The following is a 72,089-nucleotide window of genomic DNA, read 5'->3' as shown; positions in this document are numbered from 1 at the left end:
TTGGTGACTGTCAGGATAAAGTGCAAACGAGACTCCAAGAAGGATTAAGTACAAAATGCCAAAATGGGAAGCATAAAGCATTGAATTAGCTGAAGCGTGTAGTGGTCAGCAAAAAGTAGGCTTCCCACATCACCCACCCTCTCACTAACTCTCTCCTAGCAAGTGAACAGTATATGTATATTATATTGTATATATTTTTTTTTTAATAGGAACATTTCTATGACCCTTTGTCACATACGGGATTCATAGAAATGAGGCTACGAAATATCAGACGAAGCCTAGAAGAGGGTTGTAATGCTGCGTTGGCTCAACCATCTATAGTGCAACCATCTACAGTGCAGCCATTAGATGATAAAGAAATTAGTGAATGGTTGTCAATCATCAAAAGGATGAAACCATCACCAGAGAACATGAGACCAATAAAGACTGCAATGGAAAAAACTTTCAGCCATCGCCGAAATTGGATCAGCACCCAGTCTCCGACTGTTGCAGACATTGTCCAACAGTATCCTCGGTTTATAGACGTCCCGAGTCTGGTGAGTCTTTTCTTTATTGATATGTATTTGTTCTTTGCTTTTCTTGTAAAGCAAGCTTGATTGGGGTAAACTTTCTTCTTGTGTGTAAACAACATCTATGTCTTTAGTTTTAGGTGAGGTGTCCTGTTCTGTTTCCCACTCTGAGGTTTCCTGTGTTTTCCCGTTAATGGTTTTCTTAGCATGTTTTCCTCAGTCAATATGAGGGCGTAAGGACAGGGGATGTGATGATACTGTGTGAAGACCTCTGAGGAAAATCTAGGGCTACACAATTAAACTTCCCGTATCAGCTGGATGCAGAGTTTGTGAAAATGTTCGAGGGGAAGGCAGAGCTGCTCATTAGGAGGTGGGAGTCATCATTCATCCCCAAATTGAGGAAGATTGCTGCTCTAGAGAAGGGAGTCGTGTCCTCCTTACTTGATCAGGCTGGAGACCAGAATGATGGTAAACAATTTTCATTTTTTGAATGCTTTGCCTCTGCTTTTTGTGTAAACATATTTGACATATTTAACTTTTTGCTTATGTCCTTCAAATAGATGAGGTATGCTACAGTACATTACAGATTCTGACTCACCTACTTCCACCAACTGCGTCAGGAAGGGGATCAGCCTCAACCCGATGCAGTGTGAAGTCGGCCATTTCTTTCCTTATCAACTTTGTGCCGGTATGTAGTGTACATGCACCATGAAGGAACATAATGAATAGGCTCCAGGTCAGAATGATGTGTATAATAAATGTGTACACTTTATTTCAGCATGGGACGAGCATCTCCTCCCTATCCACTTATGATGAGGGGTCTTAAAGGACGCAGCCAGAGCTTGTCTGCATCGGCCATCTGACGAGCCCAGCACGACAGTTCGTCATTGTTTCCAGAAATGACAGAGTCACAATTCCACTGCATGATGGCAGCTTAACTTGTGCTTTGGACAAGCTCTTCAAGTTCTACTGGGTATGCAACGTTGCTTATCCTGCTTTATTTATGACTTGCCATTGACAAAGACTGTTAGACGACCCAAAGTTTTGGAACTCCTTGGAAAAGTCCAGGCTTTGGCTTAAAGAATGTCAGTATGTATATTTGCCCTGTGTGCAAACAGCCAGTTCCTGGTGAGACCAGGAAACTTCACTGGCATCTCTGCATTGTACATTGTTTATCTGATAGTCAGAACTATACTCTTATCTGCAGTCAAAATGGCTGCCAGCGTACCTATCATAATCTTAATTCATTGTCAAAACATCTTTCAAGAGAGCATTCATCTGATAATGCAAGCAGTTTGTCTGACCACACTTCAGATCACATAACAACAAATAACTTCACAGAAGCAGGTCATATATCAGACACTGCAGTATCTGATGATGCAGATGATGCAGTATCTGATGCCACAAATACAGACGCATACAGGGGTCCTTCACTGACTAGTTATGCAGCTACTTTTGTTGCTCAGATGTACTCTGCCTCAAATACAACTTTAAGTGATGTACAAAGGAGTGTAACTTGCACTAAAGAACTGTTGGACAGAACAACATATAGCCTTCAACAATCTACTATGTCATTGCTGAGAACTTTGTCAATATCAGAGGACAATGAGGGTGTTGTGTCACTGATGAAGGAATTTGAAATGTTTTTGATGATTTGAATAACCCATACAAAATGACTAAATATTTTGAGAGTGAATACTCACTTGTTAAGCCAACAGAGGTCTTCCTAGGCCATAGAGCTGACACCATTAGAAGAGGTGGGTTAGTCAAACAATCACTAACAGCTAATACCTTTCAGTATATTTCCATTCTTGAGACTTTGAAATTCATTTTCTGTAATGAGCGAATGCAGTCCTTATATTTGGACTCTCATAAGAGTACTCACGGAAAGATACGTGACTACTGCGATGGCGCTCACTTTGCCAGACATGTCTTATACAACAAGGATCCAAATGCCCTTCAGATACAGTTATATTTTGATGATCTGGAGACGACTAACCCTCTGGGCTCAAAAACCAAAATCCATAAAATGGGTGCTGTTTATTCATCTTAGGGGTCTTGCGCTCAGCAAAGTAATTTACTACGCTGCTCAGGTCCAAAGTCCTCGCTCTGCTGTTCTCAATAGAGAGTATACCATTGTTGCCATGGTGATTAACGTTACTGTTCGTTATATTGTTTCCAGACCACATACACACCCTGCTACAGATGTTGTATGTTAGATTATGCAAAAGAAAAATACCTTTCAAGCAGAAACTCCCTTTTTAGCTCTGGATGAAGCTTCATCAGACTCAATGTTGATTCTTGTTTTAGCTCTTGTTGCATCAAGCTCTTTCTTTGTGGTGGCTTTTTTTAATATACTTTCGTTTTTCCCCGTGGGAGCGGCTGGAGGTGGAAGCCGTGTCCCGCTTTTGTCTGTCATTGTCAGTTGTTACTGTCCGTTTACAGCTATCTCCGTGTATCATGGACGTATTATAATGCCGTGGACCCACAACAGACTCTTCCAGGTTTCCAAGTTTTCACTGAATATTATGAGAATGGAATAATGTTTTGTTTCTGTGCCTGGTGGATCTCTCCAACATTTTAGAGTGCCATTACCTTATTAATAGCATTTTAACCTAAACAGAAAAAAGTGTAAAAATGTAACAAAGGTAAGGGTAGCTCTAATATGAATTATGGAACATCTGTTGTCTCCTGACTGTTAATTTACTTTTAAATTATTACCTGTGTGTCATCTAGGCAGTGACCACTAGGTGATGCTAGACGTCAACCATCTCTCCAACTCTATGCAGCAGCCTGTGTGTGTGTGTGTGTGTGTGTGTGTGTGTGTGTGTGTGTGTGTGTGTGTGTGTGTGTGTGTGTGTTGGGGGGTCATTCACAGGTGAAAAAAATATAAAAGCCAGAAGAAGTAATTCATTGAGAGCCCGCTCTTCTTGCTAAACTGAGCCAAATGATCTGGCTCACTCAAAGAACCAGAACTCACACTGCTCTTTTTATGGTGGGAGGAGGGTGTGACTTCATTTGTCAAACTCACTGAGAAAGAAAGACCTGGGTTAATTCCTGATAATCCCTTAACATGATTCATGGCTACTTTTTTGAATGAACTACAAATAATAACTAGAAACTAAACAAATTACAATAATGTTATGTGTATGGAATTCAAAAACATAATGAAACAGGATATATGAATAATAATATATATAAAATATGTTTCATAATGTTTAGATTTTAATATTAGTCAAACCTTGTGCTGAATATGATTTATTCTCAACATGGACACTTTTCATATAATATACTGGTTTTTATCCCTAATCTGGCTTCATGTTTACGATTTCACTGAATTAGAAATAAAAAAGTGCCAGATTTCATTTGCTGTGACAGTATCTTTTTTGGCATTATTATATACAATGGGGGAAGCATCACTCATAGTGAATAACACATAATTAGTGTCAACAGAGCCTTTTAGCTAGTTTTGCCCCTTGTTTTGGTTTTAGATATTTGTATGGTTTGTTGTCACTACTCAAAAGACTCTGATAAACCCACAGTACACAAGACAGGAGCACACTGATTGATATGCAGCCTTTAATAATGCAAGCAGATTAGTGTTTCAACATTACTGACAGAATCAAAGAAGGACAAAGGCATAAGGCATACACACATATGTAGTCAACGTATGATAGGTGTACATTTGTTATCGGGTTGAAGGTTGAACATGAATTCAAACAAATTGAATAATAGATGAAAAGGTGGTAATTGCCAGAGCCAATGTCCAGGTGCCAAACCCAGAGATTAAAAACAGAAAAACTAGAATTATGTGAAATCAAGAACAAAAGATACGTTTTGTAGACGACATTACATCATGTATGGGAGGAAGTATGACAAATTCAGCTCTTCATCCAGCATCTAGTAGCTGTAGAACAAATATTTTCACAGGAGTCATGAACTGTAGAGCTAAAAGTAGATTGAATAATGGATTCACATCCATCCTGCAAGCAGATACATGACTCCAAATGAATGCTAATGTTTTTGTTGACAGGATGTGTGAATGGGCAACTGTTTGCTAACATATTAGCCATAACAATTTTATTGGACTAGATTATGATGTTGGGGTTGTGTTTGTCAGCATGTTTTGGAATTATTCTGCCCCCTAGTGATCAAACATTTATTAATGCAGCTTTACTGTCATCTAACTATAATATATTGTCAATGTCATAAGTGAAACTTAAGATATGAGATCTAGATCATCTAGATCATCAGATCTAGTCCAATACAGAGCCATACACCTCCACCTCACAGAGGGTCAGATACTCATTTCTTCCAGGAATGAGTATGTTAACATAGCGACCGTCCATCCTGTTACACTGGAACGTTTGGGTAAAACCCGCAGGGATGTGTGTGATCACAGCACACCTAGGAGAAAAATAAAGAGACTAACTTATTAACTTATTTAATGATCGGTTCAATACATGGATACTATTTTTTGTTTTCAAAAGTTAAAATGAATATAATTCACTGCTAACAAACGTAATAATAAATATCTTTTAATGACAAACTCTTAGTCATAGTATTATTTTAATGAATGGACTGTAAACTACCGGGGATTGTTGTTTCCATTGTTTGCAAGAGAATCTCCAATGCGGATCTCAGCTCCATTGAGTCGTTCTGGGACAACATCTCTGTTGGTTATCTTAACAGAAAACACTTTGGCACGATTCCCATCTATAGCATATGCATTGCCCAGAAATGAATACAATGATGATTGTGTGGCTTTTCCTTGGAGTGCCAGGTTCTCTCCTGTGTAAAAGGACACATTTGCAAACATCAGCACTGATACCTAGTTTTCCTTTCTATATGCAGAACAAAATGGCTCAAGTTCATGGATGTAAGTAGTGAGAAACAGCAGTGAAATATGGAGAGTTTATATATAATCGTGCAGGTGCATGTTGCAAAACTTTTAAGACGCACCAGCAGTTGACAGAACAAAATGTGCCCGATTTTAATTTGTGTATCACAACCAAATCTGTTTATTTTTTAGCAACAATCCAGAATCCCAGGAACTTTTGAGAAGTTGTTTCTTCATATAATTTGTAAATTCTCATCTCATATGAATATTTTACTGCTGAGTCTATGTTCCAATATACACCCAGTATTAACACGTGTTTTGAGTCTGGTTGTATTATCTGAACAATGACATTCAATTCATGGCTTTTTGCATTTACAACTGGTATTAAAATGTGTTACGGTTTTCTCACTTGTGCCGCATTATGATTACATTTTAATTTGCAAATTAGCTAAGCATATCTGTCAGACTTGTGCCTGGATGAGAGCTGATCACAAGATGAGCCAAAAGCCTCTAAATGTTAAATTACTGATCCGATCACATTCTAATCACAGTGTGTGTTCATTTATACACTGATTTAACATCCTTTTCCCGATACACCTAGCATTTTTAAAGGTCACTTAGCTCTTCTTGCCAGTGAAAGCAAGATCTGTAAAGGCTTTCTGCCAGCTCCACTGAGAAAATTAAGAGCTGATCTCTAGACAGGAACAGCTGATAAAACAAGAAGACATTTTAACAACAGGTGTACAATACAAAGAACTGATTGGATGTCATTATCCAGATAATGTATCTAGATCCTGAACACATTTTAATACCAGGTGTAAATGGAGTCTCAGTTCAAATAGATACTAGACTGCTAAGCATAGATGTATTTGCAGCCTGTGACTCATGTAGACTGCAAACAGCTGGATAAGCATGAGACAGGTGGGTGTGGGAATGAGGTGACTGTGAAAGGTGTGAACGGAGAGTTTCATGAAAATTCAGAGGCCTGGAGAGTGTGTGAGAGTGGCTGAAGGCAGGGACAGAGGCAGGATGGGAAAAAGGTACTGAGGCAGCTGTTGTGACATCAGCAGTCTATGGAGAGGTTTCCTTCCCCTAATTAGATATTTGGGTCCAATTAAGAGGATTAGATCACCTTTTGCTCTATGCCGACTGTAATATTTAATCATCAATGAAGAAAAATTGTGTCTAGCTGGTGAACAAGTTCAATTATTTAAATCAATTACAGTATTCCAGTTTATAAAAGCTGAAATTTCCCGAGCACGAGCAGAAAGAGGCACCTGCCAATAACCTTTCAAAAGGTCGAATTTACTCACAAATTTAGCTGCACCGACCTGGTCAATGCTGCAGTCCTCCATTCGAGGTAACGGATAGCAATCTGGTTTCGTGGCTTTATTTACTTTCCAATAGTCTGCACAAAATCTGGGCGATTTATCAGATTTGTCAACCAACAAAGAAGGTGATGGGACTGCAATATTGTTATCTAACATATATTGTACCTCTGACTCCATTACTCGGCGTTTGTGTGTTTGTTGAGTTTCTTAGCCTACCACAAACCACTGGTGCTCTGACTTCTACCTCCCCGTCCAGCCCCAAGGCAGTAGACGCCAAACCTGGAGACAAAGAATCAACAGTGAGTGCAGGGCTAACATTTGAACAGTGAGAGTTGGAAACTGTTACAGCACGAGAATAGTAGGGCTTCAATAAATTCACATGACAGAGACGGGATTTTTTCCTCTTCTTCGGAGTGGCAATTAAGTAATTTAACTCTGAAACTTGCCGCTCCACAGTATACGGGCCTGTGAATTTTTCCTGAAAGGGAGAATTCAGAACTGGAGTCAGGACCAAAACCTGATCCCCTGGACTGAACTGACGTCTCTCTGCCCGACGATCATAATGAGTTTTCATTTTAGACTGAGCTACATCCAAATTCTTGCGTGCCCGCTCAATAGCTGTAAACAAGCGATGACGAAATCCATTTACATAGTCATATTTCGAGGAGGATCAACCTCAGCCAAATCATCTCGAAGGACTGCAAGCGGACCCCGCACCGTATGACCAAAAACAAGGTTGTTTGGACTGAATCCAGGGCTCTCCTGTACGACCTCCCGGGCTGACAGCATCAGCCACGGCAGGCCCTCTTCCCAATCCCCCCCAAGCTCAACACAATAAGAACGCAGCAGAGATTTTAAGGTTTGGAGAAAGCGCTCCAACGCCCCCTGGCTCTGCGCATGGTACGCCGACGCACGGTTATGCTTCACCTTAAGCTGCTTGAGGACCTGTGAGAAGAGATGAGATGTAAAATTAGAACCTTGGTCGCTCTGAATCACCCTGGGAATACCAAAAATAGAAATAAACTGTGACAAAGCCTTCACAATTGACCTGGCGGTAACAGAGCGCAGTGGATGTAGAGAAAGGGCTAGTGCATTTTGCGGCAGCGGCAGGTAGTCTCGGCACTTCCGGTGGCAACTGCCGGATGACCTGCCGAGGCAGCTGCCGCAGAACTGGCAGCTGCCAGGGCAACTGACGGTATTTCGGCAGCAGTCAGTTAGCTGCCAGGGAAACTGACGGTATTTCGGCAGCTGCCAGACAGATGCCAGGGAAACTGACGGTATTTCGGCAGCAGTCAGTCAGCTGTCAGGGAAACTGACGGTATTTCGGCAGATGCCAGGGCAATTTACGGTATTTTGGCAGCAGCCAGTCAGCTGCCAGGGAAACTGATGGTATTTCGGCAGCAGTCAGTCAGCCGCCAGGGAAACTTACGGTATTTCGGCAGTTGCCAGACAGATGCCAGGGTAACTGACAGTATTTCGGCAGCTGCCAGACAGATGCCAGGGAAACTGACGGTATTTTGGATGAGCTGCCAGGGAAACTGACGGTATTTCGGCAGCAGCCAGTCAGTTGCCAGGGCAACTTACGGTATTTCGGCAGTTGCCAGACAGATGCCAGGGAAACTGGCATCTGTCTGGGTATTTCCAATCAAGGTATTGTACCACATACCTTGATTGGAAACAATCAAGGTATGTGGTACAAATGAACAATAAAGGTGTAGGATTTTTTCAAACTTTGACTTTTTTTGTATGTTTTGTTGTTTTTTGACCATTTTCTTTTTTCAGATAAATTTGTGGTGGCCTGCTTCTGCAAGGAGAAAATACAAACATCCAGAAGCCACTACCATTGTCCATTTTGTAATTTTAAGACTCTTTCACGGCCATGCAACTTCATTAAACATTTAAAAGTCATACATGGTAGGTGTTCTGCTGCAGCATCTACACACATTTTAATCTCAATGTCAATCAACATAACAAAGCAGTAAGCCCATCAAAATAAAAATAATTTATTAGTTAGCTGATATGTGTGTAAACATCACAGACTGAAAATCTGAAATTTTCTGTCCCCATAATAATCTGTTTGCCTCACTGTGTGGAAGAGGCAGGAATCATTATATTATTTGAAAGATATAATCTGGCTTGACTTTAACATTGCTTAAAATAGTTAAAAGTATTAAAATAGTTGTTATATAGATTTGTTTAATTTTGGGGTGTTTATTTATTTATTTATTTTTTTAAGTCCACTTTGATGTTATGAACTACACAATTACATGATCGTAATGGTAATCAAATTTTCTTTCCATTATTTTCCTGCAGGTATTGCATCAAGCCAAAGACGAGGTTGTGACACAAGGAGACAAAGCTGGACCAGCACACAGACTTAAGGCTCAAAAAAATGTGGGTTTATTGAGACAGGTGGGAGGGTAGCAGGGCTGCAGGCAGAGGGTGGCTGTAGCTGGGAGACACAGGAGGCCAGGTAAAGGCAGACAGGTGATGAGGTGGAGCGGGTCCAGGATAGGAAACGTACAGGGCAGGAGGTCATGGGGATAACGGCAAAGATCTGGAGATGAGCCTCAGGTGTGTGCCCTGCAGCAGCTGCCCATGATTGGGACCCACCCCTAGGGAGGAGAAACACAGGGAGGGGAGAGGAAAGCAGGCACCGAAAGGAATGTAACAGAGGTAATACATGACATTAAATATTTGTCATTATTCTTCATTAAATTAGCTTTTCATAAAATGCATCATTGTTTTGTTTGATGCAGGTAATGATAATAATACAGCATAGCATGTAAAAGATTTTATGTGTGTCCAGACAGTAACTTATTTTTGTGTATTGGAAGACTTAAATTACTTTAATTTCTAACAAGGTAAATGTATTACTTTAATATCAGATGAACTGTCTTGGAATAACATTGCACAGAGTCCCTCATTCAGCCCCCAGGAGGATGACTGTGTTCCTTCTTTCTTCTTAAGATGTTGTGTAATATATTAAAAGTGCCCATTAAACATAAGTCTGTCATAATATTTATTTTGAAAATATTTATCTCACTGTAATAGCTTTTCTTCATACAAGTCGTATTGCTATGCAGACATCAACCAAGCAATACATATGAATGCACTGTAGGCTGTATAACTTAACAGGCAGCACAAATTGACTGACAGCAGTCTTAACAGCATGCCCTTGCTTGATATTCAATTTCTTCTTTTACCTTTATACATGCAGAAATCATCTCTATTGCTCCACTTTTGAAAAATGAGCATGAAATTTATTGTAAAATAAATTATTATGTTAGGGAAAATATCAAATTTTATCACTTAAAATTTTTGTTTCATAATTTCACAATTGTTTAGTCTGATGGTCATGAGAGGTGTGTCTTCCTCAGCAATGTCCTAGATTGTAGCTCCCTGATATAAAATCTAGAGTTTGTCTCTGGGCAGAAAGACAGTAGCTTTAGTATTGTGGTTTAAACATCTTTTATCCATACTTTAATGTTTTACACTTACAACCGTGTCTTTGTTTTTCTTTTTGCAGATAAGACAAAGACTTCAAAACGAAAAGCCGACAATGTAACAGAAGACCCCACAGACAGCTTGGACTGTAAAACAAAAAAGGTGTCATGTCCCCACTGTACAGCTGAGCTAAGTTCTTCCAAAAATCTCAAAAGGCATATCAGAGATGTACACTGCCTGGACAGTACCCCCATGATCTGCATTGACATAAGAAATGGGATTTATGTCACACCTAAGTATGATCATAGCCCTGTTTTCCCAATTCATGTTATCAAGTCCACAATCATACCAAAAATTGACAGCGAGGTCCCAAACTGTAGGAAATTCATGCAAATTGCATGGTCCTCAGGCAATCCTGGGAAGGAATGCAAACACTTAGAGAGAACAAGCAATGCCAAGTCATATGCCAAGCCAGTAGTCCTCACATCTGCCTCCCTCAAAGACATGTTGAGTAAAGGAATTATGTCCTCTGAGTGGGGTGTCAGATGTGAAAACATCAATCAGGCTGCTAACAATCTTGGATTGGACAGTGTTTTTCCGGTTGTTTTTGAAGATTGTGGATACTCCAAACGGTGGGTATTTTTCTCTGTCTTCACATCTCTGACTGACAACTGGTGTCAATTTGGATGAACTATAGTCACTTTTGATACAGTTGGAGGAAAGTGGAACTGTCAGTATCGGGGGACTGGGAGTTCACACCGGTGTATCCACCGCAAGATGGCCATGTGGTGGATTTTCTAGGAGTCTCCTGGTACTTTAATGGAAACACTGGACATTCAAACTGAAGATATCGATGACCTGGAAAGTCACATAGTTGAAAATAGCATCAGCTGTGATCAACAACATATGAACACTAAGGAAATCTGCAGTATGACGGACTATCTAATCACACAGAAGCGCATCCCATCCCTCAAGGATTTGCCTGTGGAGCTGAGGACAAAGGAGCAGCAACCACCACCGTGTTTTGTCCCTACAGAAAACACTTGCCCCTACTGTCCTGGTCCCACCCATCCAGCTTTGAATCCCTACAAAACAATAACCACTCAAGCTGTGGTGTGTGGGATCAATTATGTCCAAAAAGGTTAGTCTATAACAACTGTAAATCTATGCTTTTGCAAGAATGTATCCATCATGACATCACATTCATATTTATATTAAATGACAGCTGTTATGGCAAATGATGTACAGTGCTATATATATGTAATTAAATGTTGTCCTTTTTTTATTAAGATTTTTGAAATACTTTTCTTTCAATTAACAGGTATCTCTGTTGCTGTCAAAGAGTGCCCAGCATGCAGCAACATTGTGAGATTCCAAGAATATACCTCTGGATTTCGCAACTTTAACAACCGCGTCCTCCTGACATTGCCATTGTGTGCACTATTGCTGTCTGGTTTAGCGGTAAGGAAATCATAAAAACATTTAGGCCATAAAATTTCAGCAAGCATTCATGTCAGTGAGTAATTGATAACAGATATCATATTTGTATGTTGATTCATTACAGAACAAGACGACCAGTGGACGTATGCTGGACACTATTTCATTCTTACACGACAATAGATACCACCACCAAATTGTGAGGAAGGCTTTTCATCACTTCCTGTCACTCACTGATTTCAATTTTGAGTTTTCCTGCTACCAGTGTGGGCACCATCCAGCTGTGGTGGTAGCTGATGCCAATTGGAAACTGGCCTTTGATATCCCACGTAAGAATATTTTTTCATTATGTTCTCATACATAGTAACATTACATTAATGATGTAGATTCTCACAACAGACTTACAGATACAAATGTGTGGCTGTGTCAAGTCTGTTAGGTGGACAGTGATTTAAATCATTTATATGTTCTTTACGAATGTTGCTATGGAAAATGTGGTCTAATTTTTGGAATTACATATTAGAAGTTATTAGTGACTCTATGTTTCTATATGAATGTTTCTGTGGTTGCTGTGCTTTTGTAATTGTGTGAAAAACTTAATTTGCAGTTGGGACATTCAAAAGGCCAGATCCAGAGAGTATTTCAGAGAAAGACCTTGAGGTTGACATAGTCAAGGCATGGTCGGACTTGGACAAGTCACTGGTAGCCGAAGGACTCATATCAGGTATGGACCAATTATGGACAGTGCTATACAATCATAAATATAGAAAACTGAACATTTCAACCACAATAGTATCAACCTTACACTTTTACACTTTTTGCACTAACAAATCATTTAACTAATGTATACTATGACAAAAACTGTATTTTTTATTAATAGGAACATCTGTGGCAAACCCAAATTGTAACTCTGTTGGACACTCTACTTTGGCACCATGGATGGGAGAGCACACAAGAGTAGGGAAAATTCTCCCCAAGACTGAGTTCAAAAAGGCACTGAAAAAACACCCCGATAACATCAAGCATCCTCCCAAAAATATAAATGATTATATATAATCTGTATTCCTAATATTGTGGTTTTTTGGTTTGTTACTCGTTTTGCTACAATATGTTATATGACATAATGTGTGTTTGTAATGGGTCTCTTTTTTTGTCTTTTCAACTTATAGCCTCAAAAAAAAGAACTTCAGGATCCTTGGGTGTGTCTGCTGATGGCTCCATCTAGGCCTGCAACGGATCATCATTGGTCCGTGATCCGTTCGGACCATCTATTTCGGTTCGGCACACGCATGATACGCGGATTGATTTATGAAAAAAAAAAAAAAAATGTGCGCATGTTCAGTCCACACACAGCTGTAACCATTCCTGCTAGTTCCAGGGACAGAGCTACTTAACACGCTCTGGGTAAAAGTCTGCAACAGTTCCCTTTTCAATAAGCAAACTATGGCTCGTTGTGATTTATTGTCCTCAGTGTACAACATGTAGAACAGTGGGCATGGAAAATAAAAGTAGGCTAGACTTCGGTGACTACTGTAACGATAACTGCTGCCTCTAGTGCTACGTCTGTTTCCTTATACTCGCGCTGCCACACAAACCAGTCGCCTAGGTTAGCCTACCACACAGACGTAACACGTAGCTGACATAACGATTGCTAACATAAAGAAAAACCTGCAACACAGCGTGGTCATGGCGAGCGGAGGAACAGAAGAACTTGAATGCCCCACATTTAAATCCCCTGTTTGGGAGCATTTTGGCTTCCCGGTCAAATTGAATGCAGAAGGAAAGAGGTTGGTGGATAAAACCGTGACGGTGTGTAGGCACTGTGGCACAAGAAAGCCATACAACAGTGGAAACACATCGAGCATGGCCACGCATTTACAGCGACATCACCCCGGTGTTTCACTGACAGGAGTGAAACCAAAAGCGGCTCAACAACCGCTCATCACCGCGGCATTTAAGCAGCCCCTTCCTCCACAATCAGACCGGGCTAAAGCCATCACAAACGCTATCGGTCTGTTTATAGGTGCTGACATGAGGCCATATTCCGTTGTGCAAAACAAGGGATTCAAACACATGCTGAACGTGCTCGAGCCACGTTACGAGATCCCGTCGCGCACCCACTTCAGCGACAATATTGTGCCAGGTCTGTATGAGCAGGAAAAGAAAAAGGTGGTGGATGAGCTAGCTGTAGCACCCTCTGTTGCACTCACAACAGACGGGTGGACGTCGAGGGCAACGGTGAGCTATGTGACGATAACCGCTCACTACATCACAGCAGACTGGGAGATGAGAAGTCCGGTGCTGCAGACACGCCGCCTCTACGAAAGTCACACAGGCAGTCACCTTGCGGAGGTACTGACACAAGCAGTGGAGGAATGGAAGATAAAGAGGCCCACTACTAATATCCCAGTCACAACTGATAATGCCAAAAATCAAATAAATGCAGTGAATGAGGCAGGACTGGGCCCACAGATAGGGTGCTTTGCACATGTAGTAAATTTGGCATCACAGAAGGGAATCTCAGTCAATAGGATGGACCGCCTCCTTGGGAGGATCAGGAAGGTGGTTTCCTACTTCCACAGAAGCACAACAGCTGCTCATGTGCTTAAGACAAGGCAAGAAATGCTAAAGCTGCCTACTCATAAGCTCATACATGATGTCCCAACAAGGTGGAACTCCACTTATGATATGTTAGAGCGTTATCTGGAGCAGCAGGCAGCTATATACTCTGCATTGACCGACAAGACCCTAAAGAAAAATGTCAAAGACATCATAACCCTCTCTGATGATGATGTGAGAGTGGCAGAGGAGGTCCTCCAGGTGCTTAAACCCCTTAAAACTGTTACATCTCTGCTGAGCACTGAAACGTCACCATCTGTGTCAATGATCCTTCCGCTGAAAACAAGGATTCTACAATCCATGGCTCCAAGTGTGGAAGACAGCACCATCACTCAAGATGTCAAGACTGCCATTAGAGAGGACCTGAAGCCCAGATACACTTCACCCCCTACTCTACAGGACTACCTCCACAGATCTACTGCCCTGGATCCGAGGTTTAAGTCCCTGTCTCACATAGACCCTGACCTACGCCAGAGGACATACAGTGACCTCACCACTGAGATTGTGAGCAGTCTGGCCACTGAAGACTGTGATGAGGTAAAGGAAAAAAACATTATTTTAAAATGATCAATTTAAATCTTCATACATTTTTTATTTTCAGTAATAATGGCATTCATTTAATGTTATTGCCGCATTTTTCATGTTTATGAAACATGAAAATAAATAATAGGTTTAATTAATGACCTATTCTTTTCTGCAGGGTCAAGCTGCAGAGCCAACAGGAGCAAACTTGGACACATCTCCTCCACAAAAGAAGTCGGCGTTGGCAGAGCTTTTTGGAGAGACCTTTGCCAGCAAAGACAATGACAGCAAGACTCCTGCTGACATCATCAAAGAGGAGGTGGCATTCTACCAGGCAGCAAGCGGCATTGCAATGGATGGTGATCCACTGACATGGTGGAAAAGCAATGAGTGTAAATACCCTCATATTGCTAAGATGGCAAGATGCTATCTCGCTGTGCCAGGCTCTTCAGTTCCTTCCGAGAGAGTGTTCTCAACAGCAGGGGACATAGTGACTGCAAAGAGGTCCACACTCTCCCCAGACAATGTAGACACCCTTGTCTTTTTGAAAAAGAATTTAAAATTATAAGCTGATGTATGCTTTGTTTTCTTTCTTTAATTCTTCTTTGATGATAATGCTCTTGTTTCAAGGAAGATGATGTGCCTTCTTATGTTGCACTTTAATTTGTTTTTATTGATGGTCATTGGTCCATGTTTAAAGGAAGATGATGTGCCTTCTTATGTTGCACTTTAATTTGTTTTTATTGATGGTCATTGGTCCATGTTTAAAGGAAGATGATGTGCCTTCTTATGTTCCACTTTAATTTGTTTTTTATTAATGGTCATTGGTCCATGTTTAAAGGAAGGAGATATGCCTTTTTATGTTGCACTTTAAGTTGTTTTTCATTGATTATGTTGAAAAGAAGATGTTAATTGTACACTTTAAGTTGATTTTATATATTTCAATTGAATAATTTAAAAGTGTTAATAAACAAAAAGACAAAACATGTTTATTTGTCTTGTCTATTTTTTTTTTGGCTGATCCGAAAAATGATCCGATCCGTGACTCTGATCCGAGGAACGATCCGAACCGTGAGTTTTTTGATTCGTTGCACCCCTAGCTCCATCACAGATCTAATTATAAGGCTTCAAGAACTTCTGAACTTCAGAGACATATACCCCAAGTTGTTTTTGAAGTTACAGAAAGCTGGTGGTGAGAAATATTTTGTTAAATTATTTGTATATTTATATATTTTGTCTATCTGAAAAACAAGATAATGTTATACAATCGTTTATATTCTTTAGGTGGTGTCCTTCATTTTTCATGTATACATGGGGTGGTATACTACCTCAATTTCCTATTCTGGACAGAGTCAGCCAGGGACCATACAGATGGGCTGCTGAGTTTTAAACAGTTCCCCACTTGTTACATATCTGATGTGGCTGGACAAGTCGCCCGTCATACAAACAACAGGACAAAACAACAGTATTTCAAACCACACGATGGTAGGCTGTGTGCTCCAAACAATGAAAATATTAAACTGGCCAGCCAATAAAGAGTTGAACGTACACATGAAGTGGGTGAAGAACCTGAGGTCCCCACTCCCTATACAGGCGAGGCTTGATGTCGACAGAATGGGAGCTACACATCCTGTCACAGGCACAGGAGAAAGGTACTCCCTCTATGACAGATTTCACCAAAAAAACCAGAGACGTCCTGAGGAGAAACTCAGAAGTCTAAATATCTGCCCAAGTCTGCGCAGAAGTAGTATTCTTCGGTCGCAGAGCAGTTCAATCGAGAACTTGCATCGGTACGATATTCATTGTGCCAAATGAAAGAGGCACACTTCAAACAAACATTGAGGGTGCTGATAGATCTGCACAATGAAAAAATAAATAAAACATTCAAGGCAGAAATGGAGTCCTTGTGCAATACCCAGTTGTCTATAGGCCTTCATGGAATGCTGGGTTTGCAGTCTGCTGGTAAGCTTGTTCACTATATCTTATAACATAATAATAAAGGATTAAAAAGTTGTGTAATTGAAAACAAAAACAATAAGTGCCATAACATAGGTATTCATTTAATCCTCTTGTTGTAGCCCAAGTTGTTAAAAACTGTTCCAAAATAAACTTGTTTTCCAAATAAGTCATGATGTTTTTATCTTTTGTATTTTTTAGAAGGGAAGGAAGATCATAAGCCCATGTTTGCTGACAATGTCAACATCCTACCAGACGGCATTGTGAATTCTGCATTTGATGCACATTTACAGTCAGGTCCATAAATATTTGGACATTGACACAATTTTCAGTATTTCAGCTCCGTACCACACCACAATGAATTTGAAATGAAACAATCAAGTTGTACTTTAAGTGCAGACTTTGAGCTTTAATTTGAGGTTATTTACATCCAAATCAGGTGAACGGTGTAGGAATTACAGCACATTTTATATGTGCCTTCCACCTTTTGAGGGACCAAAAGTAATTGGACAATTGGCTACTCAGCTGTTCCATGGCCAGGTGTGTGTGATCCCCTCGTTATTTCATTTACAAGGAGCAGATAAAAGGCCTAGAGTTCATTTCAAGTGTGGTATATACATTTGGAATCTGCGGAGGTCATCTCTCAATATGAAGTCCAAAGAGCTGTCACTATCAGTGAAGCGAGCCATCATTAGGCTGAAAAATCAAAACAAACCTATCAGAGAGATAGCAAAAACATTAGGTGTGGCTAAATCAACTGTTTGGTACATAATTAAGAAGAGAGAACGCACTGGTGAGCTCAGCAACACCAAAAGACCTGGAAGACCACGGAAAACAAGTGTGGTGGATGACAGACGAATCCTTTCCCTGGTCAAGAAAGATCCCTTCATAACAGTTGGCCAGTTCAAGGAAACTCTCCAGGAGGTAGGTGTGTCGGTGTCCAAGTCAACAATTAAGAGAAGGCTTCACCAGAAGAAATACAGAGGTTTCATCACAAGGTGTAAACCACTAGTGAGCCTCAAAAACAGGAAGGCCAGATTAGAGTTTGCCAAGAAACATCTAAAAGAGCCTGTGCAGTTCTGGAACAAGATCTTATGGACAGACGAGACAAAGATCAACTTGTACCAGAGTGATGGAAAGAGAAGAGTATGGAGAAGGGAAGGAACTGCTCAAGATCCAAAGCATACCACCTCATCAATGAAGCATGGTGGTGGTAGTGTGATGGCGTGGGCATGCATGGCTGCTAATGGAACTGGATCTCTTATATTTATCGATGATGTGACAGCTGACAAAAGCAGCAAGATGAATTCTGAAGTGTTTCGGGCAATATTATCTGCTCATATTCAGCCAAATGCTTCAAAACTCATTGGACGGCGCTTCACAGTGCAGATGGACAATGACCCGAAGCATACTGCGAAAGCAACCAAAGAGATTTTAAAGGCAAAGAAGTGGAATGTTCTGCAATGGCCAAGTCAATCACCTGACCTGAATCCAATTGAGCATGCATTTCACTTGCTGAAGACAAAACTGAAGGGAAAATGCCCAAAGAACAAGCAAGAACTGAAGACCACTGTAGCAGAGGCCTGGCAGAGCATCACCAGGGATGAAACCCAGCGTCTGGTGATGTCAATGGGTTCCAGACTTCAGGCTGTCATTGACTGCAAAGGATTTTCAACAAAGTATTGAAAAGTGGGCAATTTGATTTATGATTATGTTAGTTTGTCCAATTACTTTTGGTCCCTTAAAAAGTGGAAGGCACATATAAAATGTACTGTAATTCCTACACCGTTCACCTGATTTGGATGTAAATAGCCTCAAATTAAAGCTCAAAGTCTGCACTTAAAGTACAACTTGATTGTTTCATTTCAAATTCATTGTGGTGTGGTACAGAGCTGAAATACTGAAAATTGTGTCAATGTCCAAATATTTATGGACCTGACTGTATATGCTGTTGATGATAATGACAAGGTAATTATACAACATCTTGGCTTTTTTCATTAGCTCTTAAATATTATTAAGAATTATAATTAACATTTTTGTCATCCTGTTTGTATTAAGGAAAAACTCAGGGAGTTGTTAACTGGATCCCGTAATGAAGATCAGGCCTTAAATCAAGTGTCAAGGCGCTTTCCAGTATCAATCAAGGACATTCGAAGTGTTTGCCCACTGGAGTTATTGGCACAATCTTCATGGTCATGCCATGGTTGACAGATGACGTAAGTGTAGAAAAACAGTCTTGTCTATGAAGTTAATTTGTAAATTAACTGAACTGTAATTACAGTTACTGCAGTGTTTCTAAATTATAAATGTGTACCTTATACTTATCAAATATTGAGTTACTGTAACAAGTGCACTGAATTGCAGGCAGTTAAAGCAGATCCACTTTATTGTGTGCCGTACAGAGATTTTGACAGTAAGAAGAGTCTTCAGGTTAAGAAACAATCCAAAAATATTTACAAATACAAAGTTCCTGTTCCAATCCTTATGTGCAACTCACAGAAGTGAATTCATTTATTTGCATTACATATTTGAATTGGCTTCAAGAGAAGTCTCAAGGTTATAATATAATGCAGAAATAATTACAAATATTCACAAAGTAAAGTCCAAGAAATGTCCTTGTAAACTTAAATACAGATGAGCTTTGCCTACTTCTGGATGATTGGGTCACTTGAACCAGAATCAGAGTTCACACAGAAGACAGTGGATGCTACAGCCATCAGAGTTATTTCTATGTAGGACGGTAATGCCGACGTGAAAACTAGCGGTGCTAATTAAACAGTGGCGATCCGCAGTTTAATACATAAATGAGAAACCCTGTAAAGGTTCAATGAGTCAGGTAGAGCATACTCAATAAGCATCCCTGCTCTGCCCTGACAGAGAGGGGATGGCAGGTTAACAAAGGGGATGCATTTTGGTCATTTGGCTAACAAGGGGGACACCATCCCCCCTCATCCCCCCTCATATCGCATCCTGGCTACCGTGAATAACTGTTGATGTCAACTGCAGTTTCAAACATTACGTACGGCTACCCAGAAGCACTTTCAAACTTTTTAAAAGTCTTAACTTAAGTTGTTTCTTCTTTCATTTTCTTGCCATTGTTTGATAATATATTTTCATGCATTCTAATATGTTTGATAGTATTTCATGTTTTAAATTTATTTTATTTATTTCAGTGATTCTTTGGCGTACCACTAGAGGGAGCTCCGCGTACAACTATTTTTACATTATTGTTTGGGTGACAAAGCATACTGAACCAAGGAGTCACATACTGAACCCAACATCCTGTACTTAATGGTTTGAGTCTAACACAAACACCCCTATTTTTATTTGAATTTGACAATGTTTAGGTAAATCTATACATTTACAATGACACGGTTTGTGTAAAACTGCAGCTAGCCTTTTGTCATGTTTGCTTTCTACTGTTTGAATTCATTGGGTTTGAATGATTCAAGGCAGAACCATTATAGGAACAATATGTTGTAAATGTGGTAATTTTTGATTATTTTATACTGTTATATTGCATAGCCACTACTCAAAATACTACAATTGGTTCTGGAATAAAGGTTCAGTGAATACAGATTTAGGTTTTATTTAGATATTATACATTTTTATATATATGTATATATATATATATATACATACTGTATATATATATGTTGCCATGGCAACGCCACTCGACTGCAGTTGCAACAACAACGGACATTTAATTAGTTATGATCAACTTAGACAGAACAGTTTATTATATATTATTTTATTTATTTATATATATATACATATATATTTATTTATATAGTTTTATATTATAAAAATATTATTCTTATTACATCCATAATACATCCTGTTATCTATCCTGCTGCGTGGTGACACCAGCTTGTCTTCATCAAAGTGGGGTCACAGTATTCCCATGGAAGTATGTTGTCATGTGTTCCCTCATCCTGGAGAAGAAGCGGCCAACTCTCCCGAAAAATGTCTTCCCGCATTTAACTTCAACCAGGTCTGAACTATCTTCTTTACTTGTAGCTCGTGGTAAATTGCGTTTAACAGATGAAGGTGATGCTGCTTTATTTACATGAGGTGGTCTGTTGTTGGCAGCTGGTCTGTTGTTGGCTGCTGGTCTGCGAACTGCGGTTTTGGGTCTATTAGTTGGGTGAGCCCAGGTTTCATCTAGACTATCCATGGATTCATCAAGTGAGGATGTGTCATCTGACCATGGTATGGACACAAACTTCAAACTCATAGATTCACTGGGTGTGATGAATGGCATATATTCATCTGATGACATCTCCAGTGAGCATTTTATTGTCCCATGTGCTGTCGTCACATAAGCGCTATTCATATCACCTTTAAAGTGTCTCAGGGTGATGAAGCGATGTCCGAGTGCTTCATTGGGGGTGATCCGTTTTTTATAATCCGCATCTAGCATCCGTTTGATAATGCTTACAAACGCTGCTTTGTCCTCAAACTCAGCATGATCCCTCATCCCGCTGCAGAACCTTGTCATGCCATCAAGACTGAAAAGCATGTAACGTCTCAATCCAACTACATTAAAAGGTATTGTACAGGTTCCTGTTGTGGTCTCATACTCTGCTTTTGTCTTCAACCTCCATGAAGGGGGGTTATTTTGGATCTTTTTGAAAAAGAGTGGCGTATACATCCCAGAAGTCAGTATGCGATCCTCTGGTTGACCCTGCACCTGTACAATGGCTCTTAGTACTTCATACTCACACTGTGTTGAATACACATGAGTTCCTAGATACAAAAAGGCCAAAACACAGCCAACACCCCACATATCTATGGCTTCTCTTAATGGCAGTCCCAAGATGACTTCAGGGGCTCTGTAACCTAGAGCCTGCATGACACTGCCACGTCTCAACATGGAAACATTCTTTGCCAAACCAAAATCAATCAGTTTAAGTTTTAACGCCTGTGATTCATGATTCACTAGCATCACATTATCCATCTTGATGTCTCCGTGTACCAAACCTATTCTCTTCAGGGCTTCTAGAGCCACCAGCAGCTGTTGTGCGATAACGCGAATTTCAGATAAACTCATAGGCTTGAAGGACCTCTCTTTCATTAAGTCCCACAGGCTTATGTCAAGCATCTCGAATGCCAGACAAATGTGTCCTTTGTACCTAAAATGTTCAATAAATTTGACCAAGTTGTGCTTGTTGAGGTCAAGGCCGATGAGGTGTCTAAGCATGTGGACCTCTTTTTTACCATTACGGGTATATTTCTTGCGAACAATTTTGATTGCGACCTTTTCTTTGGAGCCTAATTTTAAGCACTGTGCCACTTTACCATACCTGCCCTGTCCCAGGAACTTCTCTATTTCATATTTACCAGAAAAGCTGGTAAGAATATCATGCACCTCTATCTTGAAATCATTTTTCTTCCTTTTAGGAGGTGTTCCTTTGTCAGAAGACATTTTTAGTTCAAAAGTGAAAAATGTGTCTTGTGAAATTTTTTCTTGTTAAACTATATATATGTGCATATATATATTTACATATATAGCAATAAGGATTCCTGATTATCTCTGTGTCCTATATGGAACTGACAGAATCCCAAACATTAAGAACCTTAATATAATGGCTTTGATCTGTGTCATTGTGGCATCACAAATGTGATGACATCATATGTGACAAATTTGTGTGATGACATCACAGTTGTGTGGAATGCTCTTGACTAGGGTTGGCATGGAATTTGCAACACTATAAAAAAAAACAACTTGGATCAAAATAACATATACACAATAATGTGTATAATTTTCATAATGCTTTGTTGAACACATCACCACCTGTAGTGGAGCCTAACTTATTATTTTCACCCTATGAATCACAGAATCAGAATATATATATATATATATATATATATATATATATGCATTTTCTCTATAATCCCATTTAAAATAAATAAACTCATACACTCAATACAAGAATATCAAATAAGCTTATATAATCAAATAGGAGAAATTATCATTTTAGTTGGACTAGTTCCTGTACTGGCAGAGAGGGGTTAGAGATAGTTGGGGTCAAGTTTTCATGGGGGCAGAGTGCATATATAATAATAATAATCATCATCAATATCATCATCATAGAGCAAATGCTCAATATAGCCTCTAATACAAGATTGTTTATGTTTATTACTTGGGGTATTTCTCTCTGTGCTGCTTTCTTTTGGTTATCAGGGAGCCCACAACTTTTTTTTTGTTTTTTTGTTTTGTTTTAGTATTATTCCTTTTAATTTACCTAATGGGTTCATTTGGAATTCATTTCTATGCAGGCAATGATTATATTCCAAGATGTACTGCTCCAACATGACCAGGATAAGTGTTTGTTTTTAGTTTAGTTCAGTGTATGCAGTTATTGGTGGATGTAATGTACGGCTTCTACCACCAGGTTGTGCCTTTGAGTTTTAAAGCAGTAGTGGTAGTAGTAGAAGAAGAAAAACTTCCTCCTCTATCCAGTCTGATATAAAGTTTATTTGTCGATTTATTTAATACAATACTTTAGCCATAGTAGACAGTTATTTGTGTCTTTAAATGGATATATGATGTATGTAGTCGACTTAAAGCAAGGATCAAGCAACAGGCGACTCAAATCCAGTTGAAGAAAAATGAATGAACCAAATGAATGAAGCAGATGCGCACAGCTGGGACTGTTTACAAACAAACGGGACCTTCCTCAAATTAAATTCTCAAGAGAAAACTGTTATCCTACCTCTGACATACGACTACGGATCAATCAGCTGTGAAATTACTTCTCTGCCTCTTCCAAACTTGGTGCCAGCTGTTGCAGCAGTTCTTAAAAAAAAGAACCATCCTGAAATACGTCATGAGGAAGCTGTGAACAATAATTGGTCAATATTGGATATACCCAGGTATTTCATCTTTTTTTCTTTTTATTAGGCTACTTAGAATGGATAGAACAGATACTTTATTGTACAATACAGCAAAATATAGTTCAGCAGCATTTCATATAGAAACTATCTTGAAATAGTATGCATTTTGAAATGTCCAGAAATAAATAATTGCCTTAAAATAATCATAATAAATAATCATTGTCATATAAAATGGTCAGTGTTTCAAAAATTCAGTCATAGAAAAATAGAGAATAATGCACTGGTTTGAATTCTGCATATTTTATTTCCTAAGGGCTTCCATCTTTCTTTTCCTGAGGCACATTTTTTAAAAATCCTTATAATTTATTCTCTAAATCGCATCATGCTTAATGTGAATAGTCAGGTGCATCAAAATTCACCTCAGAAGTAGGTATTCGCAATTTCGTGCTGTTTAACTATCCCACTTTGCTCATCACCCCACTTTACCCATATTCATGTCAGATGCAAAATCACAATGCTTCTTCTTATTATTAGTATTATGATTATTATTAATATTATTTTCTTTGTTTGTTGTTCTGCATCTGCTGTCTTGTGATTCATTCTCAAGGCGTAAACCCATGAAGTTGCTGTCTTCAGAGAAACCTGTACTTTAAACCTGCAATCATTGATTATTTAGCAACATGGAGTCAGCATTAACATCACTGACGGTTTAACCTCATAACGCTGATATGATGAACATGTAGTTCATTCACAGTTCAAGTAAACAGCTGCCTATTTACACACCCAGCAGAGAACAGGGTCGTGTTTGTGGTGTTGAAGAAATACTCATTTGAGCAGTGCAGACTTGCTAATAGAGTGACGTCTGCCCCCTCCTGCTTTAGCCCCTTGACCTGGTTATTTGGCCACTGTGTCACAATCTAAGGTCTGAAAGCAAATGCGACCCCTTCCTTATCTTTTGTGTCCAGCTGTCTTTGCATCCTGTGTGATCTCTGCCTTACAGATACTCATTGATCACTCATACTTACATACTGTCTGATCACTTCTTTTGTTTTACTGCATGTGTAAACGCTTCCCTGTCATTTGTGTGGGTCAGCTCACCAGCTCAGACCCTCTCTGTGTCTGTGGGTTCACCAATGATTCATTAAACTCATAATATACAGCAGCAAACTTCTTAACTAGACTTGAATGATTTCCTTTAATCCTAACATACTGTTCATATTCTGACTCATAATTAGTCGCTACACCAATTCACATTGATAAATTCCCCATCAGTCATTATATATACTACATGTTTGATTAATCCTTATGTTTGATTCATTCATTAACTTCCGTACATAACAGGAAAAGAAGTATAAAACAGCAGAAATGAAGTGGGATTAATCCTTCTGTTTGATTAATCTTATCCAACATTCACAATCACATGTTTTAAAGCTGATTTTTGTATTTTCTTAATAAACACAGGTCAAATTTGTACATTTGCATATACAAAAATGTGTGTCAGCTGCGCAAAACATTTAAAATGTTGCGTTTTATTTCCATTTTTGTAAGCTGTTGGTCACCTTAAGAGAAGTCTGGCTAAAAGAAATGTGTGTATGGTGTTTTTACAGCTCTCAAGTGTGAAAAAAACCCAGTACATAAGTGTTAACATTATTTACACATCTATCAGAGAGCTGAGGCATGTTTGTGACCACCTGATGGAGTCTAATTCACTTTATTGTAGCTCTGTAGCTCTGAGTCTGTCTGGCTCTGGCTCTGTCCCTCATGACCTTAACTTTCATGATTTTAACACAGTTAGACAAGTTATTTGTAAATGTACCTACATCATCTTGGTTTCTCACAAATATTAAAATATTAAATTCACTTTTTTTCAACTTTTGAACTGTAATCAGAGGTCATCATGCCTTTTTTTGATTTATTTTGCCTCTTTCAGCATGATTAATTCAAACTCTTGAAAATAAAAAGTCCTTAACTGTACCACACGCAGGCACACGCAACCTCAAACACACGCATGTGGTGGTGGGTGGGTTCCAGTTGCCAGCTTTGTGCTTTGGGGCTTTTTGACCCCCTTTGTAAATTTAATTTTCATGTGAGTCGATGTCAGATCCTCAGGCTCCTGTCCTGTCTCACACTGGGACACACAGAACGAGACAGGAAGTTTTTACCAAGCTCAATTTATCCAATGAACATGACGAGGTGATTGGATTAAATATTTTCAGACAAACCAAGCTCAGGGTAATAATCTAATATTGGCTGCGTGACAACTAGGAATGCTCGGCATTAAGAACAGCACAATGGGGTAGCTGCCTAATATGGAACAAGAAAAGCCTTTCTACCTTTGTGTAAATGGGGGTTTTGCATGGAAATTCCAAAACACAAACAACAGGAATGTGTTCATTTCATGTGCTGCTTTGTTCCTTTTGAACCCCCGGTGTGAATTCTTGGGGTGGGATCAATAGATTGAGTGTAATTCTTATGCCTGTCAGCAAGAAAAATTTAATTTGTCAGCTGCCTTGGCACCGTGTCAGGAAATGTTTGACTATGTGACCCCGGGGCCCAGTAGGAGTGTGATATGAAGGGAGGGTATATAAATGTCCCAAGCAACAACACAGGGCCACAGTCCACCTGCCTGAGGAGACTGTCACACACACACACACGGCAAGCAGAGAAAAGGACAAAAAGTCATCTACTTTGAAAAGATTCACAGGTTAGTGTATTGTGGAGAGTTTTGTGGATTGCATTTATTTTAAGGGTTTACATCCAATTACACACAAATTGTGCTGATTTTTGAGGCTGTTTCTGATCAGACTAAATATTTTAAATTTGATTTTTTGAGAGCAAATCTATCAAAATGGATTCAGTATTTATCTAGTAGGATCATATTCCAGCAGTGTAGGAAAGGCTTTGAAACAGCATCACTTAAATGAATGAATAAACTATTCTTAGACTTTCTTTGCTGGCTAGTGAAAAATGTCTTAGTTGGTTGGGGTGTGACTAGAGGGAATTTGGCTCCAGCACTGGGGCGTACTCTTCTAATGGTGACTGTAAATAATGGGCTCCTTAATGGAGTATTAAAAACCCTTTCCATTATGAACCTGCACAAATCCAACTCTTTCAACAGATGAATCTCCCGGTGCTGCCCTCGATCCTCCTGCTGGTCATTTCCAGCATCCACGCTTTCCCGTACAGTGAGCTGGCGGAGTATATCGACAGCCATCAAGAAGAATATGTAGAGGTACGATGAATTTTTAATATTCCTCTTTTTTTAGTAACACTTTTAAGTATCCATGCACTGGACATGCTGGAGTCTAGCTTCTTTATTGATTATATTTACCACAGATGATTGTAGAGCAACCTAATATTCTGTAAAAAAAAATAATATATATATATGATGTGTTTGACTGGTAACTATAAGTTGTGTTTTGTACACTATAATTACACAAAATAAATTAGTAAAGGAAGCTTAAATAATTGTGGTAAACCAATGTGTAACAGGAATATGGTTAAATTGTTTTCTGTCAGTTTTTTGATTTTTGCTGTTTCTCACACAAAGTTAGATTAACCCTTACGAACTGTTCGGGTCAAATTTGACCCGTTTTGATATTTGAAAGCAATTAAAAACAATGAATTATTATTGCACATAGAGGGTGTTAAGGGTTACCGTGAAGACTTATATTCAGATATTGTTGCATCCTTCAGTTTAAATAAATGAGCAGAAATAATTATGGCTGTTATGTTTTCATTTTAGATAACATACGATCAGAATATAGTGTGATTGTGAGTGTATATTCACTTATTATAGAATATGAACAGTATGTAAGGGTTAAAAAGGTATTTATTGATATATATTTAATTATTTTGTCTAAATATTATAAAATATATTTAATAATTGGACAAATAATTAGAAAAAAATCCTACGTTTTCCATGCATGAGCAATACATTTTAGTACCATTTTCAGAAAAATTCAAATTTAAGTATATTTTACAATATAGCAGAAGGATTAAATTGAGTTTAATAACTGTGAGATTATGTTTTGAATGGTGTGTGTGTGTGTGTGTGTGTGTGTGTGTGTGTATGTGTGCGCATGTTAGGCTCTACGGGACTGGGTCGCAATCGAAAGCGACTCCAGCAATGTCTTGAAGAGACAGGACTTACACCGCATGATGGAGATGGCGGCTCAGAAGCTGAGGCTGATGGGAGGAAACGTGGAGCTGGTGGACATCGGAGAACAAGAAGTCAGTGACGAAGCCATCTCCCCCCACAAAAACCAGCCCCCACCCCGCCTTTTAATAAGTGCTGCAATTATATATATTAATTACATATTCAAACTTTCTATATAATCAACAGCCTAATTGGTCAGTAAATAGGATGCATTTCAAACACAGAGGTTGGGTGATGATTGCAAACGAGCAGCTAACTTCAAAAAGGCTGCAGAGCGGTTAGGATGGACTCAGCCTCCTCATTACTGACTGAGACACATCAAAGCTGCTTTCCACACTCATTAAATTTAAAGTGGGTGTGAGGTCAAACTCCGGGTCACCATCCTCAGTTCCTCAGCAGTAATTAGGACAAACATTGTGTGAACTGTTACTGCACTTTATTGTCTTAAAAGGTAAAAAAGAATAGCTGATGACCTTTTGACTTCACACTATGTCGAAGTGTATTTCAGGAAGGTATTTCATTTAAATGTTCTATGCTTGTAAGATTATCACTTGTACACACAGATTGAGATTGTGTACAGCTAATTCAGCATACATAGTAGTACACGAAGAATAACACTTAGGGCTCCACAGAAGTTCAGCAACTATAAAATCGAAATGATAGATGGATAATAAACGATACGTAACAGTGCAACAGCTCATTAACTCTTCTTTGGTGTCTGCAGCTTCCTGACGGCCAAACGTTAGCGTTACCTAAAGTGGTGACAGCTCAGTTTGGCAATGACCCCAACAAGGAGACAGTGTGTGTCTACGGTCATGTGGACGTCCAGCCAGCAAAGCTAGAGGACGGCTGGGCCACAGATCCCTACAACTTGACTGAAATCAATGGTAACAGCTTTTAATGCCTCCAATGTAATGTTACACTAGGGCCATGCTCAGTGTTGATCATATCTATAAGGGTTTGACTGGTGTGTTCGAAGGCCTCTATTGATATTGTGTGCAAATATTTATCTTTGTTATGTAAAAATGGAAATATTATATAATTTTTTCTTCCAGTTTGATTATTAGCAGAGTGGAAAGTCACTAAAACCACCTTTTTTAAAAGATTGAACTACATGCTTTTGACCTATAAAGTCTTGAAGTGTTTTGAGTGCCCACATTTATAAAAAAAAAAAAACCCCATTGTATTTAACTAAAATATTGAATACACTGAGCAAAAAGCAAAGAAAATAATGTGTACCTTATGTTTGTATAGTGTAGTTATGTCACTGCTGCACATGTGTGCAGGCTGTTGTCAGTGGCCACTGAAGAGAAAGTATGTCTCTTAATCGCATCAAAATGAAGAATTGGGTTCTCAGATTTCTACCTTTCAGAAAAAGAAAATAAAGTTTAGATCAGAGCAGATTAGATTGCCAAAAAGAAATCCATCCAAAGCTTTTTCCAGAGCTTTCAACTCCATCTCACAGTCCTCAATTGTAATGGATAATATCTCAGTTGTCAGGTGGTGAGATTAGATTAAGTTCAATTGAAAATAGTTTAATGTGAAACTTTGAAATTTGTCTTGTATTATAAGGTAAACTCTGTTTCACACACACACAGCAAAACATGACAATTTTACGATTGAAAATTTATTGCAGGCGAAAAATGACAAACACACAGTCGCAGTGCAGTCCATTCTATTAGTTTCACATTGTGTGCTTAACCCACAGAGGTACACTGGTCTTAAAACCTGCTGGCTACATTAGATCCTTTGTGTAACATAACCACTGCCTGCTATGATTTATAGGCACAATGTAGCAGCCGTACCGTAACTATTTTAAAAAATGAGTCCGCTGTGAAATCCATACCTTTGAGATAAATATAATTATTCCTGTGTCATTGTGCCTTTTAGGAAACCTGTATGGAAGAGGAGCGTCAGACAACAAAGCTCCAGTTTTAGCCTGGATCCATGCTGTGGAGGCTTACCAGAGTCTCAACATGGTGAGAGGAAGCACACAATACCACTGTTATACTGGATAGATTTTCATACCACAGATGAATACAGTCAAATGTATGAGGGAGTGTAAGGGAAGGCAAACCAAGGGGACAGATTAGAGCTTTTATTTCCAAATCATCTTGGTCTTGCAAACACTTGAAATATAAAGAATGGAAACAAAGCGAGATGCCTCAGGCAAGATAGACCTAAAGGATAACTGCTATTTTCCTGAGCAGACTGTTTTAGTCGAGTAGAAAAAACAAGCGAGAGAGACAAGCTGAGCTCCAGCCAAACGGATTTGCAAAGTCACTGCTGTTTTTCTTTTTGCAAAGTCACTGCAGCAGTCTGTTCCCGCCATCTTCGCCCGCCGCTTTGTCTTGTGAGAAAAACACAGAGTGGAATATGCACATCAAAAGGCTTAGCCAGATGCTAGGTGCATTGAGAGAGAAAGAACTGTGTGGGTGTTGATAAGACTAGCTAACAGCTCATGATTTTCGAGTGTGCAAAAGCCTGTTGGAACACAGTTTCAAAAAAAGGCCAGCCTGTCAATCCAAAAACAAGCTGCTTTTCCACATAAGATTCTCCATCTCCATCCATCTTACTGCCAAACAGATCTAATGCAATAGAGCTCTTGTTTTCTCTCTCGTCCACCAGGATCTGCCAGTGAATGTGAAGTTTGTCATCGAGGGCATGGAGGAGACGGGCTCCAACGGCCTCGACGCCATGATCATGGCCCAGAGAGACACCTTCTTCTCTGACGTAGATTACATCATCATCTCAGACTGCGGCTGGCTCAGCAGACGACCCGCCCTCACCTATGGCACCAGGGGCAACTGCTACTTCTTTGCTGAGGTTGTGAATGAGAACACACACATACACCCAAATCCATTATTCTTAACTTTTACACACTCACTACACTCTTCCAGGCAGCTTCATGGAGATGTTTCCTCTGGTTTGTTTGCAGGTTGAAGGACCTAAGCAGGACTTACATTCTGGTGTCTATGGAGGTGCTGTGATTGAACCAATGACCGACCTTATTGGCATTCTTGGTGAGTGTGTTTGTAGCTAGTACACTAACTAGTCACTCACTCAGCCACTTACTTACCTACAGGAAGATAAGACACTCAACTCATATCAGTAGTGCCTCAGTAGTGTGCAGAAAAAATAGTCTGCCACATAACCGACTTTATAACAGATAATAATAGATTATCTCTTTTTTTAACAGTTCTGTTTTGTTGGACTGAAACCAACAAGATATAACATGTTAATTTATGAGATTAATAGGTGTTGGTAGGTGGATTTATCTTTGAACACAGCCAGGCTAGCTGTTTCCCTTTGTGTCTAGTCTTTGAGGTATTCTAAGCTAATTGGCTGCTAGGTGTAGTCTGATATTAAACATGCTGACAAGAGAGTGGTCCATTATTTTGCCCAATATCACAAGTCACAAATTTGCCTCAATAGTCTTCACAGTCTGCACAGCATACAACATCCTCTATCCTTAGACCCTTGACGCAACTATTTAAAGGAGCTACTTTAGGTGTTTTTTGGGGGGAAGACACTTTGTTAAGAGCAACACAGGAGGGATCCATTTTCCAGGACGGACATATGGATGGTTCAATTCCTGGCTCCTTCAGTCCACATGTCGGACAAGATACTTAACCCCATATTGCTCCCCATGGCTGTGCACCCTGCCATCAATGTATGAATGGGTGAATGTGACATGTAGTGTATATTGCTTTGAGTGGTCAAAATACTAGAAAAGTGCTTTATAAGTACAGTCCATTTATCCTTAGCACCATGACCCCTATTAACATTGAGACCTTCCTATCTAACTCTGAAAGCACACACAACAGCGCCTCAGAAATATGCAACATTTCTTATAATCGCATCATTTCAGTTCAGTTGCATATCCCTAAACAAATTAGCATTTTATCAAATTACTCCCACATCTCCATAATGTATCTGACCCTGCAGCATAACTTCTAGAAAGTGTAAAGTAAAGCCCATTAAGAAATAACATCAGTAGCTTGTATCTGTGTTTTAACTCCTCTTCTCAGACACTTTGATCAGCCCCAACGGTAAGATCCTGATTCCTGGGATCAGAGAAGCTGTGGCGCCTCTCTCTGATGAGGAATGGAAGATGTACCAGGACATCCAGTTTGACATGGAGAACTACAAGAGCAAGATCGGTGTGACCCAGCTCATGTACAGCAACAAGGTGAGAAGAGTGAATAGAATCAGTATAATGAAATGTGAGGGAAAGTTGACTTTCTATCTGTGGTGTTTTCTGTAGGTGGACTTGTTGGCTCACTTGTGGCGCTACCCCACTGTCACCATCCATGGCATCGAGGGGGCCTTCTCCGACCCCGGCACTAAGACTGTAATCCCTGCTAAGGTTACTGCCAAGTTCTCCATTAGACAAGTCCCCAACATGGACCCTGCTATGGTCAAAAAACAGGTAAAACAGGATGTGAAAGCTCTGCTGTGAAAACAAAACAATCATATGTCTTTTATATATAAAATGAGCTAATAATTTCTACTCCTATCTTCTCTGTGCTTTAGGTGACAGACTACCTTCACTCAGTGTTTGCCAAGAGGAAGAGTCCCAACAAGCTGAAGGTCACCATGGTGATCGGGGCCAAGCCTTGGTTGGCTGACACTCAGCATGCTCTTTATGAAGCTGGCAAGGCTGCTGTCAAGAAAGGTATAACACATATTATTACCATTAAAAACCTATATAGAGAGTGAAGATAAAGCATCATGTTGTGGTCAGCTAAACAAAAATACACAAAATTCTCCACCAACATTAACCGACAATGTATACAAACTTGGGTTGAGAACATTCTGAAATGTACAGTTTCTCAAGCTCTGTACACTGTGTATCATCTATATATTGTCAAAATACACTGTCACTGAACAATGCTGCTCTTCTCACCAATGCTGCATTAGTACCTCCAGGCATGTCCCCAAACAACTCTTATTTTATTCTGATAGGATAACGCTGCTGTTGAGTAGAAACTTTGTAACTCCATATTTTGTTTTGGACATACTAGTTTTCCAACAGTGACAATAATTATCATCATCAAGAGAATGGGTTAAGCCTTATAGTGTATTTAATATAAAGTGTCCCTAGCAGTAGCAGAGTAAATGTTTCTAGTTAATCCCCACCTCCAAACATATAAATATATGCACATGCTGTATGTACATGAACAGTATTTAAACATTCACATATGCAAGTCATCCTCAGTCTTATTAAATATATTATACATTTCATCCCACATGATTAGTTGTATGACCCTTGTTGTTCTCCAGTCATATGTTCCTACCTGACCTTAATAACAGTTAACAACATACACAATATTATCTATATTTTAAGAGTTATTCTGTCTCCCATATTAAACTTGTCGACAGATGATTACATATGTAGGTATCACATGCATGACCATTCAATAAAACCACATCAGAAACACTCCTTTTTCAACCGTCCACCATTACAGTAGGCTATATTGACCATTATGTGGGTAATGTACAGCTGCTAATGTACAGCCAGAGGGAAGTAATGATTTTAACCCCACGTTTTTATTTACTCTCAGCTAGACTGTAACATTCCTGCTCAAACACAAAAAAATACATTGTGCTGACTAGAGGCAATGATTTCAGACAGCCAACAAGGAGCTGCATCACTGCTCTTTTAACATCTTGTTAGTCCTGTTTCATTGGCAGGTTTCTAACTGTTTGTTTTTTAGTTAAAACAAGACCGATTCATTCCCAGCCATGAGGGCTCATAGATTTATATGAATGTAGTTTAATGGCATTGCTTATGGCCTTTCTGTTATGACTCTTACATTGCTTTTATATTCATTGTATATGCCTATGCTGTTGATTTAGCTTTTAATTCTTTGTAAAGTGCTTTGTCTACTGTGTCCAAGCATACATACCCCTAGTGTTTTAGGAAATCTCATCTAAGTGGTGTGATACATGGACATGATACACACGTCCAGCTGTTTTATTCTGTGATAAGACACCAGAGAGTTCATGTCCATTACTCTCTAATATAAAATGTCCGCCTTTCTCCAGTTTTCGACATGGATCCTGATTTGATCCGTGAGGGCGGGACCATCCCTATCGCCAGAACCTTCCAGGATGTGACCGGGAAAAGCCTCGTCATGATGCCCATCGGCGGCTTTGACGACGGGTTGCACTCCCAGAATGAGAAAATTAGCAGGTCTGACTCCACTCTTCTGTTTTATCACCTTCAAGCGATTTATTCGGTTTTTTTTTATTCCATTTACACAAAGAGAAAGCACAGAGATTGGTTCATTTGTATTGATGAGTTATAAGTTCTACTTACTTCCACATAGAAATGACAATGTGCCCAATTCATACTGACATTTAAACAGATGACCTCACATTCTTTTTCTTCCTCCATCTTCTCCTCGCCAGGTACAACTACATTGAGGGAACCAAGTTATTCATCGCGTACCTGAACGAAGTAGCTCAGATTAAGAAGAGCAGCGTGTGAAGTCTTCTGGTATTATTGTGTGACCTTCTCAATCATTCCAGCTATGATGAGCTCTCCCTGCATTTTCTCTCTGTCTTTATCTCCGTCTCATTCGTCCTGCCTCCTGCCAAGCTCTTTATTTATCAGCATCTCAGCTCCCTGCATGTGTCTGTTCTACTCGAGTATTTCAAAGCAAAACCTTTACTGTAAGTCATGAATGTACTTAAAAAGCGATGAAAATGGAGTTTCTATCTATCTATCTATCTATCTATCTATCTATCTATCTATCTATCTATCTATCTATCTATCTATCGATCTATCTATCTATCTATCTATCTATCTATCTATCACTTTTGACATTGTGGGTATATTGGTACTACTTCTGATTGGTCAAAGTGTGTGGAGTCAGCTCATGTCGCTGTTCTCATCACTTGCTTTGAATATGTGGCATTTGTTTATGGTCCACGTATCTGTCAGTACTGTAAGTGTGTATGGGTTTGCATGTGTGTGTACTGTATGTGTGTGTGTGTCCATGTGTGATGTAGTAAAAGCCGTACAATGCAACATTGTGTGTACTCTTTTTTTTATTATGGAAGGAAGCATGTGAAGGTTCTTTAGTGACTGTTAATAAGAATGAGGCAACACACACACACGTGGATGTTTCAGCAGTCATGTGATATTTATTTGACTATTCAAATACTCATATCAAAGCCAAAACTGAAGGTCTGAAAGGGCAGTGGCTGTACAGACACTGCCAGCAGTTGCTGTATGTATGGACAGAATCCAGCTATTGTCTGATGTTAGAGCATTTTACCCAAGGCAAAGTCCCATTTAGACAAATATGCTTATTCTTTGATTTCCAATGCATCCAACCGTGGACTGCGTTCATTATGAATGTTCCAATAAGAAGTCTCATATTCAGCCTTAAAACTGCATTTTTCTTCCAATCAGAAACACTTCTATCATTGAGGTGAGATAATTCCACATGTTCCACTTCAGTTCAATTCAGGAACAAGTGCCAGTACATTGAAATAATCAGAATAAGGCAGAACCAGTTTCAATTATAGAAAGATAACTGAATTTGTCTTGGCAAACAGGTGAAATCATCTCAGCATTCTGCCACATTTCTTTCAACAGACTAGGCTACACTGCAAAACATAATTTGTCTATAAATGGAGTCTAAAAGAAAAATCATAATAAGCGGAAAAGCCTTCCCAATGTGGTTATTTCACAATTTTCCAATACAAATCCATTAGTTTCAGTTATTTTCAAGAATTAAGAGCATTTATTGTTGATTCTCGTGTATCTTTCCATCTTATTTTTGATTTGGTTGATAATTAAACATTCACATTTGCTATGTGTGTATATGCTTTGGTATAGTTTCTCTAATGTGATGATTTGCCGCTCTACTGCTTTTTTATGTAATTATAAATTAAATACCTTTGGGTTTTGGATTATTGATTCAGACAAAATGAGCGATCTGAAGATGTCAGACTCTGGGAAATTGAGATAGGTGGGTTTTTTTGTACTATTTTCTGATGTTTTATAGACTAAACAATTGATGGAACAATCATATGAACAATGGACAGATGAATCCATAATGGAAACAATCATTCAGTGCAGCCAAGACCTTCCGGGAAGTTTGTGAAACAGCACTGACCACAAATTCAATTAATACTGCATTAGAAGATTTCTTTAAAAGAAAATAAGGTTTTTAGTACCAAATTACTGAAAGATGAAGTGAATTCAGATAAGGACAAATATTTACATCATACAATATTATATCAAAACATCTATGGACAAACCCAGACTCAAGTAAAGATACAGTATTTAGTTCCAAAACTCACAAGGTAGTATTAGCTATGGACAGTTACAGGTATTGGACAATTACATGACAATTATTTATGGACAATTACAGGTATTTCAGCCTGTATTTATACTATAGCATTTATTGATTGGCATATATCTGATATATTTAAATCTATTTGAGGAGAGCCATTACTGTTAATTCACAAGATGTGTCATCGATCCCAGCAGGAAGTGGTACGGAGGGACCCTGGTGTTGTGAAGAAGCCGTGTCTCACACTTCAGCGGCCTGATTCACAACACCAGCTGACCCTCCACACCCACACACACCCACACACACACACACAGTAGTAGAGTGCAGTACAGTCTGAAGGCTGCAGCCCAGGAGCTCATCTTCGTCTGCAGTGACAGAACAAAGCCACTGACAAGACACCAGCCAGTGTCACTTTTACTTTATTGTTCACCTTCAGACACAGCGGAGTGACAAATATAAAAGGAGTCTAGCCTGCTTTTATTATTTAGATAAAGCACACTGATCACACTTTTTAGCATTAAAAGTAGTGGCTGGAGAATACTCACCTCTCCTCTGCAGTGCACCCACTTCCTCTGCTCCCACTGTACACCTGACTGCAGTCATTGTGAAGGTTCTTAACAATAAGAAACAGTGGAGGAAGAGGTTTAACTGGGGCAGAGGCTCCAAGGGTGCAGTACCAGCTTTCTGACCACTGGAGGGCAGTATGCGTACAGCAGCTTTCTTCTCTGCTCACACACTTGTGAGTCTGTTGATCTGATGCCAAGCTGGTCACGCACCAACATTTAACCTGCAGCAAATAAGACAGAAACAGGAGAATGAATTTACAACTGGATAATTAGTTTTCAAGCAAATATAGTGATTCAATATGAGGGTTTTAAATCAGCTGAATCAAACCCATGAATCACTGAAAACATCACATGAAACTTAATGATATACATGTACAGTGCTTGTATTATCCCAAATGCAGTCAGTAATTATTGTAGCAAACCTCTTATAAAAACTCAGTGTGACTACACAGTGAAACACAAGGCAGTTCTCTGACGTAACAGTGCTCTATTTGGTTGCCTATTTATAAAGTGCTTCGGTATTGAGGACAGGGCCGTGATGGAGCTGAGAATAACTTTGGTTTCACAGCGACAAGCCTTAATCCACCTTGAAGCAGCCCACTGTGCATGAAATCTGAAATCATGTCACGGTAAAGTAGGTTTACAGTAAAAGGGTTCTTCAAGCAGTGTTTCAGTAGAAAATGTCAGTGAGTACATTCTTTAATAAGTTGAATTTGTATTTAAACTGAAAAGCTAAAATTGTCAATAGAAGTATTGTGGTGAAGTTTGTATCTGTTGGGGACAAATTGATGATATCTATGAACTCAAAGTGCCTTATTGTAATTGTTTTACACATTTTTGGGAAATTTATCTATGCAATATGTCATACTTTATGAGTTAATCTTTTGTTAACAAAGTCATGAAAGAATCTATCTGAATGTACAACATTTCCACCTAAAATTGAGTATAAAGAACTCAAATTCAATGGAAATACTCAAGTGCAAATAGGGACTTTTGTTCCATGAGTAAGAGAACTTCACATTTAAAAAAAAAAGTGAATTACTAAAAATCCAGCCTTGAGAAATAACTTTGCTCAGCTATGTTTTACAGCTCACTCCAAATGTCAAAATAAAGATTCTGAATTAAAAGTGCTTTTTTGTTTATTTTTAATATGTAACTGTTAAAAAAAAAAGTTTTCCTGTAAGCCCAAGACCATTGCTGATTAAATGTCATCAGCTCAACTGAGGAGGTACATACATGGCTGTAACAATACAGATATTTTTTAACAGCAGATAATGGATGACATTAGAAGAGAGAGTTGGATATATACGCAAGAAAACCAACAGTTACCTAGCATTTTGCATGTACTGTTGCGTTGGTAAAACATGCGAGCTTTAGGTTTGTGCATGCTAAAAAAATGTATAATTCTTTACCATTAATACAATCATGACAGGTTTGAATTCTAATAGCAAAAATTTAAGTAGATGCTCATTTATTGAGGTCTGCAAGAACTCTTCATCATGACCAACTAACCTTACTGAACTCAATTCAATTAGCAGACCTACCTCTGCCAAAAGTATCTACTCATTCTCTCTAAATCTCATCATTTACTACAGTACGCTTTTATATATTATTCCATGCACTTGCAACCTTGTGTCTCTTGTGTCTATGGTTCTATAGATAGAGAGTTGAGGCACTTCTCAAGGGCCTCTCTGCGGCTTGAATTGATCCTTAGTTGTATGTCACTCTGGACAAAAGCGTCTTCCAAATGAATAAATATAATTGTAGAATATGGACAGTAAACTCAAGAGCATGTTTCACTCTTTCAGAAAGACTGATGAAAGAATGTAATGAGAGATTGCACAGATGCCACTGGAACAGTTCCTAAAAATTCTATGTCAGTGCAGAACGTGCATGAAACCATGTTACATTCTTCTAATTGTATTATAATGTTCAGTTAATAGTAATTTCTTTATTCCTGTCTCCACTTGATACAAAAAGCACCATAAAACTCCTGGTTCTTTCTAATAATGACATTGATGTTAGTTGGCTGTTATGGACCAACTACACCTTAAAACACTTCAAATCTGTCTAGTTTGTCCAGAGAGAACCAGAAGTTCAGGTACACTTCCTGCCCTGTGTCCGGCGGGCAGCTTTGTTGAGTAAACTCTGCACCTTCACAGTGGGCGACTCCATATAATGAAGTTCCAGCCGGCTGTTTCAGAGTGCGGTGTGTAACCGTAGGTGAGCGATGTACTTTGCTGTACCACTTGTGCTGCTGAGTTGGACCAGTGTTCACAATGTTCCACAGCTCTTGTTGTGAAATTGTGTTTTAAGTATAGCCTTTTGACCACTCCATTAATCGCCGGTTTGTCCTTCTGCCTGACCGGTCCAGGACGGGTCGGGCCTTTGCTAATTCCTCCACAAACTGCCGTGTCACACTCAACATAATATCCCAGCAATACATTTCTCCTAATCCCTTTTTATCAGGTTCGCTGGCCTTTCTGGTCAATCTAATTGCGACAAAGCCCACATAAGGGCTTTTGTGCCGAAAGAAAGTTCTTTTACGGTTTCAATTAAACGGCTGGGCCGGCCCAGCGGAAGCTCTTGGCCGAACGCCAATGTCCTTCAGACAAAGAATGTCACTGCGCATAATGGGTAGAAACACTTCAGTGAGGAAGTAGGAAAAGAGGTGCAGAACGTGGGGGGAAAAAGAAAACCCACCCAGCCGATGAGCTCACAATTTAGATCATTTCAGAGTCAAAGGTTTGGGAGTTTTTGGGGGGGAAGATTTAAGTAACAATCAAACCTAACCTGCACGATTATGAGCTGGAGAAGAATGTGTGTGTGAGGTTGGGATGGTAATTGATAGAGAGGCTCAGTTAAAGTGAGTTATTTGAAGGAGTTAATCAGTTCCAGAAAAGGTGAAAGCGGTGAAGGATTTGGAAGCTTTTTGCAATGGCTTATTTAAAGGCTTCCATTGATTTTCATTGTGTTTGATGATCCAAAAAATCTGGGAAATTCTTTTTTTGGGTCAGCAAGTCTTGTTCTTGTCTTTAGCTTCTCACTCTGAATCTGTTGAGATCTGGTTGTGTGTATGACTCACAGCAAAGCTTTCATATTTTAATACATACAGTACATATCAAACTGTGGTAGTCTGCTGCATAAAGAGCTATCATTGAAAGCCTTAACTGGCCTTTCTCACAACTCATCCTTACTAAAAAAAAAATCCAGAGCTCCAGTGTCTCCTTCGGCTTCCTCTAAATGTCAGAATTGATCTCCTCCTGGGCTACAAATCTCTAAGAAGCCTTCACATGCTGAACCTGTGAGTCCGGTAGATCTCTTTGCTTATCTCAATTTAGTCTTCGTCGCTCTTGAGGCAGCGCAGCAGGTTTTGTCTGTGCACTGTGCTTCAAAAGTCAATGGATGTAAGAAAAGCTCATATTTCATCTACAACTTTTTAATATTTATGATAACCTGCAAAGAGCTGTAGTAGGATCAGCATTGTGAGTCTATTCTGAAAGTATCACTGGGAATTACACTACTAATCATACTGAGTGATTCTACAAGTCATGATTTACGTTTAGTGCCAACATTTAGTGCCAGTGAAGGATGCAGTGAACCGTTTGTTTAGTGAGATGAAATGTGAAAGTGTGGAGTTCGGGGTGGTGGATGGTTGTGTAGTATGATCAACTTTCATATGATTGGACTTTGTTCTTGGCCACAAAAGTGCAATGAACGTTTCCTTTTTGTTCTCTTCCCATGATTACGAACCTTCTCCAACCCTAACCCTAAATAGTATACTCAGAAGAGAGACTACTCTGTATAGTATTTTATCTGATCATGCCTGAACATTACAGCACCACAGCTGAAAGTGAGGTAAAAAGCTTAATAATCACTCAACTAAGGGGATCATGCTATGCCCTTGTGGACAGTCTATCCTTTTGATAGAAAAGTTACGATTCTGCATATATTGTCTCCAATTCCCTGGTTAAAGTAAGTCTGCTCACGTTTTCGGAAAGATATGAAGAATGTTGAACACATCCAATCCTCCCCAATTCTGACCTTGGAAAGGTGTAGCGGGAGGAGGTTTCAGATGCTGTCCAACCATCCAATGAACACCTCGGTTAAAGTGTACTGACGCCTTAATCCCAACCCCATTAACTGTACTTAACCATGCCACAGTAGCAATGTGCAGGTATTGTAGAATGAAAGGAATTAAACTGTATACTTAACGCACATTTCATACTTCAGTCTCTAACTGTTATGTCTAATTATTATTTCTTCTGCCTTGTGGAAACTGAACTGAATTTTTATGGAAAAGTACAAACAGTGAGTGCACACTGCATTTCGAAAAATGCTGTCAACTGTACCTACAGAAGATAAATTGAGCTCCAAAACCATTTAAATCAATCTTTTTCTTCCAGTCCCTTCATCATCCAAGCAAGGGCCATACATTATTTGATACCTTTCTAATTCATTTTACATTTTATTCAAATGTATGATTTAAAAGTCTAAGAATGTGTTACAGATCATCTATTTCTTTGGGTTCAATCTTCTTACAAACTGACACCTCCATACTGCCTGTCCGAACCTATTTCATCTTCATCTCATCCAGTCTCTCCCTGACTCTGCTGTATCAAACCCAGCTGTCTGTCTGTCTGTCTGTCTGAAGGTGATGGCCCTTGATTGGATCCCATCTGGGGTGAAAACCCGTTCAGCATCTGGCAGCGCTCATGCTTCTCTGTGACAGGCCCGACAGCTCTCCTGCTGGTTTCATCTGAGTTCCATTCATCACAATATTGTGCTTAGCAGACACCTTCAGAATGATGACTCGCCCCGAAACACGGCGATATAGGCGTACACTGGCTGAATTCATTTAACAGGAGAAAGCGAAAGAACAATGTATTCTCAAGGTGAGGATGATGTTTATCTCGTACGTTCTTTGCAAAAGGGTGACATAGGGAATAAATAAATCATGTATGTCTTTCACAGTTATAGTATTTTGTCAAGTGTACTAAATCACGTGTTTTTGCTTAAGAAAACTGTTTCTGTATTATCTGGATTTTTACTTTTGTGTCTTTATGTGTGGTGTTATTCTGTTGGTTTGGTGATATGTGCGTGTATGTTTAAGTTATGTTTTATTCATTTATTTGCACTTTTGTCTCTTTTCTGACTTTACAAGAATGACAGCGGATTCCTATTCAGGTTCTTATCTCTTTTCTTTTTCTCTGCTGATCTACAAGCGTTTCCGCCTAACGCTCTACTTAGACACAGAGCCATTCAGTGCCCCAACCCATCTCTATAAAGCAATAATTCTCAGAAATGTATTCTGTTGTTTGCTTCGTCTGCAGTGTCCTCCATCTTCAATTTATTGTGATCTGTCAAATCCTCCTTAAACAACCTTGATTCGACTTCTGCAAAGAAACAGAGGCTTTGAAAGTCGATATATAAAATGCTAACGACCAGAACAGCTCTGTGTGACATTCAGCACATTTAACTTTTAACAGACTTATTGAAGGCAGGTCGTCAATACTGAGGATTTTTGTCTGACACACATTTAAATGAGTTCAGGCAATTTTAAACACAGCTCTTATATAAAAGGAATATTCTGGTTTATTACAACTTCTTTCACCAGTAATAATAACTTTGAACTCACTAAGTCGATCAGAAATGAGAATGAGATCTAACATTACTAAAAAGAAGTCAAAAAGAAATAAGGTCATCTTGTATGTGAACACATTTAGAAGAGAACATGAAAGTAAATTAAACTTTCTGCTCCTTATTGGCCTGATGTATTTACTATAGCTGAATGTTCACAGTCTTATTGTGAAATAAGGTATTATTACCTTTTTTTCAACATTATTTGTTGAATAAATTCTAAATTGAAACCATTATGTTGTTTAAATTGTGCTATTTGAAATTTTCAGAAGGTCATTTCAAGTTGAGCAGATTCTAAAACTTTTTAACTTTTTACTGACTTTCATTCACAAATTCAGAAAGAAAATCGAAGTGCTTCCAATCGCTCGCCTCATCTCGTCTCTTTCTTGGATCACATCACTGACAGAAGAGGTCAGAGATCGGATTGATTCCAGTCAGCCTCCAATCATTTGTTCTTGGCAGCATTCAAGTTTGAATTTTTTAATGTTGAACTTTGGCGTTTGAATCTCATCGATCAACTTGATTTCTGACTTGACCAGAATTTTGATGTAGATACGAAAACAACCAATTGAATTTCTGCAGCTTTACTTTTTTTTTTTTTTTTTTTTGGTCAATCCAACAAATCCGAATTTGGAAACTCTAAACAATATTTCACATAAAGTTTGTGAAGTATACTGAATATTTCAATAAGGAGGCAAGTGTGCAAGTGTGTGTTGTTTTTTTTTTTTTACACATTCCTAAATTATCCAAATTAGTTCTCTCCTAACTAACATATGTCTATTTTATGTGTAAGTGCACATGAATTTAGATAGATGGTTTTCAAATATTTCAACAGTAAATAGTCAATATAGTAATGATAAATATTAAATAGTGAATTCTACCATGAAGTGTTCAGTTGATTATAAAATTTGAATCCTTAGAGGCATTTCTTTACTTTGTGGTAGTGACATTAACACGTTTCCAGATTTCAGTAAGTACACTGTGATAATAACTGTTAGAAATGATGTCAAAACTACTAAAATAACAAATCAAATGTTCTTTTCCTGAAACCTTTTATCACATGACAGCTGAGTGTTCAGTGTGTGCTCTGTGGGAGTCAACTTTCCCTGAATAAAGGTAAAAGAAAAGAAAAAATCAGCATGGCTTGCTCAGTAGCTTTGGACAGGCTTTTTGACTTCATGGCCGGCAGCCAGATGCTCAGTGGCAGCGCTGCAGCTTGGCCACAGTTCCTCTCTGTGCAGCCAAAAACACAACAAAAAAAACTCCATCCACGCCACACCCAGTTAACACTGCTCTCCCCCGAGTCCCCACGACTCCCAGCGTCCTCCCTCCCCCCCTCTCCGCCTGTTGGAGCCGTCCATCCCTCACACTGCTTTCAGACAGCTGTGCTTACTCTGCACTACACAGAGAGAGTGGGAAAAGAAAGAGATGAGGATTGAAATCGAGTCTGCCTGCTGCTGGATAAAAGCAAGCTTTTTGTTTCCTAATGGAGCCTTGCCCATTTTATTTAGATCAGTCATTCAGACGGGCGCCTGACATTGGCTTCATTGATTTAACATCTTTCATTTTGTAAGGAGAGGAGGAATATGAGGGGATGAAGGTAGCTGACATGTATGAGAAACGAGGGAGAGCGACAGGGATGCTGCATTCAGTCATTCATTCATTAAGTGGCATTCAAATGTATGAATATATAAATTAAATGTATGCTCTTTATAATCAAAGATTTTGGATTTAAGTTTGCCACCATTTTTAAGTTCTTTTCAGAGCTTTAGCAGATGTTTTCTTATTTTAAGGTTTGCTCTTTGTAGATCAATTCTCACTCAAATTTCCATCACACAGATTATTCTGTGACTCTGGCAACTGAAACGCAGTAGTACGGCTATAATTTAAGCTATTTCACAGCTGCTGGGGAGAAAATGAATTAACCAAAAAAGAAAAAAAAAGATGTAGAAGCCAGCTTGTTCAGCCTCAGCCCTGCCTGACTGACAGGAAGGAATATGGGCTGCAGTTTGCGAGGAGACAGACAGAGAAAGCTGAGCGACGGCCAGATTGAGTCCAGTATTTTCAGCCCCAGAGTAAACTCTCGCCTTATCACAGGAGGAGCAGCTGGCTGCTGAGCAGGACAGGTGACAGAGATGATGCTGACAGCAGCCCTGCCTGCCAATCCAACATCTCACTAGATTCCCGGAGCGAAGGGGAGAGAGAGAAAAAAAAAAAAGCAGCTCGACTGATAGATTTTTAAAAGGAGCTGCACAGTTAAAGTAGCGGTCATGGTAAAGTCACAGCTATATAAGCAGAAAATTCAGCCGATGGGGAGATTGAGTGAGGTGAATTTTACTAAATGTTCACAGGTTGTGTGACCTGAGAAATGTAAAAGATTTAACTTCTTGACAGACATGATTCACCAGGAAATCATGTGTGCAAACAGCCTTTAAGTGACTAATAGAACTTTTATCTGATGCCTCATCGCACATGAAATTCCCTCTTATCTTTACAGAGGTGGATAGTAATTACACACACATCACATTCTTCTCTTAACTATCATTTTTAGTATTTCCATTTAATGTTGTTTTATACTATTATTCTACTATACTTCACTACATTTAGTCATTACTGTAACAATGTGACACATACACTGTTACACATTAAACTACCCAACATAATGTAGTTCCAATAAGCTTGAAATAGCAACGTCCACATTATGCATCAGTAACAATAATGCAGTCATATCATATATAACAATAGATCAGTCACAACATTTTAATCTAATATTTACAATTTTTTTGCTTAATGTCATAAAACACTGAGCCAAATATTCTTCTATGTATTATATTATAATGTATAATATACCAATGATATAAAATAACCATATTAATATCAATATCAAACTCAGGCATATTATCATTCTGACAACACCAATATTACTCTTTTTTTACAACTATATTTCATACTACTATTGTTTTTATTGCTTGTGTCCTTTCCCACTGTGGGAATAATAAAGGAATATCTTATGTTAACAATAATCATAATCACTGAGGTTGCATGTCAACAGATCTCTATGTATCTGTAGTCAGGTGGAGCTTGACTTAGGAATGTTCTGTCGATGAAGTTTTAGAGCCAGTTTAAGATAGTTTTAATATTTGACAAAATAAAAAAACAGGCATATGATAATAATTTTATAAGACATGAAGGAACCAGTCTCAGGTTCATGTGAAATAGTTTGATATTCTCCAATGTGAAGATTTGCTGTTTTATTTTATTATTATTATTATTATTATTATTATTATTATTGTAATATATTATTGTTATATATTTTCAGACTTATAGCAGGTAGATGTAAAAGATGTCAACTTTCCAAGAGCATCATTTTAAGACTATTTTTAAAGACAAAAGAAGAAATGATGAATTTAAACAATAATCAGAAAATTAAGAATAATCAATACTTGCAGCCCAAACTGAATGAAAGTATACATAGAGCTGGTATTGACAGGTCAGTCTCTGTGTCTGCACATCTGTAAATTATCATGGCAGAGATACACATTTACTTTGCAAAGTGAGGACAGTATCTCCATCAGCACAGTAGCAGAGCAGCAGCAGGGATGATTATTAAAGTCTATAAATAGGAGATTTCTCTCTGGGCTGGCACACAGTCCGAGCTTGAACCAGCCTCAGCCTTTAACACACTGTATCCAAATGCAAATGCGAGATAGGGATGAGAAATTGCATTTTTATTTTCCTTTTTTTTTTCTATCCCAGTAGTTTTCTCTGCGCTTTCTATAAATCTTGACTGTCTTGTCTAAGAAGGAAACTTTTAGTACTTAATTAGTTCATAAAATCTTGTAGGGTGTGCCAACCCTGAAGCGAGGTCCCCACGGCAACCAACAACAGTCTGCTCATTAGAAGAAGTCACTGGTCTGTGTCTGTCGCTCTGCACGGCCGCTATCAAAGTCTCTGTGGCTTAGAGGAAGCTGCGGATGCATTGAGGAACACACGTGCACTATAGATACATGTACACACACACACACTCACACACACACAGGCCTTTAAGTAACATTTTTTTTTCTAACAAATTCCATTAAAAAAGACCAAAACTGGTTCTATTGATTAATTCTATGAAATATTGTGTGTATGTATCTTATCCGTCTGTGCCATAGAGCTCCATAGTTCTATAAAAACGAGTAAAAACACATCACTGTTACACTGGGTGACATGTTCCTTCATTATAATGAACATGGGCACTGTAGTTCACCCAATCCCACACACACTGTGAGAAACGTTTACTAAAAAACTACAGTGATCAGCTGATTTAGGAAATTATATTTAAGATTTTTAAGACCCTTTTTTAATGGATTGATGCTTTGAAAATGCTGCTTCTCTCTTTTCACCAGTGTTAAATGTGATAAACACTCACTTTTTCCACTGGTGCAACACACCTAAGATTCGGTCTTCTCTGTCTGTTACTGACGCAGAGACACTACATAGAACACATGCATTGTTTCATCCAGACTTGATACTGTAATGTTCTGTTTCAGGTCTGCTGCTCAAAACGCTGCAGCTATAGAGTCTTAACTAAAACAATCAAATTTGACCATATTAAACCAATTCTATCCTCCCTTCACTGGCTTCCTATTCATGTTAAATCACATTTTAAGGTGCTTTTGATGACTCACTCGCTTCTAAAATCTTACACGGGCCCCATTTTACTCGTCTGATCTTTTTAAACCTTATATTCCATCTCACGCTCTCCTCTCTCAGAATGCAGGGCTCCTGTGAGTAGCCAAAGTTAAAATGAAGTCAGCAGGCGGCAGAGCCTTTTCCTATTGTGCCTGTTCTTATGGAGTCATCTCCATACTGATGTTAGACAATCTGAGTCCATTGAGTCCTTTAAATCTAAACTTAAAACTCATCTTTTTGCCTTTAATTGTGCAAATCATGACTTTGTACTACATGATGTGTTGGTTTCAGTCTCAATGAATTAACTAAGTGCTGTCCAGACATGGAGATTATTGATTATTGATTATTGTGACTGTTCTGATAACCACTACATCTCTCTAACCTTCTGTTTGTTTGTTCCACAAGCACATGAGCATCTGAGCTGTGTGCACATCTCTCTCTCTCTCTCTCCATCTCTCTCTCTTTCCTCCTGTCCTCATCTCTGCTCACTTCCCTGAGGTTTTGGACCTGGCTCTCCATCCTGCAGGAGTTCAGCTTCACCTCATGTCTGTCTCTTTCTCTCTCCTGTGTGAATAATGTCTTTTCTTGTCTCTTCTCCTCTGTGTATGTGAATGCTGTGATGTGAGCCTGTGTCGTCTGTCCTCCTGCCAGGTCTCCATGGTGATGGAGGTCACATAGTTCAGGTCCTGTTCTGTTCTGGTGGCACCTGGAAGCTGCTTGGCATACTCTACATCAAATTCTTCGTATATATTATATATTCAGTATCATTTTGTTATCCTGTTCAATGCTGTATTCTGTCATTTATGTTCTATTCTGTACAAACATCTGTTGCACATCTGTCTCTCTAAGATTAGGACCTGAGCTTTCCTCCATCTTTTCCCCTGTTAATATGTGATATTGGACTACACAAGTAAAAGATGACTTGATAAATCATTCATTTCCATCTAATATTTTATAAATGTACATTCTGTTGAATTGAATTGAAAGCATTCATGGCTGTGCATATGCACTTATAGATAAGTTATGATTGTCAGCAGTAACAATCATTCTATACAATGTTTGTTCTGTTCTGTCTTTTTTGAAGGTCTTGCATCAGTCTCACTCTGCCTACAGTAACCTGAGCAGATGCTAGATTCCTGTTAGGTGAGGCTGAGAAGGTAAAAGACAGGTGGGAGGAGAGTGAGATTCTTTTGTTACCTGTTTCCTTCATATTTTTCTTAATAATTACCACCTTTTTTTTTACTCAACTCAAACTGTCTCTATGCATACAGTCATGTTTATGCTCAGTGTTTCTATCCATGCAAGTCATTTTAACCCCACTGACTGACTTTAGTTTTGTCTCTTCAGTATCATAGTACACTGTTAAAAATCATCAGCTAATGATTCTTAATATTATTATTATCCAGTGGTATGCAGTCAGGGGCAGCAAGGCTAGCACTGCTAGCCCTGTCAAAAAATTCCATTATCAAAAGGTCATTCTGAAATGTATCTGGAGTCAATTACTTATTCAGTATGCAACTTTATCGAGAAAACGAATGGTTATTTTTTGCGGAGCTCAAATCTCCTATGTCCTATAAACACATCACAGTTCCTTTCCTCTGCTGGGGTCAGCATTGCTAGCCTCTGATTGAACTGGACGCTGCTATTGGGTGCGTAACGTTGAGTGATCGTATCATCAGCCAATCAAATTTTGATGTGTTATTGACAGAACGCCCTACGTCAAGCAGAGTTTCTCGTGCTGGTCTGGGTGTCGTCATTCAAATGAGCTTGGCTGATTGGCCCATGGGCAGGTGCGTGATGACGCACTGTCTGTTATTCTGGAAAGGTGATGGCGGTTGATTTAACAGCAGGTAGATACAGATATGATTGCGGACCTGCTTCCGGTGCCTTTTTCAAGGCGCCCGTTTGCAGAAAAAAATGGAAATTATTGGTAGAGGAAGTCCAACGCCTAAAATGGACTCACTCACTCAGTCCAGGTGAGTGCTAGTTTTTTTTTTTTTTTTTTTTAACTTTCTCTGGAAAGTCTCTCTCTCTCTCTCTCTCTCTCTTTGTGAAGTAAATTTAGAACCGTTTTTGGAGCATGCTTGTGTCTGCTATAGAAATTGATTTTATTTTTGAAGTGATTTAGAAGTTTCCTCTAAGGGTGCAGAGCTGTTGTTGATGTTGTGTCACATGGTATGTGACTTTACATTGTAAAGGGGAGAGTGAGCTAAGGGAAGATGATCTGATGCTGCACAGTGGTGTCTTGATGCGTTGCGGATGTTGATCAGCTGTCATGGTGGTGTGATTAAGTACTGTTGCATAATAATGGCATTGTGTATGTATTGTAGGACATAGGTCTATATGTGTGTGGCTGCTCTGTTGGCTGTATCGGCATACAATACTTTGTTTTGGGGCGGGGGCGGGATTTTGTTGCTGACCCTGACTGAACATCAACATTGTTAAGGCTAAAATAAAGAGATAGAGAATGTCATGTAAATATTATTGTATATGAACTTTGTGCTGGATTTCTTTGTTTGTGGGAGCTTTGTTGCTTTTACGGCTATGTATCCACGCATATATAACGAAGTGTGTGTGTGTGTGTGTGTGTGTGTATGTATGTGTGTATTTTCACTGTATTATTGTGTGTGCATTGTGTATGTAGCCAACTGTTGTAGATGTTTTGCGTTTGTTGTGTACGTAGGGATTTATTGAATGACTAATGGAAGAAGGGTCGGTGTTATAAGCAAATGCTTCAGCCTACACCTTTTCACATGCTTTATTTATTTAGTTTTCCTTTAGTTTCTCTCTTTAGACTCATCACTAGTTCTGGCGGACAAGAAACAGGCACATATGATTGTTGCCTTTGTGTGTACATGTGTCTTTGAGTCCAGTGACAGGAATCATTTTCTACTACATTTAAGTTCCCTTTTATAGGCTAACATGCAATTTTGTAAATTCCTGGTGTATTCCCATTAATTCCTTTAGAAAACTTTGAAAATTCCCAGAATTTTGCAACCCTAATTGTGTAATTGTGTAATTGTCGGTGCTTTCTATGTCAGTACTGTGAGTGGAGCACTGAAACATTACTGCCACCTGTGCCTGAGAGTCAAAGGCACACTATAACAAAGTGGCAAGGCTGCGGAGTCACTGGTAATTTCATGATGGGGGGAGCTATTGTGTTGCAGCTGCAAAAAAAAAAAAGAGAGAGAGAGAGAGAGAGAGAGAGAGAGAGAGAGAGAGAGAGAGAGAGAGATGGGTTCGCCTTTTAGAATGGATGTTTGGCAGGCGTGGCACACTGCAGCAGCACTGAACCAGCTGGCATCCACTGATAGACAGACAGGAAGAGAGAGAGAGAGACAGAGAGAGAGAGACAGAGAGAGAGAGGATGTAAAAACATTTCTGACAGCTCAGAGAATGAGGAAAAGGTGGAAAAAGAATGAGGCGAGGTTAAGATGGAGGGGAAAGAAAGGAGGAAGACTGTCACTCTTTGTGCACACATATACTGTAGCTTGAGAAATATAATATCTCTATATTTCCTGAGCGAACACCAAATTGAGCCGTCATCCTCAGAGCCGGTGGTGCTGAATTACCAGCACCTATTTAAATTGTTACTTTCCCCTAATTAGCTTCCACGTGAACTCACAATGCTTTTTTTTTTTTTTTTTTTCATTTGTATAATCCTTCTAGTGGAGAATCATTTCAATGTGAGGTAACTACCTTTAGGCTGTGCCGTGTCTGGAGTTATTTCCAGGCCACATTAAATGATAGCATCTATAATAAAGGCTGAAACATAAGCTTGTCTTGATTGAGCCAGGTGAAGGAGACAGCTCTTGTTATATTAATCCTAATGTGAAAATGATGGGAGAGAAAGAAAGAAGTCAGATAGTGATTGAGTGATTAATCCTCACAAGGAGCCTCATGAGGAGTTACGTAACTTAAAAAAAAGAAGATATTGATGCATTATGCAATTATACATTTTTGCTAAATACTTCAAAGGGTGTAAAATGCGAATTGAATGCGGTGACTCACTGAGGCTGAGCAGGTGTGTATGTGAGGAGAAACTGGATTATCAGGACTCCATCGAACCCACGACTCAAAAACTAATTAAAACACGGTCTTTATCTTTAGTTGTGAATAAGTTTGTTGTGTGCTTCCCGCCTGTGTGGGTAAAGTCGGAACTTTTAGGAATGACAGGGAAAGGATTCTGATTATTAGCTGGAAACACATAGGTGTTGCTTTAGAGGTGCAACAGCTTTATCCCATGTGGTTAACTGTGTTGTGGCCAAGTTCCTGACGGCGTGTGTGTTTGTGTGTGTGTGTGTGTGTGTGTGTGTGTGTGTGTGTGTGTGTGTGTCTGTGTGTGTGTGTGTGTGTGTGTGTGTGTGTGTGTGTGTGTGTCTGTGTGTGTGAGAAAAGGAAAAGGGGGCAGGATTTGCTGAATAGGCAAGAGTGACAGCGAGAGACTTCCTGTCACAGCAGACGAGCCAGAGGACGGTCCGCACCTCAGCTGGATGGGAAATTCAATTTTCATACAGTACAGGTGAGAGGGCTGTAAGCTCTGAGGAGAGCGTGTGATGCTATGTAGGTCACCATTCTGGGAGAGCGGGTGGGTTGGGGTGGGGGGGGGATGGGGGTAGATCTTCAGAACATATTGAGGATTTTCTGCATTAAATGCGTTACAGCTTTAAGTCCTCAGGGTCAACTGCTTCCACTGAACTCAACAGGAAGGTCAGAAATCTTATGCTGATGTTTCCAGCTGTTAATGCTCAGAAGTAGTGTGAATTAATCTTATTGATGAATCATATTGATTAATACAGAATTAATCTTTTAGTGGAAAGTTGGCTGAATTGTAAAGTAATGGTTTATTGTGACTTAAAGAATTTAATGAAGCAGTGATTTACAGAACAATGTAGATTTTGTCTAGTAGAAATATGTTTCTTCTGCTTTCTACCCCCCTAATCATAGGGGTCCCAACCCCCCCCCCCCCCCCCCCAGTCTGGGACCTGCATACATGCTTAATAACTGATATTCTGAACAATTGTGTAACCCAGTGGGAGACAGTCCTGGTGTCGCTGGATCAATCTGAGGGGCTGTGAGATGGTAAAAATAGAAAGTGAAGCAAAAATGTATGTTTTCTCATCTTTGATTTTTTTTTCTCATGAATTTATAACACAGGAAAGTTTTCAGATTTGTGTTGCTTTTCTTTTTTTCTTTTCCAAAAAACTCCTATTAACTAAAAACCTCCTTCTTCAACCAAATGACACAGATAACTAACCCTTACATACTGTTCAGATTGTAAAACACCCCATATGTCTTTTATTCTGAAATTTGATGACTTTTCCTAAAGTGGCCCAAAATTCACAAAAATAAAAATATTTTAAATTTTGTGCTACACATTTATGTCCATTGAGTCTGTTCTGGGTCATATTATCTCCGTATCTATTGCCATGTGTTTTAGTGAAATGAATAGTTAATAGTTTTAATAAGATAGTAGTTTTTATGATGTAGCAGTGAAGACTGATGGCTCTAATGGTTATACAATAAACCCCACACTTCCATAAACTTCACTTTACATTAAATACATTTCCATCATTATGTCTATGTTATATTGTATGTTATAGTGGTGAGTGATGTAAAAGTTAAAAAACACTCTCTCTGCTCTCTGAAACATGAATCAAGGTTTAATCACCTAGTTATTGATCAGTCAGATTGACTATCGATGCTTTCTATATGTGTGGTTCAAAATTTGGTATAGACACTTTTTATGAGGGGATTCTTAGACCCTGAACACACTGTTAGGTTGTAGAATATGAACAGTATGTAAGAGTTAAAGGAATTCTCTATTAACATTTTAGATGACAACAACAGTGTAAAGTCTAATTCTACATCATTGACAGTAAACTCTCTTTAAACTCCACACTATTGTTCAGCAGCTCATATATTAGTATAAGTATCAGTAAGTATAAAATATCTAGATTGTCCCAGATCTTAAATGTTATTTCCTAAACTTCACATCTTGTTACATCAGTATACTGTACTGATACTGAATTATGATGTATGTTAACAGGCTATAATGTAAAATCTTCCTAAGAATTCCAAACTCATTTTCCATTTCCTGTGATTTCCAATCCTAATCCTTTTAGCTATTGCTTTCTTCTGTCTTTATTGGACATTGAAACAGTCCCCTCAGGTCTCCTCCTGTCTCCTTAAGGTGGCTCGTTAGCGTTACTTATTGACTATTAGAGACATTTCCAAACGTCAGAATGACCCTTAAACAGCTTTCACGCCTTGTTTCAGCTGAGTCATGTTAGGCTGAAGCTTCCAGGATGCTGCCTCATCATCATCATCATCGTCATCATCATCAGTGGAAAAGCAGCTGTGACTGAATTAACAGACACTTTTATACTGAGGATAAACAGTGAGTGTGACTATGATCTGTTTAACAACAACAAGGATGACAAGTGTGTAGGTTTTTATTATAAACTCAAAATGTGCAGCTGTGATTGAGATCATTAGGTCAGCATGTTGAAATGAATTTGTCCACATTGTCTTCTCGTGCTGTCTGTCTCGTCTCCACAAAAGCTTCCATTACTCTCCTCTCTCTCCTCTCTCTCTCTCTCTCTCTCTCTCTCTCTCCTCTCTCTCTCTCCTCTCTCTCTCTCTCCTCTCTCTCTCCTCTCTCTCTCTCCTCTCTGTCCTCTCTCTCTCCTCTCTCTCTCTCTCCTCTCTGTCCTCTCTCTCTCCTCTCTCTCTCTCTACTCTCTCTCTCTCTCCTCTCTCTCTCTCTCTCTCTCTCTCTCTCCTCTCTCTCTCCTCTCTCTCTCTCTCCTCTGTGACACATGAGGCTTCACTTTTCAAACCGAGCAGGATTTAATTAAACACTGTCATGTTCAGAAACAGAAAATTTGGTGGCAGCGAATCACGACAGCAGTCTGAGACGTGACTCGCCTCTTGTAAAAGGCTCAATTTGAAAAGAAGAAGGAAAAAAAAGAAGGAAATTTCCAATCAAAACCCAAATGAAGATGACCTTTTCTTTCTGAAGTAAAAACAGGCAGTAGAAAGGCAGTAAACACTTTAATTTGTAGTAATACCCTACCTCTCAGCTGATCCCGGGGCCTCGCAGGTAGAGAAGCCCCCCCCCCCCCCCCCCCCACTCCGGCTCTCCGAATAAAGGCTGAGGGCCGGCTCCTGTAGGAAGAAAAAAAAGCAAAATGTCAAAGTAATTAATTTGTTTTCCTTTAAAGGGCCAGTGCTGTGTGTGTGTGTGTGTGTGTGTGTGTGTGTGTGTGTGTGTGTGTGTGTGTGTGTGTGTGGGTGTGGGTGTCACAGTCCATCCCGTGGAAACACGCACACACACACACACACACACACAGGATGCATATTTGTGTTTATTTAAGCACATACATTTATTTCTTCTGTGTGTGTGTGTGTGTGTGTGCGTGTGTGTGTGTGTGTGTGTGTGTGTGTGTGTGTGTGTGTGTGTGTGTGTGTGTGTGTGTGTGTGTGTGTGTGTGTGTGTGTGTGTGTCCCTATACTATATCAGCGTGCCTCCCTATTGACTGTGTCTCTCCCAGGCGGTGCGGCTGTGATGAGGTCCGCTCCGCGTTGATAATAAGCTCATTAATCATGCAGCCGTACAGACCCCCCCCCCCCACCCCCCTCCTCCTCCTCCTTCGTTTATATCACAGCTATGATTATCAACATTGATTGGCTCGGGGGAGGAAGGAGGGGGGGGGCAGCTGCTACCTCTGGACCAATGGAGGCAGAGGTTGTTGGGATGTAATATGGATTTAAGCGTGAAGGGACACTAAATGGAATCCCAATGTTTTGCCTTTGTGATCAGTTATCAGCGACGCTCGGAGGTGTGCAGGAGATAAATCCTCACTGTGTGTGTTTGTGTGTGTGTGTGTGTGTGTGTGTGTGTGTGTGTGTGTCTTCCTATTCACGACATAATAAACTGAAGAGGATGACGCCCTTTAAAATGTATTCACAGTGGCAGTCTAAACATGCATTGTGATGAAGTGATGAAACATAATAATAAAAGGATGCTGTGTGATATAGAATCATCCTCAGAAACATAAAGGATGCTGGGATACAATCAAACTACTACAAATGGATCATAATATTTGAGAAGAAAAAACAGATTTATTAGCAGTTGTGTGATGTGTATAATATACCATATGGCTCATGTGTATATTATAGAACATAGCAATATGAAATATACAGTATGCGTTATAATGCCCCAGATCTATTGGGAGGAAACACTAGACACAGCACACAAAGTAATACAATATGAGATATTGAATAGAGGGTCAATTTGTTTAGAGCTACTTTATCTAAAGATATAACTCATGTTGGAAGGGTTGTAGCTTGATGAGGGATTTAACTCTCTTATCAAGCTTTAAAATCACACTTTTTTGTCAAAATATAAAAAGGATTAAATGAATGGCAATAAATTGGGTTATTTAGAAGAATGTAGCTTTTAATAGTCAAAAGATAAGTCTCCTCTTTGAAGCTGCTACCTCTAAATGTTATGCAATAAAGATGGAAAGTTGAGGTGGTTTATATGGTGGGAAAGATTATGGAAAATTAATTAATAATATTAATTTAAAGATTAAAGATGAATAGTGTTCTTTTCATTTTATAATATTTTCTAATCTCTGTAAAGATCAGCCTGTGTGTGTGTGTGTGTGTGTGTGTGTGTGTGTGTGTGTGTGTGTGTGTGTGTGTGTGTGACATGCATTATAAATGTAGAGTGCATTCATCACAACTTAAAGTTATTCTGCTATATAATAAAAGAATGTGTAATTGTTTGTAAATGGGCTGCTTTTAGGAAATAATTGAAAGAGTCCAAACAATGACATCACATGAAAGCAGATTAGCAGCATTAACAAGCTGAATGGAAAATATTCAAATGAGCTTGAGACAAAATAACAGCAATTTAAATGCATAGGCTTTAAATGTAATGAGCTGTTAGTCTTGCTGTTCTGTATGTTGTGCAATTCTGAGAGTGTTGGACTCTAAGAGCATTTTCTATACATTCAGCCTGATGGTTGATGGTAGTTACACACACTGTCTGTCATACACACATCATCATTATGATACTGTCTATTATATATAAACATGTATGTATTTCATTATAATTATTATTATTATTATCATTATGGCATTGTTGCTTAACATATATGCTACATTACCATATTCATAGTAATCATCATTATTGTTATTGGTATTACTATTAGTATTATTATTATCATTATTATTATTATAATGGAATTGTTGCTTAACATATAATCGCCATTACCACACTCATTGTTATCATCTCTATTATTATTATTATAATAATAATTAATATTATTTAATACCACAGACTTGTTAAAACACGCACACACACACACACACACACATGATTGTAATTATCAAGAGGAAGCAACACAGGAAGAAGCCTTTACATGTTTTCCCGTACAAAACATGAACTAGAATGTTTTTTTTCTTTATATGTGAAAATGCCTCTCTGATACTAAATTATTTAAAGGGTCAGTTCGCTCAAATTACACTTACACTACACTGATAATCAGTCATGCACACACAGTTTTGGTTTTAATGTGAGATATCAGTCTCACTGTGTCAGATTTCAGTCTCCAGTCCTTCACAATAAAGGTGCTGCTCACAGCATTGAAATGTATGTTGTGAAAATTGTCAATTTCTCAGTTAATCTGGGTAATCCAGTTTTTTGGGGGTCAAAAATATAAAATAAAATCCTTATATTTCAAAATATAAAAATATAGAGAGATAATAGATTTGTGTGAGAAAATATGTATGTTGGTTATTTGTGTGAATGAGCCCTTTAAACCTATTTAAAGTCACTAAGCTACATTCAGTCAATGAACTACTAAATAAAGCCTTGCATTACGCTCAAATGTGTCTTTGTTGAAGTCATGCTTGAATGTTGTGTCTTTGTGTTTGAACAACCTCTCTCACCTCCTCCACAAGAAATGAGGATATAGAATTAGGGCAAAGCCTAAAAAAGAAGAATCGGAAAATAGAAAGATGAGCGCTGAGGCTCCGGGGGTCTGGTCAAAAAATTACCTCGGTGTGCTTCTCAAATGAAAGCAAATGTGTCCTCACAGCTCTGCTAAAAGCACCAGACAGATTGCTGCTCGCTGTAACACACACACACACACACACACATACATGCACGCACACACAGGGGCCTTGAATTGCACACTGCATTAGCTTTCAACTGCATCACTTTGAAGTGACAGGAACATTTGAGTATTGATTAATAAACTAGTCAGCACTCATCATCACATACATTCTGCTATGAGTAGCTGCTGTAAAGATCTGCTTCTTTTTTTTTGCTCTTTTTTTTTCTCCTACTGAGGTGATTCTAACAGCGTGACAATCCAAAGCTCTAGGCAGAAATCATTCACCGCTTCAGAAAGTGACAAACAAGGACCCTAACGCCTTGTAAAGCCCCCCCCCACCCCCCCTCCTTCCTCAGAGTGGCTCTCTCAAAGCCCCTCTAATTTCAAGTTTCTGTTAGTATCAAGAGTCTTTTCACACGTTTAATGCTCATCTTCTCCGTGTACGCCACCGTGCACCTGGCTAACCTCGACTCAACCTCCCCTAGACTCCTGCCGAGAGGCACCGGCTCGACCACACAGGGGCCACAACCAGCACAGAGAGAGAGAGAGAGAGAGAGAGAGAGAGAGAATTAAAGGAGGAATGTAAGAGACAGGAAGACTCACGTATAAATCCTCTCTCTCTCTCACACACGCACGCTTGCTCGCTCTCTCTTGATAAAAACCCACTAGCAAACTCTGTCACTCAATTAATGTCTCGTTTTATCTGGTTTTAACATACCTGCCATCCTCAGCTGGAATTAAAGCCTCACATCTCTCCTCTCTCTCTCTTTCTCTTTTTCTCTCTCTCCCTCCTCCCTCATTTTTCCTCTCTCTCTCTCTCTCTCTCTCTCTCTCTCTAAGTAGCTAAGCACAGTGCAGGATTAGGCTGCTGTGGTAATAACTTCCATATTGAAAAAAATGCAAGATTCTGCTTCCTCGTGTTCACAAAGAGCCTTTATAAATAGAATTTGTACCTCCACGCTTAAACCAATGCCTTCTATTCCTTTTTTTTTTTTTTTTTTTTTTAAATACCAGCATCGTGTTTGTATTTCTAATGTCTCTGCTGCATTTTTATGAGTTGTATTATTTATTTATCTATTTTTCAGAGGCGGGGGGGGGGGGGGGGGTATGATGATGCCAAGCGGGGCTAATGCCATGAACTGTCTTGTACACTGTTTTCCGTCGTGTTTGGCTCTTCAAAATGGAAAGTGCTGACATTCGGGTGGCAGATATTTGCTCTCTTTGCCCGCCAGCACCCTAAAATCCCCTGTTGCGAGGAGTGTGCTGTGAAATCCATTTAGCACAGATTCCTGCAGAAAAGCTTGTCATCGCATTGAAAAGATCAACCCCCACCCCTCCACCGCCACCCCCCCCCCCCCAACCCCTCCTCCCCTGCCTAAAATATGAAGGAAGTCTATACTCTAGATATATAAAATAAAAAATAAAACCAGACTCATGTTTCAAGCTGTTTCTTTGTCTCTTGTTCAATTTCACTGAAGGAAGATATAAAGAATTTGTTCTGAAGGTGGCTCCTCTGTCACGGTGAAGTTAATCTTTCTTAAAAATGTGTCAGGAGACTTCATACAGTGTGGATCCCTGAGGCATGTGAGTACTAACAAGCATAAATGGCAGTTTATCTTTCTTATTTCAAGTGAGGAGCTGCTGTAGCGCTGACCCCCGACCATGCTGCTGCTATTTAACCTATGACTGATTACATATAAAACACACACCGCTGCATTCATTATATTAGTCTCAGGCCAAAAAATACATGCTGAATCTCCATCGAAGCCTTTTATTCTGGTTTCTACATACAAGAAAATAATAATAATTGACTGTCGCCTCAAGAGCGTTCTTCTCTAGAGTCAACAGCATCTCTTTTGTCTGTGGATGTCTGCGATGAGGAAACAAAGCTCAGCAGCTCTTGAAAGCAGCATTCTGATGTATCATGTGTTTAGTCATGATAGTAGAGTCTAGATGAAACACAGAAGATGAATTTAACGTTTAACCCAAAGCGTTTTGTAGTGTTCTCCGGGAATCAGTGTGAAGCCTAGTTTGAGCCAATCAGAAGTGGTCCTGATGAGAGGAGAGGAGGAGGAGGAGGAGAGAGAGAGTGCAGCGCTATTTGAGGTTTGGGATGCCTTTGTGTTACGGCTATATGTCAAACAAAGGGCCGCTGCGCCTGCCTGCCTGCCGTCCATACGCCCGGCTTTGGGGGGGGGGGAGGGAGGAGTGTGTGTGTGTGTGTGTGTGTGTGTGTGAGGGAGGAGGGGGGGGGGCTGTCTGCAGGGAGAGCAACCAGGCGTGTGAAAATGCTCCACACTCTCTCTCTCTCTCTTTCTCTCCTCCTCCTCCTCTCCTTCACCCTGACTCCTTTGTGCTCTATTTCCTTCACTCCGCTGTCCTTTCCCTTCATTTTCACTTCATCTCTCTGCGACCTCTTACCTTTCACCCTCTCCTCCCCCACCCCCCTCCTCCCCCCGGCATCTCTTTCTCTCTATCAGTCTGTCTCCTCCGATGTCACACACACACACACACACACACACACACAGCTAGGAGCTAGCAGCCCATGCTCGCAAGAAAAACAGACAGTATAGATGTTAAATTAAAGCCTTTATAGTTGCATTTACTGTCTCTAGCAGATGTAGTAATTATGATGCAGGGAAGTGACGTTGTATAAGGTGACGATTTAGTTTTATTAGCAGGAAGCTGGCTCGATGGTTAGATGGCAAAAAAAAAAAGTGGACGAGAACAGCGTCTGCTTCGCCCTTTTCGACCGCGAGTGTCACATTTTCAACCCTGAGGCAAGACAGTTAAAAAAAAAACACAAAAAAACATAACGACGATTGTCACGGTGTTTAGTGTTGCCATGACGATGAAGGTTGTGTCACATACCAACATTTCAAGTCATTTTAACTCAAAACGTTGATCTTTCTCCAACCCTAAACCTAACCAGAGTTTAACTAGAGTGCTGCTCATCATTGTGACAATGATTTGTAAGAATTTTGGAAAGTGTCATATACCGCTCCTATGCTGCCATGTCATTATGAGGATGTGTTGAACAAATCATAATGGAAGTTTACCTCCCATTACAGCTCCTTTGATGGGACTCAATCTTTCATATGGAAATGCTTCCGTCGCCGCCGCTATCACTGTAGGACACATACACATATACGCGCTATATATGATTCTGCATCTGTGTCTCTCTCTCTCTGTGTGTGTGTGTGTGTGTGTGTGTGTAGCGTGGGAAGACAATGAAAAATGAAGGGTGTATCCTCAGGGAACCCCCGTCATAAAGCGTTTGGACAAATTGGGACTGAGGGTATGTTATCCCTGAGGGGAGCCGACACACACATACACACACACATACACACACGTCAAAGTGACACATGACAAATGGTAGGTGTGGATGATGGAGTTAGTATGAGCCAATAAGCCTTTTAATGTATTCAAACCCGCTTAGCCACACTAAGTACCTAAGTGCTCAAAGTGGAGAGAGGTTAGCGGCGCTACCAGTAAAGTGAGGCGATGTGAACAAAGAAATATGAAGCGTACAGTTCATATTCATGGCTTTAATAGTTCGAATTTAAATATCTGGGCAGCATAAAGACACACAAGAGAATTTAAATATGAAAAAATATAAATGATAATTTATGATAAATCTATCATGACTTAAAAAGGAGACTAAAAGACAAAGAAAGAGCTTACCTTTGAGTTCCACAGCCACATGTGAGAGTCGACCGCTCTTCACACACACACACACACACACTCACACACACTCGCACACACGCAGTCATCACACATGTGCTCCCACGCGCTCACACTCACCGTGTGCGAGGAGGGAGAGACGAGAACCCATCATTGTTCTCATAACCCCTCCCACACCGATGCGTAGCACTGTCTGGATGGAAACATGTAGGAGTAGCACTCTCTCTCTCTTACACACACATACACACACTCACACATACACACACACACACACACACACACACATTTTCTCACAGTGTCTGGCTAAAAAACATGCAGCATCAACAGTCTACCTTGTTGCAGCCTCCGCTCCAGGAATTCCAATGCACACACAAATATTCACACACACACACACACACACACACACACACACACACTCATCCTCCACTCCTATATGCTTACAGCACACAAAGACTCCCACTCACAGACCGTGCGATCATGTGATGTGTGTGATGCGCGACGCATGCATGCATGTGAGAGCATGTGGTGTCTTTCATTGCCTGTTCCTTATCAGCTAGTTAGTGTACAACGCTGTGTGTGCATTATTTATCCTTATATATATGTACATTTAACATCTGTAACATCTGTACTTATATAGTCTTTTTGTTCTTTTTGTGCATGTATCTCTGCAAACTCTTAGAATAAAATGCTCCATGCCCATGTCTGTGTGTGTGTGTGTGTGTGTGTGTGTGTGTGTGTGTGTGTTCTCCTACGTGTGTGTGTGTGTGTGTGGGGGGGGGGGGGGGGGGGTTATGTGTTAGGATAAACAGGCACCTTTACAAGCCCTCGTTTAGCTCTGTTATCGGGGGAGGAAACAGCTCTCATGTCCGTTGTATTAGTCCTGAGGGGCAGCGTGGCTACGTACTCACCTCCTCTACATTATTGATGGCTGGTAATGGTGCCATTACAACAGGAGAGGAAGCTGCTGATGTTTTAACACTGGTGGGGGGGGGGGGGGGGGGGTTGATGAGGGCACGTGGGGTATCAAAGTCCACTCTGCTACTATCTGGGATGGGATGCTCTTTAGAAGCAGAGGGAGGAAGAGAGACTATAAGCCATAAAGGAGCAGGCTGCTTTTCTACTGATTGAGCCGTTATAAATGATAGGAAGCTGATAAAAAAAGTTGAAGTGTAGGGAAATCAAACAGTCAGTGTGAGGGTTCATTTCTGCTGACTGGAAGTGTTTTTTTTTTTTTTTTTTTGAGTCCAGCCAAGTTGCCAACTTAGCTGTCCGTGTTTCTGACTGTGCAGACTTGCTGTAAATCTTAAGGCGGCACTGGCACAGACGGGCGTAAATCTTAAAAAACAGTGGACTGGTAGCTTTTGGGAAGTGTGTGTGTGTGGCTGTGGAAATGTTAGTGTGTGTGTGTTTTATATGAAAAAAGCCTGGCTGGCTTCTCATTGAAGGTCTTGCAGAGCTTCCTTGTTTTTGGGGAAAGGTTGTAAAGTCAGGGTTCTAGCAGAGTGACATTTACTATCCATCCAACTAATTAAGGATAGTATGTAAGGACAAGGCTGCCCATGGGCACTAAAGCTCATGTCAATCAACTTTTATTTTATTCTGATTGGATAACGCTGCTGTCAGGTGGAAACCTTTTAACTCCATATTTAGTTTTGGACATACCAGGTTTCTGATACTGACCATAATTATCAACATAAAGAGAATGGGTTAAGCTTGCTTTGTGTCGTATTTTTGTTCAAGGGCCCCACATCACCTGTATGGTACTGTAGATCCGGCCCTGTATAAGGATATAGGTGTGGACACACTACATACTGTGTCTCTTGTGGATTATATTCAAATATAGCTTCTAACAGAGAAAAAAAATATATAATTTTTTTCAATTAATTTTTTTTATTAATTAGCACATTTGTTCCCTGTGCTCACGTTACTTTGATTTGTCATATAAAATACAATGAGCAGTGTTAATTATAACAAACGTAAGTGATTTAGTGAATACAATCTTACACATTAACACTATTTTTGAAAATTGACTGACAATTAACTAATACTCTTTCACACTTTCCATAATAGTTTTGTTTAACAAGCTTTTCAAATCATATGTAATTAAATCAAATGAAAGGGTGCAAATGAAGGCACACTGGCGATTATTAACGCTGCACTGAAAGTGAAATGGAAACAATTTTACAACATGTTTCAATGTTCACTAAAGCAATTTACTGAGCAAAAGTCAGCAGAGGAGAGACGTGTGTTAAAATACTCATTAAAAATCTAATTAAATTTGTTGCTAACTGTCTTTGTTATCGACTCTGTGATGGAGAACAAAGGATTTCAACGTCCTCTAAGTGACACGCACGCACACGCATGCATACACACACACGCGTGTGTCCAAGTGAACATAGTCTAATGTGAGCGTTGTGTTTTTGGGATGAAGGGTAATTATTAGGATTGTAAATGCACCACTTCCTGTTGGTTCTCATAAGCTACTTTAATGTTATTGTAATATCAGTTTATATTAAAGAGTGATTTAACTGTCCACTCTACATTACCGCTGTTTTCATGTCACATTTTTATCATGTTAAAGAATTTTTTGTGGGATTTTTTATTTTTTGCCTTGTTGCTTCTGTAGACCAGACCCTGAATATTTAACTCTACACACTGTACATATAAACTGCAAATAAATATATCATATAACATTTTCTAGTCTGTCTACGAGAAAACTGCCCCTAGTGGTCACTGTGTGTTCTGTAGCACTAAACAAAAAGTACATTGAGTTAGTGCCTGGAAGGTTTACATGCTTATTTACCATTGCTATGGTCCTGTAACAGAGGAATGCATGGGTAAAGAAATGCATGTATTTGTAGGTATTTGTATTAGTTTGTCAAATATTATTCAATGTGTAAATTATATTTTGTATAGTGTAACTACTGTATATTGGAAACTAATCATATAAGGGATGCTAGCCTGTTTAAAAAAACAAAAACTCATATCAGACTTTACAAGCTTTTTACTAACTAGCTTTTTCTAGAAGACCATGAGATGAGGTCGAAAGCTCAGGACAAAAATAAAAAGTAAGTGGGTTTTTTTTTTTTTTGATCAAACATACGTATTTCTTTTAATTTGATATTTTAAAGAGCATTTGTTGAAACTGTTAAATGATTAAAAATGACACCTAGTGTAAGTGACTAGTGAGGTGGTTTCACCTGTAGAGAGCAGTGCAGAAGCATGAATGTCTCTGTGTGATGTTTTATATTACACTTTATGCTCACATCCTTTACAAGGTTCACTGATGAACACATTCAATGTTGGTCTTTGTTACTACAGGCAGTCATAACACACATTTATATTGTATAAGATATTGTCACATAAATGCTTTTTGATGTGAAAATGTGCAATAAAAGGTTCAAATTTATTAGAACTAAAATAAATGTATAAGAAAGTTTAATGCTTGACATTGTGCAATGTGCTGCGATGTCTAACTGCTACACTTTCATTTGTTCAGTGTGTGTGTGTGTGTGTGTGTGTGTGTCTGTGTGTTTAAAAAAAATCTAGTTTGACCAAAAACTCAAAAAAAAATCTTTTGCTCATGTACTTTAAGAATAAATGTGTATATATATTTTACATTTGTATTTTATAATGTACCCTCATTAAGATGTCTAAGTCTCTGTTTTCTGATGTGATAGAAATGATGATTCCCTCATTACTGAAGTAAATTCAGTGCAGCTCTGATCAAAACGTGTTTCTACACAAAATGAAGAAATGAAACTTATATGTATATTTGTGTAAAAGCTTGTTTCATTTTCTAAATAGTGTCCAGATTAAAAGAAACCATAATTGAAAGAAAGAATGTCCCAAACATGTACAAGCGGCTGTTACACCTTTCACTATTTACACACCATACCAGATTCAATCAAAATATGTTTCATTAAAAGAAAAGAAGAAAAACTACAATTTCACAAGCCTGTCTCAAACACTAAAGCTGTCACTTAATGCGTGTTTCTATTTTCAAATGATCAAACAAATGCATCCACACCATACATGACTACAGCTGGAAACAACCAGCTATATATAAGGAGGATGAAAATGTGCATACATATATATATATATATATAAATATATATATATATATATATATATATATGTATATAAATGTAATATATGTGTATTTCACAGTGTAGACAGAATGTGTCATTAGGTTTTCTCAGTCAGTCAATGCCACACCCAAGGGCCCCTACTCACACACACACTGTACTGTACTGAACACTCCTCTTCTCCTTCAGTGGCTATCTCACACACAGTCACAGGGTCAGAGCTCAGCGCTGCTTTATGAAACACAAGAAGCAGAGCCGTGTGTGTGTGTGTGCGTGCGTGTGTGTGTGTGTATATATGTGTGTGTGTGTGTGTGTGTGATGATAGCCCCGTACATCCTCACAGTACAGTGTTCTCCGCAGAGAGAAACCACAGCCAGGCTATAACACGGCTGGCGCCTCGCAGCCTCATGAAGCCAAAAGGAAGGATGACCAAGCACTCAGCAGGCGAATCAGATTGAATTACTGCTGATCCAATCAAACCAAACTGAATTGAATTGAGGACATCTATTTTTTGGTGAAACGCCTACTTTGAATTTTTTTTGGGGACAAGGGTAAAATGATGATTTTTAGGTACGGGCGTAAAGATTTGAGATGTTTCATTTCACAGGTTTGCTTTCACACACACTGAACTTGAACTGAGCAGACCTCAATGACTAAGCAGCAGCAGCAGCAGAATAAGACGCATTCATGTTTTACAGTTAAGTGTGTGTTCATCTGCGTTAATAAAGCAGCTCCGTTGCATTACACGGCTGCATCATACACTAACTGCTTTGTGCGTTTAGATATTCAAATGATGCCTCACTCGATGGCATGTGAGGATGCAGAGGCTTCAGGGTGGGAAAAAATAAATAAATAAATACATTGGAAAAAATGGTCAAATACACACTCATGTGCTATCGGTGTCAAAGCTTCAGGCGGTTATTAGCACATAAAAGAAGCTGTTAGATGAAGGGGGAAGGAAATGTAACGATCACCGCTAAGATAAAGAATGAAAGGAAAACAAGAAGAGAGCATATGTGTGCACTTAATGTGGGAGTCCAGAAATATCAGCCCCAGATAGAGGACCTGAGGGGGGGTGGCAGTACCTGCTCTCTCCTGGCCTACTAATGAGCAACTCTGTGTAAAAGCAACACACACACACACACACACACACACACACACACGCACGCACATATATATATATATATATATATTCTACATACACACACAGACACTTCTTCCTCATTGAAAAGCTGCTCTTGTCTGTGCCATTTAATGCAAATAAGGAGATTTGGAGCATCTTCATCTACAAATGTCTTTTCCCCAAATGCACCAAAGCACAAAAAGATACTATCCACAAATCCTCACACACTCAACAAAAGATCTCATGTTTAAATCTTTCCTTCTTCTCGGATAAGAAACCTCAGATGCTTAAAATAAAAAATAAAAAAATGTTAAGAGAAGAGCTGCTTTATTCTGTAAGTGTTAAAAGCCGCTTCCTGTTTCAGTCTAATTGCAGCTGTGAATGAGTGAATGAGACAAGAGCGGTGCAGCCTTGAGCATAGTGTGATTTAGTTATGGATTAATGAATTAAATAGGCCATGGTAATAGTTTGTCAATAGCAAAAGTCAACAAGAGTGACAAGCTGTTAGTCAGAGAGGAGAGAAAATGACCAAAAAAGAAAAAAAAAAAGAGTGATGACCCCGCCTTTTTCGACATGCGACCATGTATTTCCATCAATGTGTCTGATGTGATATTTTATATATTCTATGTTAGATATTCAGCAGTAATAACAGAAAAAGAAGCAATTAGGAGAGTTTACAACACAAAGCCACAGAGAGAGAGGGGGGGGGGGGGCACTGCAGGTAGAAATAAAGATAATGGTCCCTTCAGACCAGGTGAACCCCATCCACATTCACAATCTCCATGACAACCACTTACCATGACGACCCCCCCCTTTGCTGTCGCCGTGACCACCCTCTGTCACCTGGCTGTCCTCCTGAGGCCTGTAACACCACTAGTACTGCTTCTGCTGCTGTTCCCCTCGAGACCTGAGACCACCACCCCTTCCTCTCATCCTCTCTTCTTCTTTTCCTGTAATTCCTTCATCCCTCGGGGGGGAAGGGAGGGTTAAAGCAACTAAATCGAAGGAAGTGCCTCTCATTCAGACAATAAAACCCACTCTATCCTCACGGTTCCGCCGGGTTAAGCAACCCTCTCACCTCCGGGGGCCACAGCACAGCACAGGATTCAATTGGATCTACACAGTGCTGCTAACCCACAACTAACTCTGTGGGACTGTGAAGCTTTCCTCTCTTCCTCAGCTCAGAGAAAATTGAACCCAAGACTCCTCGGGCTATAGCGAAAGCTAGAAAATTCCTTAAATGACTCCTGTAACCCGGTTTAGGGCCCAATTGCTTGGTTATTTTGAAATGGAGGTGTTTGTGTGGGTGAAATGAGAGGACGATTGTGTGCTACAGGAATGTGTGTCTGCTTAAGTGTGTTTTCCAAGTACAACACACACACACACACACACACACACACACACACAGCCACAGCTCCTTAAAGCTTCTCTTTGTCTCTTGGGGTTGCATAATGAATCCATGACAACCTGTCAGACATCATATGAAATTGATTCCCCCTCTCTCTCTCTATCTCTCTCTCTCTACGCCATTATCCGTATCCCCTGACGACTCGGCTCTTGATCAGTCTTATCTCTCGCTATCTTATATAAAATGGCCCACCACCTCACGCTACCACGAACAAAAGGAAGTCACTTAAAAAAAACACAAACGGAAGGCATGTTAAAAGTAGAAGAAACATTGTCAGGAGCACTTTTTGAGAGCCAGCTGTGAAGGCGACACCTATTCAGGTTTTCCTTCCTTAAGAGGACCATCGACTTTTTGCCCACCGACAAGATCAGCCTCGCCGATAAATGTGACAGAAGTCGCTAGAAATAAATATTTTGTACACTTTAACCAAAGCGTCCACCGTGTGTAACATTTAGCCTCCAGGCCTTGCAGAAAGAATGAAAGGCGTACGTTAAGGTGCCGTAGTGTGTAAATGCATGAATGAATGTGCGTGTGTGTAGAGTGAAGCAGTGAATGTGTGTGTATCCGGTGCATGCATGTGTAGCAGAGTAGTGTGTGTAAGAGTGTGTGTGTGTGTGTGTGTGACTTACCCCCGGCTGTCCCTGAGGGTTGAACATGCTCTGACAGCGCTGATGCCTCTCAGCATCCTGCTCCTCCGAAAGCTTTCATCTACAGTATGTTCACTATCACTCAAAACTCCCTCTTTTCTCCCTCTCTTTTTTCCCCTTAACACGCTCCCTCTCTTTTCTTTCCTCCCTCCACTCCCCCGCTTTTGTCTTCCCACAGTCTCCAATCCTCCCTTGTCCCTCTTCTCTCACCTTCTTTGTTTCTTCTTTTCTTACTTCCTTTTTTGCTTTGCATCTCTTACTCTCTCCCCCTTCTCTCTCTCTCCACTTTCTTCCTCTCCATTCATCCCTTTCTATCTCTCTCTCTCTCTCATCCTTTCCCTCTCTTCTCTGTCCCCTCTCACCAAGCACTCCAGGAGCTTGGTATCGCTGTCTCTCGGCTGGCACAGAGAACAGGCAGACACATGGGAGGGCTGTTTTGTAATCCAGCAGGTCATACCACCCTGGCACAGGAGAAGGGGGGGAGGGGGGAGGAATGGGGGCTGATGGGATGCAGGGAGGCGGAGGGAGGATTGAGGCAGGCCTATACTACCTTCCAACCTATACCTTCAGCTGCATCCCTCCGTCTGCGAGCTTGATGGTCTCTCCCTTTTTTCCCACCGACGACGATGGGAGGTCTCGCCTCGCTACATCCTCTCTGTACGCTGAGGTTTGAGGAAGGAGGAAGCAAGGATGGATGGAAGGAAGGAAGGAAGCAAGAGATAGGAGTGGGAGGAAGTGTGGGAACTGAAGGAAGGATGAGAGGAAAGAGGAGAGAAAAGGAAAGGTTGAATAGAAGATGAGGGATGTCAGGGGAAATATGCCTCAAAGGGTTGTAGACTGAATCAATGAAGCCTCTTAGCTCAGGAAATATTTTTAAGTAGAGGGGGAGGGAAAAAAAGTAATGAACAAAGAGCCTGGTTATGACTTTGTGATGTGGTGTAGTCTAGATTATACACTAGGCGCCTGTGATAGTGTGTGAAAGTGTGTTTCTAACAGGCAGACGGAGTAGCAGCGAGAGACAGAGAAAGACAGAGGTTGGGTCTTAGGGTGATGGACCTGCTGTCCGCCTCACTGCGAGCTGTCATCTCTCCCACAGTTGGTCAAATTGCTCTCCATTCATTCTCAGTAGCAGCTCAGTCAGCTCAGAGCAGGGATGTGCAGAGGATGTTAGAGCCCCAGATTCTAAAAAGGCGATTTTTGCTGTATGTGTTTAAAACAAAGCCATGATTGAGGATGGAGTGTATTTCAGTGAATCCTCCAGCCCAGCTCTTACCTACTGTAGACCTCTGACTGACAGGCTCACGTGCAGAAACTCAGTTTAATACTGCTGATGAAGATGTATTTCCTCTGGCTGCATCTCTCGCCTCCATATTCGTCTCTTATTGTATGGCTATAAGATACTACGTGCCTAAAAATGTGTTTTATATAATTCACATATAATACTGAGGCTTAATAGAGATCATATATTTAAGCCACAGTAAAAAGCAACACATAAGATCATAGATAAAGTGTATTAGACACTAAATTATAAAAGATTTTAACAGTTAACGTTCCTTCAACACTTCCATCCCTCCATCCAAAAATACTGAAAAAGTGCGAGAACTGAACTATTACCTAAATATATATGTAATGACTTTTATTAAACAGTTAATATTCAACATTCATGTAATTGGAGCTGCATTCACTGTCTTGATACACATATTCACCTGTTCAGGAAATTCATTCATTTATTCAGTTTATAATCATACATCAGGCATTACTGCTCACTATAGTTAATGCAGATCAATTTGATGCCAGAATCTCAGGCAACTTGCAGAAATATGTTACGTCCACACTGGCATTGCATTGGATGTGTGACAATGACAATATTCCTCCTGAATGTTAGTTAGTAGTTAGTTCCACATTACTGACTTTCATCAAACACAGTCACTTGACTTCAGGTTTCTCTATGCACATGCCTAACTCAGAGAGATGCTCCTCTTTAATAGTCAACAGACTGGATTTTTTGGACATGAGAGAGTTGCTCAACCCTACCTCCAGACACAACATCAATGTTAGATGACTTCTCAGAAATCCTGGTACATTCAGTGGAAACTTCTTATAACATGAAATACCAGATTTAAAAAATAGATTTTTCTGGAATAGCTGCACATGCAAACCTTAGCAAAAGAGTGAGGTTATGGTAAATTCAACACTTGTTCAAAGGTAGGAGAAGATAATGGTTCAGGGTAGAAAAAGGCAGACTGTCTATTATGTGTATTATGTTGTGACAGGACACCATTTTTTGGCTGCAGTATGAAATTCAGACAAATCTCATGGCCATCATCTCAACCTCCAAACATTTAACTGACCAAAAGTAACCCTGGATTAAACAAAGACAAGAACCTGCGTTGGTAAAGGCATATTTTATTCCTCTATTGATGAAATGGCAAAGTATAATCCAGGAAGGCAGGTTTGAGTATGGTTCAGGTTATTTTAGAAAAGAAGTAGTTTGTACAGCATGTTTTCTAACATTGTGGAAAAAGTCTTTATAGATGTTCTGAATTCTAACTCTCAACAGTAATCAGTGACAATCATTAAATATAGGCGTAATATTGCAAATAATGTCAGAGAGTCAGATGGAGACAGAAAGAGCTGTATAATAAACGGCAAAGAACACCTGAGAGAGAAATTTAAACCCTGGCTTCTTCTTCATGCCTGCACATTTAGCCAATCACCGAGTGAAGTAGGTGTGAAACTTAAAAAGATTGTCAGACACAGCCCCTCAATTTAAATGTCTGAAAGGTTTGGAGGGTGGGGGTGGGGGTGGGGGAGGGGGGCAGGGTGTTTCCAAAGCTATACCACCATCTGATAATGAAGCACACTGTCACCCTAAATATTAAAAAACTCTGTCCCGGCCACAATCAGTTGCAATGATTGCCAAGACTGGTGTGATGATTTGGAAGTTAATATTAGAATATATTTTCCTCCATACATAGGTTACACATATTTAATCACAGTGCTATCCACTGCAGCTAAAGTTGACTCAGGTTCAACCTGCATTGAAACTATGAAACAGCAGACCTGCTGTGTTAATGCAGCAGTCTCAGTGAAGTTAATAAAAAGACTGAACATGACCGTACTTGCCACCCCTGTCAGACCGTAGATTGAGACTGATGCTGCAAAATTAGGAGGTAAGAAACGCTTTAAATCTTATTGTTATAATCTACAGCCAAATGTGTTAATCTGCCGAATGTGTGTTTGTATCCAGCTGGTTAGTGTAGTTTTTAGCTAACGTCACTCAAACAGGGAGAAAACACTGTATTTGCTGGGGACTATTTTCAGCTGCGGACATTTGGTGCTTCACTGAGTATTTCCGGCAGCAGGACTGTGTGTGTGTGTGTGTGTGTGTGTGTGTGGGATTGAGTTAAAATGAACTACAGTGTGTGTGTGTTCAATGTAATGAAGGAACATGTCAGTCTGTGCGATGGTGTGACTCACTGATGTGTTTCAAATAATTTTTGGACAACAATGGAGCTCAGAGGAAGCTGATCCGTTACTCTCTTGTCCATTTTAATCAGCTACAATTTAATATAACTATATGCAGATAATGTGCACTTAATTCTGCATTATATGACCTGTTTAAACGTTTTTTCCCCTTGCTATAAATATTTGTAATGAACATCTTCTTGTCTCTTGTTGGCATTAAAATAGTGTCTTAATGTTGCTTTTTATATGTATTTGAAAGACTCCCAATATGATAATTCAGTCAATTTTCTACACACTTTATTGCAGCAGGAGAATGGGGTCATAGTCGGTGTTAATACATGTAAGCACATTTTAATCTGCTGCAACTGACTAAGCTTTACCTATATGTTACAGTAGGCTGCTAAATGCTGGAGTGGGATATGCTAATGTGGCTGTGTCAATGTGTGCACGAGTGTGTGTTTGGAAGAGTGATTGATAACCACTGAACCATGAAGGAAGGTGAGCCAGAGGAGCGTGCGTGTTTCTGTGTGTGTGTGTGTGTGTGTGAGAGAGAGAGATAGATAGATAGAGAGAGAGAGAGAATTCTTGAGCAGCAGTCCCTTTTTTCTTCAGCTTCCTCCAGCTGTCCGCCTGGTTAAGTGTTCATCTCGACTCTAAATGAAGAGCAGATAAACTCTCTGGGTGGG

General features: G+C 39.5%; 1 protein-coding gene across 1 annotated transcript; it reads left to right on the top strand.

The window, feature by feature from the left end:
• Positions 1-26,619: 26,619 nt before the first annotated feature.
• cndp1 (carnosine dipeptidase 1) lies at positions 26,620-34,470 on the top strand. The gene is made up of 11 exons (XM_053326788.1): positions 26,620-26,733; positions 27,591-27,734; positions 28,385-28,547; positions 29,551-29,639; positions 30,289-30,486; positions 30,599-30,683; positions 31,692-31,852; positions 31,928-32,092; positions 32,197-32,338; positions 33,712-33,859; positions 34,078-34,470. The coding sequence occupies exons 1-11, from the start codon at positions 26,620-26,622 to the stop codon at positions 34,154-34,156; spliced, it is 1,488 nt and encodes a 495-aa protein (XP_053182763.1). The 3' UTR covers positions 34,157-34,470.
• Positions 34,471-72,089: the final 37,619 nt, after the last annotated feature.

The sequence above is a fragment of the Scomber japonicus genome, chromosome 10, assembly GCF_027409825.1.
Source record: "Scomber japonicus isolate fScoJap1 chromosome 10, fScoJap1.pri, whole genome shotgun sequence".
NCBI classification, from domain to species: domain Eukaryota; kingdom Metazoa; phylum Chordata; class Actinopteri; order Scombriformes; family Scombridae; genus Scomber; species Scomber japonicus.
This window is presented reverse-complemented; position numbering and strand designations above follow the sequence as displayed.

Bases quoted from the DNA above. Each gene is read 5' to 3' on its own strand.
- cndp1 (XM_053326788.1), top strand. From the start codon at position 26,620: ATGAATCTCCCGGTGCTGCCCTCGATCCTCCTGCTGGTCATTTCCAGC. The intron at 26,734-27,590 runs GTACGATGAATT...TGCGCATGTTAG, and splicing joins ATCAAGAAGAATATGTAGAG to GCTCTACGGGACTGGGTCGC. The intron at 29,640-30,288 runs GTGAGAGGAAGC...CTCGTCCACCAG, and splicing joins CTTACCAGAGTCTCAACATG to GATCTGCCAGTGAATGTGAA.